General features: G+C 45.7%; 1 protein-coding gene across 1 annotated transcript; it reads left to right on the top strand.

Annotated features, from left to right (window-relative positions):
• Positions 1–42,346: 42,346 nt before the first annotated feature.
• Positions 42,347–57,701, top strand: LOC138520296 (olfactory receptor 10A4-like). The gene is made up of 3 exons (XM_069632738.1): positions 42,347–43,026; positions 45,803–45,857; positions 56,727–57,701. The coding sequence occupies exons 1-3, from the start codon at positions 42,347–42,349 to the stop codon at positions 57,699–57,701; spliced, it is 1,710 nt and encodes a 569-aa protein (XP_069488839.1).
• The last annotated feature ends 14,388 nt before the right edge of the window (positions 57,702–72,089 follow it).

Here is a 72,089-nt window from a genome sequence, read left to right as displayed (position 1 = left end):
AAAAAAAATGAAAATGCACACCTTCATACATGTTTTATGCTACGCCTGTATTGTATGAAATGCATTTGAAATGCATGGTAAGCTACACTGAGATCTACGTTTCCCGCCTCGCCTCTCCACCATAGACTCGTGACCAATCCTTGTATTCTTCTGCCTCGCACCCAAGCCCACAAGCCCATAGGCGACACACCTACCTCCCCCTGATCATACCCCACCTCGCAGCACTATAGGCCTTAATACATAAATGCTGCATAGATGACTCCACACAGTCTTTACTATTGTGGTTTTGAGTGACTATAATACCTTTTTTGCTGAATCTAGGCGCCCATTGCTGTACTATGCACTTTTTGATTTGAGTATGTGTAGTGCCTCTCTGCAAACGCTGAATCTAGGCGCCCATTGCTGGACCATGCATTTTCTGATTTAAGTGTGTGTAGTGCCTCTCTGCAAACGCTGAATCTAGGCGCCACTTGCTGTAGCATGCATTTTTCCTTTTGAGTTTTTGTACATTGTATCTTTGCAAATTCTGAATCTAGATGCTCACACTTGTACTCTGCCAAGCCAAGGACCTCACTTGCACTCTGCCAGGCCAGTCGGGTGCGCAAACAGCGCTTCAAGGATAAACTGGTACTAGGAGCCCTAACATGGATGCAGCCACTTTGGCCTGCAAGTGTACTCTGCTACTTAGCATATCTCTACCCTAATGTCCTTTACATGCACATAACCATCTCCCCCATGCGTATTGGAACCTACTGCTACCACTCTCACCCCACTTGCTCAACCATACATGGATGTAAGTGAACCCAGCGGTCTCATTCCAATCCAGGCATCATTACCATTATAGGCACTACCTCCTTACTACGCCTCTGCTGTGACCTCTACCAGCATACCAAGTCGTCCCTGTTGAACCTGCCTCTGCCAGGCCACCATTGCCTCTTGTTGGCTGCCACCATGATCCACCTGACACCAATAACTAGCACAGACCCTACGGGACTAATATCGATTCACAATGCCTAGCTCTACTCTTGTCCGGCCTTGCCAAGCAATTGATGCCCAGGCGCTGGCAAACCACCTGATCAAGTACCTGTCTCATACTACCACCAAACATATACGCTCACTCTCCCTAAAAATGTCTTCTGCACTACCAACTCACAAGACATCCCACCATCACCCTTCTTGCCTTAGGCATGGCCACTCTACACCAGCTCAAACCGGCAGACAACCGCAAACAAGATGGCCCTGAGCGTAAAGAAACCATGCTCCTTCATTAACAGGAACAAGCGACTAGCGTCTCGCCTAGCCACTTCCCAGCAGCACCTATATACAATCATCCCGCCTGTCATACGGAGAAATGCTCATCTCAAATCTAGAACTAAGACCTGTACCACAACATCCCAAAATCATCTCCTCCCTACCCTATTGGACAAACACATCTTGACTACATCAGGCCCACTCTCCAGGCCAGACGTTCATACAGAACCCTTTTGCTTAATAAGGAGCAGCCTTACAAATAAGCAGCCCTCCACTGTCGATGCCTTAAGTATATTTGAGTCCAATAGTATCAACTGGAACTCTACCATACACTCTGCAGAGCCCAACGTTCCTAATGTTGATGCCCCAGTGTAGAAGAGCAGCCGAATGCTTCTGCAGGAAGTCCCGCCCCCCTACTACCTGTATGTTGGAAGCCTGAAATTGTGCCATGCTTGACACCAGGGGTTGTCACAATTCCGCGGAGAATCTTTGAGAAAAGGTATCCGTTGAGAAAACCATATCTGATGCATCCACGAAGAGATGACAGTCTGTTGGAAGAGATCCCCGAAGGAATATGAGAATGAGAGAAAGTCGAAGCTGGTGATGTCACAAGAGACGAGCGTGACCCACTGGGAAGATTGGCAGAAGAACAAGAAGATCTATGGACCTTGTAGAAACTGATGACAAAATAAGGAATCAAGTAAACTTTTCTATGCAAAAAGAGAATTGTACATGTGAAGAGCACTGCTGAAAATGCAAGACATTCGATAACTACAGATGCAGAAACGCAAGTAGTTTAAGTGATCTTAGAAGCTGGCTACATGTAGTAAATAGACTGCAGGTGGAGCTGCCACGGCATAGAAGCTGGACATCGGTGTCACAAACTTAAGTAAAGTCAGACCCACAGAGAAAGAAGGATAGAGAGCTGTGTGTCGGAGCAAAAAATTAGCTGAAGATCGTGGACTCGAATGATGAAGCTGTTTGACTTGGTATCAAAGTTGGAGCAAGCCAAGGCTGGTTGTCTATTCTCAAAGGCAGCAAAGGTGAGAAGCTGAAGCGCTCCTTGTCAAGGTGCAAAGGAAGAACACCATACATGGCAAGTTTTATTCATTTAAATGTTGAAAAATGGTCTGAATTGCGGTCTCCTGTCACGTGAGCCGATGATGAAAATAGAGTTGGGCATGCAGTTCCAGAACCATGATAAGTGCATGCTTACACTCCCTTATATTCCCAGAGATAAGAGTAAACTACAAGGCCAAGTTCAACGACAATCTTCATGGCAGAAGGCATGGGCGATAACAGATGTTGGGCTAATTGTTGGGGAGGTAGAGTCAAGTCCACCTCCTGGCACCTGGGGTATGAGTTTACATGCGGCTAGTGAGCCGAATGTTCTAGACATGGCACCAGCGTGCCACCCAATTGTAGAGGGCCATATAATGAAGGGTCTTATAGTTTGAGAGCCAATAATGTGCTGTGTATCTAATAATTGATGAAGATGTCTTGCTCTAGGGGTCGTGTGAGTTGTCCACCTGATCATCGATACCCAATCACAACCCAACCCCTTATGGAAAGTATACTTAGACGTTCCCCTTGAGCCAACCACAACTCTGCGTAGGTTTCTTTTGCTTGCCACGTAGCATAACATCACGTATGACGAGTTGTTGCTAAAAAAAGTATGCTTTTTTATGAAATGCTTTGGGAGAAATTGCGGTGCGACCTCCGTTGTAACTCCCTGTTTTAGACAATTGATAATACAACAGTATATTGGACTTTGCCATTGTAGAGAAGGAGCCAAGTACCCCCACCTCACCCACCTTGCCCATATTGCCTATATGTTGGGAACCAGAGTGTGAGACACGTGCAGTGTCAGTGAAAATACTGATACCAAGAATCCTGGAATCAAGGTTCCCATTGAGAAAACCATACCTGCATACGAGACAGTATGATGGCCATTTGAATGAAATCCCAGAAGAAACAGGACAGCTGAATGGAAGAGAAGAATGGTGATGTCACATGAAGCAAGACTGACGTACATAGAAGAGATGCAGAAGACAAGTGAATGAAGATATTCTATAAGGCACCAAGAAAGTATCAAAGATAAGTGACATCTTGGGATCAAGATGAAGAAACATATGCTACAGAACTGATGAAGATATCAAGTAATTTTACATGTGTACATATGCAAAAAAACGCAAGCAGACAAAGTGTTCTTGAGGCTAGCTTTATAGTGAATAGATTGCGGCATGCGCCAATGTATATATATGTATAGGAGTGAGTAAAGAATGGATGTTTACACTACATATTACAGCAGACCTGGACTTAAAAAGGAAGGCCTCTTTTCCAGTGTGTCGCAGTTAAAAACAATTGTATTAACAGAAGTGAAACTCAGAAAAGGCAAGGCTGAATGAGTCTAAGAAGCCAAAGCTGTATCAGGCTCGGAGGAGCAGACATTGGATACAAATTGTGTGAAAGAACGAAACTCCTGTTCAGAAGACATGGACAAAAACAAGGAACACGTCAGGGGTCTATTACAAAAAAGTATTTTAAATGCACTAGAGCTCGATTTTGTGGTCTTCAGTCACGTGGAAGGATGAAGTTGGACGGACATGACGACCACACCTGCGCATGAAGGCAGAGCATGCCTTCACTCCCCTGAATTCTCCAGAGCAAAGAACACTCCCAAGCACAAGTTTGAAGTCCTAATTGACAGCAGACCACTGAGGTGATGATAGATGATATGCTAATTGGTGGGAAGCTATGGTTACATACTACTTGCACAATGGGGTCTTGAAATATCAACTTGTAAGTGCTCTGCGCCCTCCTAAGATGTGTGTTGCATAACCGTGAGAGTACGGAGAAATACCCCTGCTTCGCGGTGTTCAAAAGTATCTGTGAAGAACTCTCACAAGTGGGCTGCGCCACTTAAGCAAAATACTTTCAGCCTCAAATAGTTATAGTTATTCTGGTTTAATAAATAATAAAGGCCCTTTCATTAAGACACGTGGCACGTACTGTGCCTTTTTCAATCAGGGCAGTAGAAGTTCTCTTAATCTTTTGAATATCCAAAGGTTGTCCTGGGTTAAATCCCTTATTCTAAAAAGATACGATTTGGTCTCCACACAGTGGAGCCGACGCGCGAAGACCGATTCGTAACCTGAAGCGCTCTTTGTAAAGAGCCTCCTTATCCGAGAGGGACATAAGAATGTCATCTGTGTACATACTAATTTTATGCATCTGCTGCCCCACTGCGATTCCCTCAATCCCATTATCCTGCCTTATCTTCTCCCCTAGGGGCTCCATCGCCAGGGCAAACAATAGGGGTGAGAGGGGACAGCCCTGCCTGGTGCCTATCATCAGGTGGATCTCGCGCAATGTGACCCCATTAACCATTACCCTGGCTCTCAGATCCATGTGAACCGCCCTAATTGCTCTGCACATCCTCTCTCCTACCCCTATTTTCTGCAGCACCCCGAAGAGAAAGGCCCACTCCACCCTATCAAACACCTTCTCGGCGTCTAAGCTGAGAAGTGCATGTTCCCTTGGGTGTTCCCCAACATGTTCTATTAGATCAATAGTCTTCCTGATTGCATCCAGCCCCTGCCTTCCCGCTATGAACCCCAAATCTCGTCACCAAAATGCGGGTGAAAATCTTTTCGTCCACATTTCAGAGGGAGATTGGGCGGTATGAGGCGCTGAGGGATGGGTCTCGGCCTTCCGTGGGGATAACGGAAATCAGGGCCTTATTAAACGATGCTGGGGCCTTCCCTTTCTCCAGGATGTGATTATATAATTTGACCAGGAGTTTTGTTTGTAGAACCCTATGGTATACCCATCCTCTCCCAGGGATTTCCCACTAGGAAGTCGGGGTATTGCATTCAGAACCTCCTCCTCCATAATCGGACTATCCAAGTGTTCCATCTCTAGGGGTGCAAGTCTATTCATATGCACATCGCTCAGGTACTTCCCAATTTCATCCTCCCCTTCTCCGGCCTCGGTAGCATATAGCGTTTCATGGTACCGAGCAAATCCTTCCCCTATAGCACTCGGTGTATGCCTGTCTCCCTCCTCCACTACAGAACCCTCCAGTTTTGTGACACACCTCTCTCCTCTCTGGGCTCGAAGTCTAGCCGCCAGGAGCGCGTCCACCTTATCTCCTTTTTCATAGTATTTTTGTTTCAAATATCTCAGCTTCCATCTCAGCTTCCATAACGTTGCGCCCACATCCAAAGCCCTCAACTCAGCCCTGTTTGTCATTAACTTCTCACTAAGTCCCTCTGTGTCACCTTTCCCGGCATGCATCTCCTCCTCCCCTTCTGCTATCTCCTTACAAAGCTGCTCTTCTACCAGGCCCCTCTCCCTTGTCTTCCTTGCCCCCTCTCTGATTATTATACACCTCCAGGTGGCCCTCCCTTCCCCCCCATACCGTTTCCAGACTCACTTCCCATGTGTCATTTACTTCAAAGTATTACACTTTTCCCTTGGCCAGGCAGTCAGAAAAAAGGGGGTAATTCCAAAGCAAATCGTTACAATGCCACATGCCCCTTGCTCTATATAACCCTGAGATTTCAACGGTGCACATCACCATGTCATGGTCTGACCAGCCCATAGGTCTTATAGTATTTTCCGCCAGTCTCGAGCCCTGCTCCCTGTTGAGAAGGATATAATCAATTCTCGTATAAGTTTTGTGTGGGGGAGAGTAGAACGTGTATCCTTCTTCCCTCGGGTGTTTCTGCCGCCACACATCTACCAGCACATACCATTCCATTGCCCGTCCCAGATGACCCCATCTGTCCTCTCCCTTAGCCACACATCCCTCCCTAGGCTTTCTGTCTCATGTTTTATTCCCCCTGGCGTTGAAGATATACAGGTCAGCTTCCCGCTCATGTTTTTTGTCTAGAGCGTCCCTTACAAACCGCTCCTGTCCCTGATTAGGGGCATATATTGCAGCCAATAGCACTCTTGCACCGTCCAATGTTCCCTCTACTATTAGCAGTCTGCCCTCCAGCAGATTAGTGGTTCCACACTCTTGAATCTGACAATGTTTGTGGAGGAGTCTTCCCACCCCTCTCATTTTCATGGGCCCAGAAGCCCAGTACGCCTTACTCACTTCTCCTCTCAGCTCCCGCTCCTCCCCCTGCACAAGTCTGGTATCTGTCAGGAATAGGATGTCCAGGGATGCCTTCTGAAACTCTCTGACTACTAACAACCGTTTGAAGTTTAACCCTTTTACATTTAGGGTGCCCACCCTAAGGCCCTTCTTAACCACTTTGTCCCCCATAGCTAAAATCTGCACTTTTGGTGCTGGTTGTTCCCTTAAACTTGCTATTGAACCATATAACTTCCCCAAAAATGAATCCCACCAACATGGAGGTGCAAACAATGAAGTTTAAGATGCCCTCTCTCTCACTGGGGGCCACTTTGGAGAGGTTAGAACAGCCTCCCTCCAGCATTTATTCCATGTTTACCTGTGCGTCCATCCGGGCTTCATTACTTATTGCGTTGCTGCTCGCATACGCTCTGCTTCCATCTCAGTCTCCTTTCTTCTCTCGAGGCGCTGGTTCTTTTCCCAGCGAAAAGGACATTGAGCCTCATGAATTTCCAACCCGTCTGGGCTCTCCTCCTTCTCTGTGGTCCCGGTGCCGGTCGAGTACGTGTTTCCCCTGAGGCTGGGTCCTTTAGGCCTTGCGGCCCCCTCACTTGATGTTCTGTGTCTGACGTAAGGTGTTTCAACGCTTGGTTTGCCTCCTCGATCGATGTCAACCTGTATTCAACTCCTTCGGCCTCAAACTCCAGTGAGAATGGGTAACCCCATCTATAGCGGATCTCCCTCTCGCATAGCCAGGTCGTAAGTGGCCTGCAGCCTATTCTCCTTACAAGTGTAAAATTGGAGAGGTCCTGGTACACAGAAACTTTAGAGCCTTCAAATTCAATTTCCTGTTGTTGCTTAGCTCTGTTTAAGACCTCTTGTTAGTCTTTATAACTTAGGAACTTGACCACAATGGAGCTGGGGCAGTTCCCCTAGGAGTGTAGACTCAAGTGTGTCAACTCTAAGTCGTTGCGCAGCCCCAATGTCAATAAGCGGAAAACAATTGCACTATGTATATAACAGAAAATCAGATACAGTATGACAGGGTGTGCAATCTAATACATTTGTCAGCCAAAATACTTTTAGAGCAAATTTTATAGTTTGTTTTGAAAAAACAGAACTGCCGACACGTGTTTTGACCCTAAAAGACATGTCCTTTTCAAGGCAAAACTGTTGGATTCGAAACCAAAAGGTAGAAGGTCGAACAAACAATAAATCAACATATGGAAGGGATGGGGACCAAAACCCATCAGAGGAAAGCAAAACGGTAAACCAATCCAAAACCATTGAGTCATGTCAGAAAACAGAAAGAAAACCCATAACAAATAATAATATAATCCAAATAACATTGCCGCACAATATAACAAATAGATGTGTGTTACCATATGTTATGGAGCATTCGTTGGCCAGAGTCCCAAGTTGATATGTCCAAATGTTTGTGGTCACAAATGGGAAAAAAATTGTGAAAATACATGATAAGCTGAACTTCTTAGGATCACACATATGTAACTATTTACACATTGTGTGCCAAAGGTTCCTGTTTTCCACCACTGTGGGCCCTTTCCAACTGCGCCAACCTGCCCCCTTCTGCTGCGAAGAGCTGATGAATCAGCACCTGTACCTTTTCTTCGACTTGTCTTGGCGTCTCTCTGTCCGACTCCTTCAGGCCAAGTATTCTAACATTGTTTCTTCTCTCCCTATTTTCGAGGTCATCAATTTTTAGCCTCATTTCTTCTTCCCGAAGTTCCAGCTCTGTCATTCTTGCATTTAGACGCATCTCTACCATATCGACATTGAGTTGGTTATGTTCCAATGCTTCAACCTTGCCTTCAACTGCGGATACTCTGCCCGTCAAGTCCGCTAGCAATGCCTGGATATCCCCTCTCAGGGCTTTAATCTCTGTCAGGATGTGTCCTATAACCTCTTAGGTCGAGAATTGGGAGAGGTCAACTCCTGTAGCCATTGTGATCTGCATCCCTGTTTGCTTGTCTTGTTGCTTTGGGTTTCCGACTTTGGTGCACCCCCATCTCCTTCCCACTCAGTGTGTCCTCTTGTCCTTGCTTCTCTCTTTCTTCTGTGGTTGTACTGTGACCTCTTCGGTTTGTACGCCGTCCTGGGTTATTTTGCATGTGCGCCCTATTCTTTTACCCCGTCTTCAGTGGCCCCTGAGTGATTGTTCTTAGTTACCTCTCACTGGCACAGAACTTCGGGCAGTGTAGCTTCACAGGGGCTATGGACCTTCACCGGGCAGTAATGTGGAGGTTGGCGATTAACAGCAGACTGTTTTGCCCCGCTTGGCGTTGTATGTAATTGGGCACGGGAATGGAGGACAGAGAGTGACTGCTGGCCACTTCATCGCTTCGCAGTGGCTTGAGTTCTATTTGCTTCTTCGATGTCTGGGCCCTAGATTCATGCACCGCTCTCGCTCCACTCAGCCCCTTTCAGCGCCTTGCTTCAGTGTCTTTGGGATTCCCGGTTCCCCCCGACCCGTTTGCGTGAGGAGGACTGGGGTGTAATCACGTACCTTCTTGTCTGCGTCGGTATTAGCCTTTTTATGTTGCCATTCTTCTTCTAACTCGGATTCACCCATTTACAGAAACTTCACCCACCCTGTTGCCTGGTTGTTTCCCTGCACACTCCTGCCAGTGGGAGGGGAGGCTTCCCCATTGCAGCTAGATGAGGCCTCACTCGCTGCTCCAATTTCTCAGGGAATTATGCGCCATTTCCCATGTAAACAACCTACAATTTTGCACATTTTTTGGGGTCGGGCAGACCTATGGGGGTGTCTCCTCTTCTTACTCCTATCCGACTCTTCCAATCTTCTCCCTACCTCCGACAGTGTCCTCACTGCTGCAGGCTTCCCTCACACTGCGCTGCCTGGGTGATGAGCGGCACGTCACGGAACGCAGCAGCCACAGCTCCTTCGGGCACTCCACCTTTGCTGTGTGGCTTGCGTGGCCTCACTCCTACGGGCTCCTCCACAGGCGTGCTATCTGCTCAGTTGTAGCACTGCTGCGCAGCCCCGGGGTTGCCGGTCTCCAGGGTGCGGAACCCCGCATGGGGCTCCCACGCCATCTTTCTCCCGGTTGGGTATGTGTGGGGGTGTCCCAGCTTACCCTCTCCTTCATGCCTCTGCACCTGACTCTCACCTCCTAGCCGCTGGATCACTCAGCGCCGCGTAATCTGGGCGCAGGAGGGTGCCTCTCCATTCGGCCGCCACGAGGGAATCTCCAGGCATTCCTCCTCCACCTCGCAACATAGGGCGCATCCCGGAGCAGTACTGGTGGTCAGATGTACTCTTGCTGGGCACTTCAATGCGTCTCTCCGCAGATGGACACCACGCGGGAAGCTTTGCAGGTTCGCCAGGGTTTCTCAGCGAGAACTCACCGTATGCAGGCGACTCGGGCGGGGAAGCCGCCCCCGTCACCCAGTGTCCGCCGCCACAGGAAGCTTCGCTTCACCTCGGTTCGCCTCGGCTTGAGGCGGTCGAGTTGCTCCAGACCTTCTGCACAGCCAAGTGCAGGCCTGGCTTTGCCATCACCCCTGGGGGAGGCCCCCTCTGCGTTAGTGCTTCGAGCGGTTGTCTCTGCTCACAGATCATGCGGGTATGGATGCTCGATCTCCTCTCAAAAGTGCTGGAGGGAGCGAGAGCTGTGTATTCAGGCATCCATCTTGTCCCGCGCCCCCCAGTGGTCTGCACTCCCTGTTTTAGATGATTGATATTAAAAAAGTTATCCTTTTTGCCAACTACCTCAGTGTCATGATGCCTACCCCCGGGGAACCAGACCAGGTCCAGCAGCCCCGGGAGCAGGCATCACGTTCCCGGGGAGAGGCCCAGCGACCCCTGTTAGGGGTCATCTGGACACAGTCCTGGCGCCTTTGGCGCCAGGCTCATATGGGACTTCAGTCCTGGCGCCATAGGCGCCAGGCTCATAAGGGAAAACTTACCTGAACTTACCTGATGCAGACGATGCTGCAAGGGATCCAAGCCCTCAAGAGGCCTAGAAGGGACCACTTTACCTAGGGACTCTTTTGCCACTCGGGTGTGGAGGTGGAGGAATACTTACCTGGAACTACTTCGGTGGCTATTTAAACCACGCCCGAAGAGCAGCACACGCTTCGCATTATTCTGCATTCAGCAGCGTAACGCTCACCGTGCCTGCAGCAGCATCCAGACTTCAGCCACGCCCGCCTCGAACCCAGAGCACCTAGAAACAAAGGAAAGAAGGAGAAAGGTTAGAACTATAACATTTACCAGCTTTTTACCTGATTCCAGAGTCATCGCATCGTTGAACCAAAGGAAAGACTTTACTTTTAAACGCGTCGCATCGCCAGCAGCAGCCCCGCGCTGCACTCACCGTTCCTCGCAGCATCTTCACGTTGCACCGCAGCCTCCTGCATGTTCCCGCCGCACTCCGGCACCTGGGGGAAGATAAATACAATAAGGTGAGCCAAGGGAACTAATAGAGGACTACTGGTTACCACCCTAAGACTTACCTGATTTACCACCGGGGGAACCATTCCTCACCTCGGGTCGGCACAGCTCCCACTGTACCATCGCCGTACCCCAGCCCCTAAGGGGAAAACAAAAGCACAACAGGGTGAATCAAAAGGAAAATCAAGGGGAGCCACCTCCCGCCATAGACTTACCTGATTTTACCGCTGGAGGTATAACTCCTCGACTCTGGTTTTCTCTCAACACCTGAATAAAGGAAAAGACCACAGATTATGGGATTAGAAAGGAGTGATGTCAGGCGTTTGAACTCTTATGAACTGCATACTTATGGCGTCTTGCCGGGAGAGTCAATATAGCCCTGGAAGTCACCAATTCCTCGACCAGTGGAGCAACTGGTCCATCACGCGCCCCTGCGCTCGAAGCAGGATGGAGAGCTCACCCTTTCGAACCATAAGGTGAGACTTTAGAGGGAACATCGGAGGTGGTCAGTGGGGAGTACAACGGGGTGGGGGGAAATTACGCTCAACTCCACGGGTGGTTAATTCCCCTTTCTCCATTCACAGAAGAGTACCCCTACCGGCCAGACAAACACCACACCAGAGCCCTACGCATTACGCTGGAGGAGGCCGCCGCAGCCCAGATCAGACCGGCGCCTCTGTGGGAGTCAGGTGAGCGTAACAGAACGTGAAGCCTACCTACAATTTCCCACCCGGGCGTCATGGAGACCTCAGAAACTGACCAACTGGCCCAATTACTAGGGGAACTGAGGGCTGAAGTGCATTCCACTCGTCAGGAGACCAATGCTCTTAGGAGAGACCTGATCCTGTCAAAGGAGCGAACTGATGACCTTGCTAGGCAACTATTGCAAAGTCAGGCTGGACAAGCACCCCTACCAGGTTCCGGGGGAAATCCAGCTCCTGTGGTATCAAGTAACCCTGTGCAAATAAAACTACCTGGAAATATGCCGTTGGCTCCACCCGAACGCTTTGCCGGAGATCCCAAAAGGTTCGCCGTATTTATGAACCAATGCCGCCTGCACTTTTTATGCAGACCTCGGGCCTTCCGAAACGATCAAGCCAAGGTAGCCTTTGTATTGTCATACCTCAGCGGCAGTGCAGCCGATTGGTCAATCCCACTGGTTACTCAGGATGACCCAATTCTCTGGGATTTTCAGGGCTTTCAAACAAGCATGGAAAGACTATTTGCCCGGCACTCCCAAGGATAGGCCCTGGATAATGAACTTCTGTCCCTACGACAAGGCAACCAGGATCTCCTATCCTACATCGCGACCTTTAATAGGTTGATCGTGGAAACTGGGTGGCCTGAGGAAAAACGAATCACGTTATTTCATCGAGGACTTCGAGGAGAACTCAAGGATGTCCTGGTGCAAGTCGTGAATCCACCGCAAGACTGCACTGAATATATAGACTTAGTGGTCCAGTTAGATCACAGACTCCAGAACAGAAAAGCCGATCGAGCCAAGTTTGAGAATCGGGTGTTGGTCAAAACCCACACTAACCCCAAAGGAGTCGATGCTTCAAAACCCATGCAAATCGGAGGAGTTAAAGGACCCTTAACCCAGAAGGAAAGAGAAAGGAGACGACAAATGCAATTGTGTCTTTATTGCGGGAGCTCCGGGCATTTTCTACGAGATTGCCCTGTAAAACCGCCCAAGAAGGCGGTAGGAGCTGCTGATAAAAGTCATATGGAGTCAGACTCGAGAAACGGCCACACCCGACAAGCGTAGAGGTCCGCTTGCCGAGCTCGAAGAAGGACATTCAGACCTCGCATTTCATCATGCCAATGGTCCTCGTAGATCCAGAGCAGCCGTCACATATGCATGCAGTAAGAGCATACATAGATAGTGGGGCCATAGGAAACTATGTGGACTTCGAATTGGCTTCCAGGATGAATCTGCCTCTCTGCCGTAAAACCACCTCGGATGTCATCACCACAGTCGATGGAACCGAAATTGCCTCTGGGCCAGTAACTCATTCCACCACAGAGATGACACTAGTGGGTCAGGATGGGCATCGAGAGACTATTGTGTTTGATGTAATCAAAGCCCCACAGTTCCAGATAATACTAGGGATACCTTGGTTGGAAACACATAATCCTAGTATTGATTGGCGAGAAAAGAGAATAACCTTCCCGGGTTTGCACAAACCTGTTATCCAAAGAAAAATCTGAACGCAGGCCTGGCTACAGTAACCACAGCAGTCATGCAACTACCTCCAAAATACCAAGAATTCCAGGACGTCTTCCAAAAGGAACAGGCTAACACCTTACCTCCTCACAGATCGTACGATTGTCAAATCAACCTCATACCCGGTGCACAACCCCCTTGTAGCAGAATCTATGCCCTTACGGAACCTGAGAACCTCCACCTACGACAATATTTAGACCAGTACCTTGCCAATGGTTTTATTCGCCCATCCAAGTCCCCCGCATCTTCATCTTTGTTCTTCGTGCCCAAAAGAGAAGGTGACCTTAGAACGTGCATAGACTACCGCGCATTGAACCAGATAACGGTAAAAAGACGATACCCATTGCCTCTGATCCTTGAACTACTAGACCAGGTGAAGGACGCTTGCATATATACCAAACTGGATCTCCGGGGGGCATACCATCTGGTACGAGTAAAAGAAGGCGACGAATGGAAGACTGCCTTCCGCACCAAATATGGACTATTCGAATACCAGGTGATGCCTTTCGGGCTGTGCAACGCACCAGCAGCCTTCCAATACTTCATGAACGATGTCTTTCGTGAACTCATTGACGTTTGTGTTGTCGTATATATCGATGACATTCTGGTATACTCCTCTTCGGAATCTGATCATGTGAGACACGTCCGAGCAGTCCTTGAGAAATTGCGTCAGCACAAAATATATGCTAAACTAGAAAAATGCATTTTCCATGCCACAGAAGTCGAATTCCTTGGGTTTATCCTAACACCGAAGGGAGTCGGAATGGTCTCACGAAAAGTAGACGCAATCCTTAAGTGGCCATCACCAAGTTCAGTAAAAGGAGTTCAAAGCATGCTCGGCTTTGCCAATTTCTACCGCAGATTCATCCCAGATTTTTCACATGTGGTACATCCCATTACAGCACTCTTGCGGAAAAATAAACGCTTTATGTGGACTGAAGAAGCCGAAAAGGCCTTCCAAGAACTGAAAGCGAAATTCACGTCTGCACCTGTATTAAAGCATCCGCGCCCTGAACTCCCATACATAGTGGAAACTGATGCATCCAGTCTAGCCATAGGAGCTGTCCTGTCTCAAAGGGACCCTGAAACTGGCCAGCTTCACCCAGTAGCGTTTTGGTCCAGAAAATTCTCGGCACCTGAGTTAAATTATGCAGTTACCGACAAGGAGCTATTAGCCATTAAGTCCGCCGTCAAGTCTTGGCGGCACTATCTTCTCGGTGCCAGGCATACCATCACTGTGATCACCGATCACCAGAACTTACAATATTTAAAAACAGCCAAGGCTCAATCATCACGTCAACTCCGATGGGCATTGTTCTTGCCGAGTTTGATTTCGTAATCACCTACCGCCCAGGTTGTAAGAACGGTAAAGCTGACGCTCTATCCCAAATAGGGATGGGAGAGACTGAAGTGAACTCAGAACCAGTACCTATAATTTCCGAACAAAGGATTCTTGGCATGACCACTCTACAAACCCTAGAGGACATTCAGAGTAAAATCCAGCAACGCTTCGATCCTACAGCCTTGCAGGACTGGGTAAAGAGAGGCCCAAACTTTTCAGTCAGCAATGACCTACCTTATTACGAAGGGTGCCTGTTTCTGCCACACAAGGAACTACAAGAGCTAGCCATTTTCCGTTATCATGATACCCTGACGGAGGGGCACCCAGGTATCGCAAAAACCGAAGCAACAATCAAAAGCCAATTCTGGTGGCCCACCTGGCAAAAGGACATTAAGTCATTTGTGATGTCTTGCGGTGTTTGCGCCCAAAACAAAAGTCAGAAGAAAAGGCGAGCTGGACTCTTACAACCATTAGACATTCCGCCTGCACCATGGCATACCTTATCATTGGACTTTATTACTGACCTACCTCCTTGCAATGGGTTTAACACCATTCTTGTTATTGTGGATCTTTTTTCCAACATGGCCCACTTTATTCCTTTAAAGGGGCTACCTTCGGCTTCAATCCTAGCCAAGGAATTTCTTGAAAACATTGTTCGTATACATGGATTTCCATCCGTACTGGTCTCTGACCGGGGCAGTCAATTCATTTCTCATTTTTGGAGAAAATGTTGTCAACTGGCGCAAATCGGCGTGAGGTTGTCAACCAGTCACCATCCCCAGACCGATGGTCAAATGGAAAGGACTAACCAGACTCTTGAGCAATACCTGCGTTGCATGTTGCATCAGACTGAGAGTAATTGGAAGGATATTCTTCGGATTGCTGAATATGCATACAATAATTCAGTTAATTCTGGAACTGGGCAAAGCCCTTTTTACACCCTATACGGGCACCACCCTCGAACCTCAGACCTTGACTCACCCCAACACCTAGAAATGCCTGCAGTGGACCATTTACACTCCACGATTACACAAGCCTTTAAGGAAGCAACAGCACATTTGAAGCAAGCAAAGGAGAAATACATGAAGGATGCGGATCGGCATAGAAGTGATGCTCCACAATACCAGATAGGAGACTAATATGGTTGGCCACAAAACACATACCGCTCAAGAGAACACGGACCTTTAACCTGAGATATTTGGGACCTTACTCTATTAAGGCCATAATCAACCCGGTGGTCGTCAAGTTGGACTTACCGGCGAATATGCGGATTCACCCCGTCTTTCATGTGTCACTTTTGAAGCCAGTGCAACTAGGGACAAGACTAACCAAGCCACCGGACCCCATCCTTATAGACGGGGAACCCGAATTTGAGATTAAAAACATCCTGGACTCCAAGATGGTGAAATCAAAACTTTTTTATTTGATTGACTGGAAAGGTTATGGACCACAGGAAAGGTCTTGGGAACCTAGTGACCACGTACATGCACCTCGGTTGGTGAAAAGATTCCACCAAAATTTCCCGGACAAACCTAAACCACCGGGAAGAACGACTTTAGGAGGGGCCTTGGGGGGGAGTGCTGTCATGATGCCTACCCCCGGGGAACCAGACCAGCAGCCCCAGGAGCAGGCATCATGTTCCCGGGGAGAGGCCCAGCGACCCCTGTTAGGGGCCATCTGGACACAGTCCTGGCGCCTTTGGCACAAGGCGCCTTCAGTCCTGGCGCCATAGGCACCAGGCTCATAAGGGAAAACTTACCTGAACTTACCTGATGCAGACCATGCTGCAAGGGATCCAAGCCCTCAAGAGGCCTAGAAGGGACTACTTTACCTAGGGACTCTTTTGCCACTCGGGTGTGGAGGTGGAGGAATACTTACCTGGAACTACTTCGGTGGCTATTTAAACCACGCCCGAAGAGCAGCACACGCTTCGCGTTATTCTGCATTCAGCAGCGTAATGCTCACCGTGCCTGCAGCAGCATCCAGACTTCAGCCACGCCCGCCTCGACCCGGAGCACCTAGAAACAAAGGAAAGAAGGAGAAAGGTTAGAACTAGAACATTTACCAGCTTCTTACCTGATTCCAGAGCCATCGCATCGTCGAACCAAAGGAAAGACTTTACTTTTAAACGCGTCTCATCGCCAGCAGCAGCCCCGCGCTGCACTCACCGTTCCTCGCAGCATCTTCACGTTGCACCGCAGCCTCCTGCATGTTCCCGCCACATTCCAGCACCTGGGGGAAGATAAAGACAATAAGGTGAGCCAAGGGAACTAATAGAGGAATACTGGTTACCACCCTAGGATTTACCTGATTTACCACCGTGGGGAACCATTCCTCACCTTGGGTCGGCGCAGCTCCCACTGTACCATCGCCGTGCCCCAGCCCCTAAGGGGAAAACAAAAGCACAACAGGGTGAATCAAAAGGACAATCAAGGGGAGCCACCTCCTGCCATAGACTTACCTGATTTTACCGCCAGAAGTATAACTCCTCGACTCTGGTTTTCTCTCAACACCTGAATAAAGGAAAAGACCACAGATTACGGGATTGGATAGGAGTGATGTCAGGCGTTTGAACTCTTATGAACTGCATACTTACGGCGTCTTGCCGGGAGAGTCAATATAGCCCTGGAACTCACCAATTCCTCGACCAGTGGAGCAACTGGTCCATCACGCGCCCCTGCACTCGAAGCAGGATGGAGAGCTCACCCTTTCGAACCATAAGGTGAGACTTTAGAGGGAACATCGGAGGTGGTCAGTGGGGAGAACAACGGGGTGGGGGGAATTTACGTTCAACTCCACGGGGGGTTAATTCCACTTTCTCCATTCACAGAAGAGTACCCCTACTGGCCAGACAAATGACACACCACGGCCCTATGCATTATGCTGGAGGAGGCCGCAGCAGCCCAGATCAGACCGGCGCCTCTGTGGGAGTCAGGTGAGCGTAACACTCAGTTGTTTCGATTATTGATGTTTGAGTAACTGTTTCTGCATCCCCATTCATCTGAAGGGTATTGCTATCTTGTCTTAAAGGGCTGGAGTATTCCAGTTCACGTGGTAGCAGAGATGATGGTTAAAAATCTGTCAAGATAGTAGGCTTTGGGGTCCCAGAAATATCGCACAACCTCTTCCATTCGACTGAAGGACGTGAAGCTCCCTGTAGATAGCAGAACCATTTTTAATTGTTAGGCTTGCAAGCACTTTGTGAGACAGGTCCCTTGGTTTTAGACAGAATCCCCTCCCGGCGTCTACAGGAAGCGGAACGAACGAAAAGTTGAAGCGGCTGATAAAGAGGTGGACGATCCGAGAGTCTGAAGTCAAAAAAGCGAATGATGAGTAAAACTGAGTGAGGTTGGGGTAAAGCAATTTTTTAACGATGAGCATTGAATATTAGGTAATTGACTTGAGAAGTGGCCAAGCAATTAAGATAAATTGTGAGGAAAGAAGCCACGATAAAGAGTACGCCCAGTGTCCTGTGACATAAAGACGTAACAGAAGGAACCGTTTCTAGAGCCCTATTTAAGGGTGACGTAGGCTACGAACTTGTTTAAAGACAAGTTTAAAGAGAATGGTTCATATCCCAATCGGGGTATTTTTAGGGGTAGGATAAGTCTTGAGGAGAAGACTGAGATATATGTGGCCGGTCGAGTATGTCCGTTTCTCTTGTTCATTTTATGTGACTGTATAGGGGGAAAAACAATAGAGGAATTGATAGAAGTGAAAAGGAAAACACGAGATTCAAGAATTCATTGTTTATTTATTAGAATTGAATTGATGGTATTGACGTATTTTTTAAATTTGCAAAGAGTAAAGGTGAGTATTGACAGTCAAATGTGACTAGTCAAAATGGAGGATATTACTCGACTTACACATCTCTGCAAACAGTTGCCGAAACATGCACCCAAACTTAAGCAGTACAGTGCAGAATGAGTTAAGGGCATGGCAGATAAAATGTTCATGCCATGGCAAAAAGGGGGATCACTATCAAAGGCAGTTTTGCAGCATATAACGACATATTTGCATGCAACATTTATAGGAAAAATGTTACATAAACAATTAGTGAGCTTAGGGTTCTGGAAAATGTACCAGGAGGAAAGAGAGGAGACACCTCATGAAGACTGGATATTGAATATATGCAAAGAGGGGGGTGAGGAGCCTTCTTCTCCCACCGCCACGCCTGAAGCAGACAGTGATAGTAAGAGAGATGACGGGTTGTACCCATTAAGGGAGCTTAAGGCTACGACACGGTAGAGCAATCCGGCATATGAGTCGCCTGCGCAAAGCAGCAACATGGGCCCAGAGAAAATTTCTGAGAGAGATGTAATCTCTAAGGTCCCGAGGGACAAGGAGAGACGCGATAAGGAGAGAAGTGATCGACCAAGTACATCCTTAGATATAGGACGGGAAATAAAGAGATGGAAAGGAGAGAGAGATAAGACTGATGAGTTAGCACTTATTCAGAACAAATGGATGGGTTGTCAGATTTTGCTCAAACTCAATGGTAATAACATCGAGGACGCAAGTCAAAGGGAAGATCGAGAAGAACTGGACAAAAAAAATAGAGAGAGAGAGAGAGGAATGATTGAAAGAAGATGGGGCGAAAAGGAAGGATAGACAAAGACGGGAACAGATGTATCAAGATGAGCAACTGAGAAAGCAGGAAAGAGCAGAGGAGCAAAGAAAATACGACAGCAGGCAGAGGGCAATCAAAGAGCAAGAAAGACTAGAAAGGAAAAGAATGGAGGAAGAGGAACAGAAATTAAGGGATAAAAGAATGCAAAGATGAAGAGATGAAGAGATACAAAGGGCAAATGAGAGAAGAGATATGAAAAGAAAAGAGGAAGAAAGAGTAAGAGAGGAATCAAGGAAGCAAAGAGAATTTGATAATGAAATGGAACAAAAGAGAAGGCAGAGAGCACGCGATATTGATCATATGGAAAAGGAAGTAATGCATCCTGGTCCAGTAGTGGCATTGGAAGACATAGGAGAGTTCCTCCCAGCACATGAGCCAGTACCAGGTCTGTCTAGAGCAAATCTAGAGGATGAGTTTGACTCTAGCAGCATTGGGGACGCAATCGATAAAGTCTATCATGGGATGAGGACTAAGAAAGAATTGAAAGGGAAGGGTAAAAACGATCGACTCGAGACTACGCAGTTGTACGATAAAGAGGGAGCCTCATGTCATTTTGAGCCCAAAGAGTTGTCTCTAAATAGGCTAACTCTGAATAGGGATGAAGAAGAGAGAAGTTACATTAGTTGGGGACAGGATGATATGTCAGACGAGGACAGAGAAACCTTCCGTGGGGAGGAGGGAGGTGACGCATGTGGCACTGAAGGGTGTTTTTCAATGGATAAGGAAGTAAGATGGTCGGATCTAGATCTACACAAATTGTGGGCGCCAGAATCATTGGCATGGTGAGATCCACCTAGAGGGCGATCCCATGGTGAGAGGGTGGACTCGCCACCTTATGTGCGCAGGTTAAGGTCGCTGCCAGGAAGAGGGTGGTGCAGAACCATTGTCCCAGCTATGGAAAGACAAACAATGGGGGATTAATGTGAGTTTGGGATCTCGCAGTTTCCCTTGTTAGAGAAAGGAGGAGCCAGACCACAGTATATACTTTGGCCACACATGGATAAGTACAATTTAAGGTGTAAACTCCTGAGTTTAACTTCCGGTGATGGGAAATGACAGGACTCCAATCGCTATCCTTGGGGAAAGGGCTGATGATGTTTGGTCAAGAGCAGGGTATTCTAGTGTTACTATGGTAAACACTGGCCATGATGGAGAACCGTTCAATAACTGTAGGGCGGCAGTCTGGAAAGCGCTTAGAGTACTGTATCTGGACACATCTGACATGGGAGCTATAATGCTATAATGGCAAAAAAAAATGCAGGAAGGGGATGATCCTCTTGTTTACTTTCAGAATTTCCAAGAGCAGTGGGCTTTGGAGACACACGAGGCTTGGGGGAAATCAATACCTGTATTTGATCATATATTGTAGCAAGGGCTGCCAGAGTCAGTGCATAAGCAGCTCAAGAAATTAGTGGGCATGGAAGCAAAGCCATGGTCAGAAATACAGCTGACCATCACGCATTATTGTAGAAATTTGCAAGAGAAGAATCGAAAGAAAGGTGATGTTAGACAAGGTGAAGAGGCAAAGTTAGCGCAGCAAAAATACACCATTGAAGGAGCAATGTTGACTAGTGGAGATGGATCGGGTTCACAGCAAGCAGCAAGCATGCACTCACAACGATGAGTTCTCCACAAGCCGACGCAGAGCGACAAAGACAGGCATTTATGAAGGGATTTATCCATCTAGATGAAGACATAGTTTGAACCGACCATGTATGTTATCACCTAGAGGAACTAATTATCCCTGATTTGAAAATGACACATGCTGTGTCGAAACACGTGTCTCACATAGGGCAAAGAGAGATAATTCTCAGCTAATAAATGAAACTCTCATTCAAACTTAAAAAAAAAATAATTAATAAATGAAACCCTCATTCAAACTACACTTGTGTGGCGCAGAAATCTTTGTTTAACGACAACTCTTTGTTCAATGTTTAGAGACCATCCGTCAGATGACAAAGTAGTATTCGAGATGAGAATTACTTAATTAGGTGAGAGCAATTAAATGTGAGGTTCCTCAGAAAATGATGTTAGCTCAGAAGCGCCTCGAGTAGTTCGATGATGACATGGCAAAAGTGCCAGTTTCATTATGGACAACAGCCACCTATGACATAGGCTTATTGAAGGGGGTTGGAGAAGTAAAAAATAAATTGAAACCAGGAGCAATTTTACCTCAAGCACGACAGTATCCCAGTCCTCAAGAGGCAGATGAAGGTATTTTTAAGATGATATCCGCCATAATGGAACAGGGTATCCTAGTGACGTCAGAGTCACAGTGTAATACTGCGAATTATCCTGTGAAAAAAAGGAAAGGGTGTTGTGGCGTTAAATTCAAGATTTACGTCCAATTAAGCAAATTGTAGAGGCTGATTTACCTCTAATTCCTAATCCTGCAACAATCTTATGAAATATCCCCGTTGAAGCACGATATTTCACTGTGATTGACTTGAAAAATGTGTTTTTCTCAATCCCGTTGCATAAAGACTCACAGGATCTGATGTCATTTATGTTCAGACAAACTTGTCTGAAAAATACTCCCCTGCCCCAGGGGTACTGTGAGTCTCCATCGATTTTCAATAGAGTTCTACAGATGAGTTTAAGCAATATTCTTTTGAAAAGTGTTGTGTTGCAGTACATGGATGACATATTGGCCTGTAGCACCTCAGAGGAAGAGTGCAGACGTGATTCAATTCAGCTATGATTATGCTTGCAGACAAAGGATATAAAGTAGACAAAGACAAATTGTAGTATTGCCAAAAGGAAGTGTTGTACATAGGCCAGTTATTTTAGTATGAAGGAAAGAAAGTTACTCCTGAGAGGGCTGAGGCTATTTTGAAAACAGTAAAGCCTCACACAATAAAGCATATGCATAGATTGTTGGGACTGTGTAACTATGTAAGAGCATGGGTCTTTGATTACAGTTCATACCTAAGGCCCTTGGTGCAAGATCTGAAGAAAGCACAGGCAAATCAGGAACAAATTGTTTGGACTGAAGAAATGGAAGAAGGGTTTGATGAGTTGAAAAAGGCAATTTGCACAGCTCCAGTTTTAGGGATTCCCAATTATGCTGAGGAATTATTTTTGTTTTTGCACACGAATGGCACTGTTATGACAGCTGTATTCACTCAGAGAACCACGTTGGGGTACAAGCCCCTTGCATATTACAGTGGGATTCTAGACCCAGTAATGAGGAGTCTTTTTCCTTGCAAACAATCTTTGGCAACCGCCACGTTCACCATTGAGAAGGCTGCCAGCATAGTAATGGGATGTCCCATGACATTATTTGTTGAACATGCTTTGTTTGCCATTTTGGAAAACCTAAAGGCACGTTGACATCTCAAAAGCTTCTGCCTTTGAGGTGGTCATACCGAATCCAGCAATTAAAATAGTTTGATGCAGAATAGTGAAATTCTATGATGAACTCCTGAGGGGGAAGGAAAATGTGTTGGCAGCTGGGGAGATTCTCTTTATTGACGGTTCTTCTAGAATCAATCAAATTGATGGCAAATATATACAGGTGCGGCTGTGGTGAAGCACATGGCCAATGGAGAGTTTGAAGTACTGATAAGTGCATGACTACCATTTCTCACTTTTCCGCACAGGCTTCAGAATTAGTGGTGCTGATTGTCAGGCTCGAGAGATACACAGACAAGGAAGTAACCATGTACAGTGACTCCGACTATGTGACGTCGACAGTGCATGCAGGGCTAGCACGTTGGAAAAGAAGGGGCTACCTCCGATTGGACGGGAAGTATAGTTTTTTAGTAAAATATGTATTTGTTATGATTTAGCAGGAGGTTACACTAGCGCTCTAACATATTAATAAAATTGACATGTGCTTTTGTATAAAACACCATTTGTGATCCATTGCTATCTCCTTATATTTGTTTGAAGGTAGATAACAGGAGTCCTTAGGTTTTAGTAGGGGAACATATGTTTGTTAAAAGTTGATTGAGACCTTGTTTTGGTTTGATTTTGCATATTATATTCCCATTTAGTAGGAAGGTCTTACACCATATAGTGGGTTACCCATGTAAGATTAGTGACTTAAATGAATATTTGACACGTATGACATCTAGCATCTCTCTCATTTCAGATCAACTCAAGCGGCAGGGGGGTCGGTATAAGAACACAGATGAAGACCATTCAGCAACTGGATCAAATAAATTATTATCGAGACCTAAACTGTTTATTCGTGACAAACCGTTTTGATCAAGAATTTTACCTGAAAGTGGTACGAGCCACGATTCCATGGCACCTTTATCGTCAAAATTATACCCCCCTCAGCAGTAAAAGTCCAAGGTAGGCAAGCTTGGCTTCATTTGAGTGACACAAAACCATACAAAGGATGAGACCGTACCTCCCACCGTTGCCGATCCAGAAGCAAGACAAGAAGAAGATTTTCAGCATGTGCAGACTCAATCGATGACATGGAAAAAGTACGATAAAGCAACCAGCTGATTAATTAAGTTTTTGCATTTGAACCAAGGTTCAATTGCACACTCCTTATAGATAATATAGCAGGAGTGCAAACCCTTGCTGCGAGCCTTAGGAATATTTTGGAAAATGAAATTTAGAATTATATTGACAAATCAAATGTATGCCTAAATGTCAGGTTCTAATTCACAACTGGAAACGTGCACAGTATCCAGACTCATTTACTGGTGCATATCTGTTATAAACTGTAATCCCATGGTGTTGACCGATAGCAATGTGCATCAGCTTGTACTTGCTGTTTTTGTGTTTATCCATCAAGCTTATCCTGCTCTTGTCAGAAGAGGCGTTAATGTTCACACTTTTTTACAGGATCCTAAAGATGGCCCAGTAATCAGAAGGCTTTGTATTGCTATCATCGAAGAGATACTGAAATTACAGGGGTAAAATAATGTTCTTATGATTGTATTAAAAATGAGAAATGGGGAAGCTAACACAGTTCTAGAGAATGAACAAATGCCACAAGTACCAGGATGGCGAAAAAGATGGATGCCAATGTTTTGGTGCTTGTTATATGCCTGCACGATTATACTCTTTATCTTTCTGTTCCTCACTTTTCATAGTCTCGATCACAGTAGTACTTCCACTGAGGCAGAGGCCATTATAATTCCATCCACTTCAGGAACTGCTGTTGATCTGCCCATTACCGATGAGACAAAACCCTTTGTGCTATCTCCCCGTAGTAGAGCTGCTTTAGAATTGTTTCCTTATGCTGCAACCATTCTGTTAGGGAGACACAAGAGAAATGCAGAGGGACATAATGACGGGATACACACATACCTAGACCATGCAGTACACCTGAGTAATAACATGTGATACCAGCACATAAGAAAGGTGAGACAAAGAGCGTCTAAGGCGAGTTGTTACATGTGTTCCCTGATACCTTATGCTTTGGGAACCTCGAAAATGTTCATTGTCACAGAACTATCAGTGAAAAAAGCACATTGCCCGACACACCTCACACTTTGCCTGACAAGAGGACAGTTCCAGGGCAGAACAGCATCCATAGTGTGGATGAATAAAGTGACATCTCATAGATAAGACAGTTATGTGCAAGACTTACTCAAGAGAGAAGCCAGAAACAAAGCATCAAATAATAAGATATGAAACCCTAGAATAAATGGAGCAGGAATCAAGATTGAAGAAAGCAAGATTCTGTAATGCAAAAATAAGAATGGGAAGGGAATACGAGAATGCTGGGAAAGAGGTGAACTAAAAATTAAAGGAACAGTGCTCACTTACAGAGGATTGGCTGAAGGGCTGATTGTGTGCAAAGCAGCATTAACAGGACAGTGGGAAGAAGTTGTGGCGAATGTAGAAAAAGAATGCAAAGATCAATGGCCAAAGATTGCAAGATTGTTGACGTGGGTCGACGACAAGGGAGGACCATTGCAGATACTACCCCTCAAGGATGCGTCTTTATGTTTCAAATATAATGGTACGAGGGAAGTTGGAGACAAACTCCAGCATGGCCGAATTTTTGAAGTACCCAGCATGAAAGAAGGGACAGCACTCCTAATGGATCAGTATTGGGCTTGTGGGTCCAGAGCCTACATGAAGCTGCCCAAGGACTGGGGAGGGACGTATTCCATGGTACTTATCAATATTCCAGCATCAGTGATTCCTCAATGGGACCTGGACATTGGAGAATTTCGGAAAGCAGATGCCCATTTGAGAAGGAGAAGATCGCTTGAGTTTTCTCAATCGAACCAAGAGAGAAAACAACTTCTCATCTAAATCAATAGATGCATATGAGGCCACCCCACCTTCTTTCTCGTCCTTTCCTCTTTTCTCCCCTGACAAGGTCTCTAGACAAGTCTGATATATGAAATTCTCATCAAAACAGGTTCCTCCCTGTTCTTCCAAAACCATCAAGGACCACATTGACACCCTTGCTCCTGCCCTGGCAGATTTCTGCAACTTCTCCTTCGCCTCAAGAACCTTCCCCTCCTCTCTGAAACACTCTCTTGTGCACCCTCATCACAATAAACCCACAGCCGACCCTTCTTGCCCGGCTAACTATCGCCCAATCTCCATCACTCCCTTTCTGGGCAAACTCCTGGAAAAGCTGGCCATCTCGCAGCTTAACCTTCAATCTGATTCTGTTGATTGTCTCCATGACCATCAATGTAGCTTTAGAGCTGCCAGAAGCACATAAAATGCTCTCCTGAACATCTGTGAAGATCTGCTCTCCAACCTTGACTCTAACATCCCCTCTGTCCTCATACTACTTGATCTCTCATCTGCCTTTGATACGGTCAACCATACCATCCTGCTCAACCATCTCAGTGACAGCCTGCGTATCACCGATCAGGCTGACCTCTTTCCTCTCTGATCGACCCTCCCAGGTCCCACCTGGGTCCTTCCTTTCATCTATCTCCATTTCTAGCTGCAGTGCTCCCCAAGGGTCTAACCTCTCACCCTGGCTCTTCAACCAATACCTGGCAACTCTCGCCCACCACTTTGCCATTTTCTGCTCCAATTTTCAGTGCTATGCTGATGACACTCAACTGAATTTCAGGGTTCCCTCAGCCACATTCTATCCTTCTCTCATCTCTGATTGCCTATCTGCCATTCAGGATTGGTGTGCCACCAACAATCTCTGCCTGAATGCCAGCAAGATGGAGATCCTCCTCATTGGCACACCTTGACCCTCCATTCCCCTCATTCTCTGGCTGGCTTCCCTTGACCCTCCTCCTACCGGTATTACCCGAATTGTTTGTTTACAATTGTTCGAATAACACAATTGTTCGAATAATAGGGGTTCGAATTGACCTTCTGCACAATTGACCGTATGGTCATTTCTATACATATTATGGGTTGGGTTGGTGTAATAATAATATAAGGGGATTGGGTAGGGGTTGGGGTGGGGGTTGGATTGGGTGGGGGGCTGCGGGTGGTTTTCCCCTGCATATATTTCCTAATTGACCGTTTAAATTCGGTCAATTGTGCAGAAGGTCAATTGTTATTCGAAGAATTGTCATTCGTACAATTCGTATACAACCCTCCTACCTCCACCTGCGAGGCTAAGAACCTCGGGGTCATCTTTGATTCCATACTTTCCTTCTCTGCCCACATCTCTGATGTCTCTAAAAAGTAAAACCTCCTACTGCACTTCCTCAGAGGTACTCTGCCTTTCCTCTCCTTCCCTCAGAAGCTCACTGTCTCCCGAGCCCTGGTTCTCTCTAGGTTGGACTAGTGTAATAGCCTCTTTATAAATCTACCTGCCTCTACTCTCCGCCCTTTGCAACTTATCCAGAACAGGACTGCGAGACTAGTCCTTGGCCTCAAGCCCTGGTATCATATCTCTCCAGCCCTGAAATTTTTCCACTGGCTCCCAGAGGATCCAAGGATTAAATTCAAAACCCTTTGCATTGTACACAAGGCTTTCTGGGGCCTGGGTCCAAAATACCTTCAGCTGTCCCTCGGTAAATACCTCCCCTCTCAAGCTCTTCACTCCTCTAACTCTAACTCCCTCAGGGTCAGTCGTTTTTTGAAGAAACAAGCTGGGGGTAGAGCTCTGTCTTCGGCTGGGGCCTCCCTCTGGAACATCCTACCTGCCACTCTGAAACTTGAGGAGAACCATCTCTGATTCTGGAATCACCTCAAGACCTTCCTCTTTGCTTCTGCCTTCACCCCTCCTCTCCCCTGCTGATCTGCTCTCTCTCGGCACTTTGCACCTGTCCTACCCTCTGACTTCTGGGCCCAGGTACCTGCTCACCCCGCCATCCACCCGCACTGCCTACTGGCAATCCCTTACACTGGGGTCTGTATCTGTAACCATACAGCCCCCCACCCGTTTTCCTGCACTTACCAGACACACCCTGTCTGTTGCCTTAAAACCAGCACTTGCTGGCTGCACTACCATTGTTTGTTGCTTTTTATTATTTATTTATTTATTATTTATCTGTTTTTCTTTCGCTCAACACTTTCCATTTCGCCCCCTTCCATGCACTTTTCCCCTTTCCCCTTTCCCTCTCCCATGCACTTGCACGTTCTCAATTGATTGGCCTAGTAAAATTCTTGTTTTTGTTCTACCTTGTTCCCCTCCCTTGCATTTTCGTGCTCTGAAACACTTGTGTACGAGCGCGATACAAATAAAATATGAATATCAATATCAAAATGAGCATAGGCTGTTCAGCATGACTGCTTCAATCTTCACGACTATCGTTATGCCTGGGATCCAGACGATGGCCAATGCTAAATGGTTGCAGATTACCAGATGGGAGCTTCGGCAGACAATCAACACTGCCATAAAAGGATTCAATGCTATCAAGGAAGAATTGAGAGCCATAAGACTGATGACCCTCCAGAAAAGATATCTTCTCATGGGTTCCACAGTGGATGGCGAACATCTTCAAGTTTCTTGAAGCAGTACTAGTGATGGTGATGTTTGGATTCTGTGTGATAAGGATAATAATTACAGAGTGAAAGAAGACAGCAAAGAAGGCAGTAGGAATGAAGATCATGATCGATGTCGAATAAGGGTTGAGACCCAAGGAATTGGCAGATGAAGAGATCAGAAAATACATAAAAGCCAGCATCGTAGCATCTGAGGGAACGAAATTCCTGTATCCAAAGCATCACAAGAAGTATGAAGGATGATGGGTCTATTGCAATCTGAATGGACAGTGCAGATACATGACCTGGAGTGTGGATGAACATATCAAACTTGCCGGTTCATTAAAGGGAGTGATGAAGATCTGGACTCCGAAGAAGCCCTTCTTCAAAAGAAGGTACCGAGGTGTGGAGGCCGGTGAAGGTGTGGTCGATGACTGGACCAGAGGGGGGAGTGTAGAGGAGCAGCCAAATGCCTCTACAGGAAGTCCCCCCCTACTACCTCTATGCTGGAAGTCTGAAATTGTGCCATGCTTGACACCAGCGGTTGTGACTATTCCGCAGAGAATCTTCGACAAAAGGTATCCATTGAGAAAACCGCATCTGATGCATCCTCGAAGGGATGACAATCTCTTGGAAGAGATCCCTGAAGGAATATGAGAATGAGAGAAAGGGAAGCTGGTGACATCACACGAGACAAGCATGATGCACTGATAAGATTGGCGGATGTATAGAGCTTATAGAAACTGATGATGAAATAAGGAATCAAATAAACGTTCCTATGCGAAAAGAAGATTGCACGTGTGAAGAGCACTGCAGAAAATGTAAGACATTCAACAAGTGTACAGATGCAGAAACGCAAGTAGATTAAGTGATCTTAGAAGCTGGCTACACGTATTAAATAGACTGCAGGCGGAACCGCCATTGTATAGAAGCTGTACAACGGTGTCACAAACTTTAGTAAACTCAGACCCATGGAGAAAGAAGGATCGAGAGCTCTGTGTCGCAGCAAAGAATTAGCTGAAGATCGTGGACTCGAATGATGAAGCTGTTAGGCTTGGTATAAAAGTTGGAGCAAGCCAAGGCCGGTTATCTATTCTCAAAGGCAGCAAACGTGAGAAGCTGAAACGTTCCTTGTCAAAGTGCAAAGTAAGAACACCATACATGCCTAGTCTTATTAATTTAAGACAATTAAATGCTGAAAAATGGGCCGAATTGCGGTCTCCTGTCACGTGAGCTGAGGATGAAAATAGAGTTGGGCATGCAGTTCCAGAACCATGATAAACACGTGCTCACACTCCCTTATATTCCCAGAGACAGGAGTATACTGCAAGGCCAAGTTCAAAGACAATCTTCATGGCAGAAGGCATGGACGATGAGAGATATTGGGCTAATTGGGTAGGAAAGTCGAGTGAAGTCCACCTCCTGGCACCCGGGGTAAGAGCTTACGTGCTGCTAGTAAGCCAAATGTTCCATACATGGCACCAGCATGTCAACCTATTGTAGAAGGCCATATAACAAAGGGCCGTATAGTTTGAGAGCCAACAATGTGCCCTGTATCTAATAATTGATAAAGATGACTTGCACTAGGGGTGGGCATGAGTTGTCCACCTGATCATAGATACCCAATCACAACACCTTATGAAAAGTATACTTAGACATTCCCCTTGAGCCAACCACAACTCCCCATAGGTTTCTTTTGCTTGCCACGTAGTATGACATCATGTATGATGAATTTTTGCTATACAAGTTTGCTTTTTTATGAAATGCTTTGAGAGAAATTGCTGTGTGATGTCCGTTGATGTCTGTTGTAACTCCCTATTGTAGACAATTGATAATAAAACATTAAATTGGACTTTGCCATCTTCCTGAGTTGGTTTGATTATTTGGTGTAAGAGTTACTCTGCATCCCATCCACTGCATGACACAGTACTCGCCAGGACCATAAGTTCAACTTTATGCATATCGCTCACCAATGCTCTTACATGCAAAAATTCCACAGTACCAGTAACATCCTACACTACCACTGAAGTAGCCAGGCAAGCAACATCCATAAATCTTGCCAAAGACCCGCCCTTACTCAAACTCCTGATCACTACTACCTCAGAGCATACTCCTAAAAAAGTGTGTTGCTCTGAGGACACTAAAGTGGACCCCATAACCCACCTTGAAAGACTTGTGTATAGGCACGTTATGAATGCCATATCATATCTTAATGGAGTCCCTATTATTGCTAGGTCCCTCCTGACCCATGCCCTCAACATATCCAACCTCATCACTTCCAATAACGCAGACCTCCTAGCGATCACTGAAACATCGTTGCACCCAGTCGCTGGACCAGCCCTCTCCTTGGCCATCCCCGATGGATATACCATCCTCAATAAAGACAGACTGGTGTCCAAAGGAGGTAGAGTAGCTATCATTGCCAAAAACCACCTACCTATCAGAGAAGTTCCCAACTAAACTATGCCATCTGGTGAATTGCTTTCAACCAAAATCTCTTTATCAGCTACAGCCACCCTCACCATCCACTTAATTTACAGACGTCTAGGCCCCTTATTCTCCTTTGAGGAAGACATTGCGAATCTCCTTTCAACCAACACCAAGCCCTCTTCCAAAATCATCCTTCTGGCAGACATCAACCTAGGTTTCAACGACCCATCGAATCCTCTTGCACAAACTCTCGCCAAAACTATCAAAGCCCAAGTCTTCTCCCACTGACTGTCTAGCCCTTCTCATAACAAAGGCCGAACACTAGATTGGCTAGCAGACTTCAACTTCAACACCAATATACTAGCTAACAACCCATATCCATGGTCAGACCATAATGTCATATCATTCACCATTAACCCCACGTTAGCCAGGAGGCTGGCGCTCCTTGTTGCAGATGCTTGCTGCAGATCACCCCTATTGAGCATGCGGCTCGGGGCACAGCTGCTCTGTGGTCCTCGCACATGCACTACCAAAGGTAAGCCTTTGTTGAGCAGAATGCGGTCTGAATGTAAGTCACACCCAAATGCAGGATGGAACTATTGCACAGATTCTGTTGATAAATGCTCTTCATTTGGAGCATTATCGTTGGTTTTTGCCACTCTGGAAATATTCACACTTGGGGAGAAATACCTTCTCCAAAATGGCTGCATCGATTACAAGCACCAGAGGGCCTTGCAAGCTCAGCCTGCTGCGGGCGTGATTGGTTGCCCGAGCATTTATTCTGGCCTATCAGGGAGCTGGCAGGCGAATGCCGGTCCCCTCCAAAGGCCCATGCTCTGGCGCTGGATCCTCTGATTGCCACTCTCACCCGCATGGCAGCCAGGAGGCTGGTGCTCCTTGCCGCAGATGCTTGCTGCAGATCACCCCTATTGAGCATGCAGCTCAGGGCACAGCTGCTCTGTGGTCCTCGCACATGCACTACCAAAGGTAAGCCCTGGCTGGGCGGAATGCGGTCTGAATGGAAGTCACATCCAAATGCAGGATGGAACAATTGCACAGATTCTGTTCATAAATGCTCTTCATTTGGAGCAGTATCGTTGGTTTTTGCCACGTTGAAACCATTCACACATAGGGAGAAATACCTTCTCAAAAATGGCTGCATCGCTTACAAGCACCGGAGTGCCTTGCAAGCATACCCTGCTGCGGGCGTGATTTGTTGCCCGACCTTTTATCCTGGCCTATCAGGGAGCCCCCCTACACCCAGGCTCAAGGCCCCTGTCTGTCCCTGTCTGTGCCGGTATGTGCCTGGGCCCTACTTACTGGACTGTCAATCCACGAGTTCACCTTCCCTTTCATTAAGTTAACCTGCACGCCATACCATCAACTGACATTATTGGCCTCCCTGGCCCTAGGCCTCTTCCCTGAGATTTTCTATTCTCTTCGGCAAATTGACAACAATGGAACGGCGCTAAAATGTCTTTACTTTGCCAACACCCACTACGACCTTCGCTTTCTCCACTGAACTGCCTCGTTATAACCCTGCTTTTCTATTTAGCTGCATCCCGCTGATTTTTTCTGCTTTACCTATCCACTACCTTGATAATCACTACTTCATATAAATCACCTGACTATGCTCCCTCTCTACCTCGCCCATGATGCGACAAGGCTGGTCCGCCACAACCACGGCCCCCTCCCCCATGCTTTTCTAAGTACGTTGTGCCTCCTACCTTCCACACAGCTACATCTGGTCCAACTAAAGAAACTGCCCGGCATCAGATCCTCCATCAGCTATTCAGTGGAACCTGTCCTTCTCAACCATTATTCGTCACCATCTCAACACGCCATCGCCTGACTTAGCTGGTTGGTCCAATATTGCACTCCCCTCACTAGCTTGCCCTTAGCATATGCCCACCCACTTGCAACTGTATGCTTTGATGTAGCTCCCTGTACCATGAGATGAGGTTTTCCAATTTATGCACCCAAACCTATGTCGATTGTTACCTACTTGCAACTGTATGCTTTGATGTAGCTCCCTGTATCAAGAGGTGAGGATCTCCAATTTGTGCACCCAAATTTATGTCAATTGTTACCTACTTGCAACTGTATGCTTTGGTGTAGCTGCCTGTACCAAGAGGTGAGGCTCTCCAATTTATGCACCCAAACTTATGTTGATTGTTTCCTACTTGCCACTGTATGCTTTGATGCAGCTCTCCATACCATGAGGTGAGGCTTTTCAATGTATGCACCCAAACCTATGTCGATTGTTACCTACTTGCGACTGTATGCTTTGATGTAGCTCCCCGTACATGAGGAGAGGCTTTCTAATGTATGCACCCAAACTTATGTCGTTTTTACCTACTTGCAACTGTATGCTTTGATGTAGCTCCTTGTACCAAGAGGCGAGGCTCTCAGATTTATGCACCCAAACTTATGTTGATTGTTACCTACCTGTAACTGAATACCTTGATGCAAGACTCATACTACCTGGTGAAGTTCTTCTGTTTAGATCTCCTGCCACTAATATGAGCCACCTCTGTAAGCTATTACCCTTGAGTAACAATCATGCAATGACTGTAACTTGTCACCGCTGTAAGTAACCTATGTAACCAACCTTCTTAAGCCAAAGCGCCTAGATGCATATGAGATTAGTGCGCTACATAAATGACAAAATAAAATAAATACATAAATAAATAAATTAACGACACAGCACAATCAGATGTCCTGACACTACCAGTTTCTGCCTCCTTCTCAATAAACTCACACAACATCACTCCAGACAACCTACTCCACCTGCTACAATCTCCAACAGCCTACGCACTACCAAAAATTACCCTACAACTAGGGTCACGCTATACAATCCAACTCTCCTACAAGCCATTAACAAAGTAGCACCTATAGGCAGCCGCAAACCCAAACCAACAGCCCACCTAAACGTTTGGTACACCCCTAGTCTCAAAGCCCTATGCTCCTTAAAAAGAATGGCTGAGAATGCATGGAAAAATACCTTCAGACGAGAACTAACAGCACTTTGCTGCTCTATCCAAAAAATACAAACAAGCCATTCTACAATCTAAAGTTCACACATACAATGAGAGAAGCAAACTGAGGCATGTGAGAGCTCTTTGCAATACTACGCAAACTCAAAACGCCAGCTCCTTCCCCAGATTACTGCATTAATGACCTTCCCTGGTGCAGGAATATCCAAAATGCCCTCCTCTGCAAAATCTCCCTACTCCAAACGAAAATTGCTGCAAAGAGAACCAAACACCCGTCAAAATACCAGCCACTAGACCAGCGGCCTGAACCCTCCAAAACCACTGCCAGGCTTGAATTCACACCAGTCACGACCATTGAAACCACCCAAAACATCAAAGGCTTGAAATCTGCCAGATGTGCAGGAGACATATGCCCAGCCTCTGTCATAAAAGACTGCACAGATGAGCTTGCCCCGTTCATCACAGCATTCATTAATGACTCTTTCTCATTGTGCAATGTATCAGAGAACCTAAAAGAAGCATGGGCACTGCCACTCCTGAAAAAGCCCACCATAGATGCCAATGTTCCCACCAACTAACGCCCTATCACAACTGTACAATTCCTCCATAAAATACTCGATATTGTGGCCTATCTGCATGGTAAATCACAAAATACTCTGCCAACACCTTGCCTTAGCTGCCAACTTTTAGACCAAAGCCATAACTTGGATAGAGTCCTTCTTGTCCAACCACACAATGAGAGTGTTCCCCACCACTGTGACAGCCCCCAGGCCCCATTCATCTGTGGAGTGCCCCAAGGCTCATGTGTCTCATTGACGCTATACAATATCTTCACCAAGCCATTCTTTGACCTCCGAAGCAAACTGGGTGTCACCTACACTAACTATGCGGATGACACCCAAATACTCCTACCCATCACCGGCAACTACAACATGGATTCCATGGCATTGAGCTAAATATACCAAACAATCCAGGCCTGGATGGCACAACATGAGCTCTGCCTAAATGTTGAGAAAACGGAACTGCTCCTTATTGGCGCACAATCTCGTCTAAACAAACTCCTACTATACTTTACTATCGACAGAAATATCATCACGGTAGCCAAAAAGGTAAAAACCCTAGGAGTTTATCTCGATTCCACATTATCCTTAACAAGACAGGTAAATGCAATTGCTTCGGCTGCAGCATACATCGCTAAACTAATCAATGCTTGCAGGCCCTTCTTGACCACTGACAACTGCATTACACTTGCTAGAGTCCTCATACTCGCGAGGATTGACTATTGTAACTTCCTCTTTGCAGTTTCCAACTCTGGGAATATAAACAAACTACAAATCTTCCAGAATAATGCAGTAAGAGCAGCACTCAACATCCATAAAAAAGAACACATTTCCTAAGCTAGACAAAATATCCACTGGCTCCCGGTCCGAGAACGTATCACATGCAAAACACTTTCCCTAACATACATATGATTTTCAGACAGAGCCCCAACCTATCTATCCAGACAAAGAACTAAAACCCAATATAAAAGACCTACCCAGTCTGCCTACTCGCACCTTCTTGCCATCCCCATATACCGATGTCAGAAAGCTGGAGGCAGCAGTTTCCCTGTGATTGCGGCCAAACAATGGAACGCCCTGCCCCTAGCGCTAAGATCAGATCCATCCTTCTGGTCATTCGGCAAAGGCCTCAAAACCTGACTCTTCTCTAAAGAAATCCAAAGGAATTGAATTTGCCCAACTTGCTCTGCATCTGGCACTCTGTCTCAGCTTAACTCCTGTAAGCAACAACTTATGCTATAATTAACTGCATTGTTATGCTCAAGTACACTGCTTACTCTATTACCAAGTATGTTATGTAAACTACCTTTGTATGTAACCATGTTACCACCAATCTTATGTAGTTATAAACATATGTGCAAAGCTCAATGCGCTCGTCCCAATTCTTTAATCAACAAAGTACTTGGGTTTAGTAAAGATAGCTTGCTTAACTTGGACAACAAAAGGTAGTATTCAGGAAGATATTATCTCCAAAATTTAGAGGACTATAGGTCTTGTCAATAGAGAGAGGACTATCAACAATTGATAGCCCTCTACAAATGTCTATTTACAACAAAAAAGATGAATCCTTAACAATTGCCGCCAACATGTGTTTCGATCTGGTGTTTTTCAAGGCAAAACTTAAAGATTGTTCAAATTGCTCATAGTTGATCTATAAACAACAAAAATCTTTTTCCAATCATTACTGGTCAAACGAAATCTTTACATATGATGAAAATAATTCATATCCATTGTATTAGACACAGAGAGAAGGGGTTACAGAAAGCAAAAAATAGATTCTGTCATATCAGACAATGGTTATAACAAGAAAAGGGAATACAAAGAGAAAAACGAGAAACAAAAACAAGAAAAACAGCAATTAAAAATATAGCACTGATCTCAAGTCCATGAATGCATCCTAGCATTAGTCCACCTAATAATGCAAATTGATAATTGGTTGTCAAATCAGAATTCCTCTCTCCAATAGCATAACACAAATGCATGGGACAAATTGTGACAATCTATGTAATAGCTAAGTGCTTTACAAATTGCAACGAATCTCCATACCCCACATGTAAAATCACATTTATTGCTTTTTGTCTATGATAGGCTTACATAATCTAAACAGCTTAATACATCTTAAACCTGTAGCGCTCTTGTACCCTAATTTAGCCAATGTGACCGAAAGTCGAATATCCTCTAAGCATCTCAGAGATACTATTTATGTTATAAAAATCCCAAACCAATCTCATCATCTGCTCCACGATTCGATCATGTTTCATATACTTTGAATAAACGCTAATTGAATTTGCCAAAGTTTCAGCAAACTTTGTAATGTAATCTTACAGCACACCCATTATAAATAAAAAACAAACCTAATAATTTGCCTACTAATAAATCATTCTGGCATGCATTTGATCCTCATTGTTACACACCCATAGGTGCATGCAGTAACTAACCTGTATGGTAGAACATAATGGAATCTTCATTAAGACTTATGTATTTCAAATGTGAAACAATTGTTTCCACATTATTAAATGTTCACCTATAATAGTTAGAATGGCATTAGGGTAATCTCATGTCTTGCATATTGTCAATGTCAGTTAATCACTAGGCTCCCAGCCCACATCTGATAAGTGTTGTCCTATAACACCATTAGAGATTAGAGTGGTCACTAATCTATCATAATGTACTTGTCTGTAACACATTGACTAGTTCTTAGTTTATTAATACTCTTACCTTACTCCACAATTCTGAATAGAACTATCAAGGGACATTTCTCATCCCAAGGTCCCTGCCCTCATCTAGCATCCGCAAGCACATTTTAGCATACCTTTAAATAGAAAGTCAAACGTCACGTGGATCTTCACCTGTGTGTGACGCTACCAGTGACGGCCCCATCTCGATCACCTGATTGCTCTGTTGTTTAAGGAAACAGCGCACCATTACCAACACACACTTGCACATACGTTGCTTCAAAAATGTAGCCAATATATATAAACTATTGTCAATTCACGATACTAATTGTGTCGGTTAATTGTGTTGCCGTGTTATAAGGAATAACAAATCACCTCCATTCATGTTTTTATACATCAACTTGGTCTATATTTATGGTCTCTTACCTCTTTATGGTGCATCCTTCATGCAGTGCAGATTTGTCCAAAAACAATACCATAAGAAAGTAATTGGATATAATGCTGTTTGTAGAACTAATTCGTCAATCAATGTATGACTAAGTCATTTACTTGGCTACGTTAAGCCTAATAAAAGCTGATCTTACTCCCAGGTTTTAGGCTAATTTCACAAAAATAGTAGTAAATAGTGTAAGACACTGACCTTATGCAAGACAAGAGGATAGACCCATGCATCCATAGCATGCCTTATGTAAATATTATGCTGCAATAAAATTCCTTCATTTTATCTACAGGAATTTAAAATTGTAGCAATGTTAATAGTAGTCCAAACTACTACATTAAATATGATTCTGCTCTCTGGCACAAAGGTTAATGCATTCTAATGAAAGTTGTTATAGACAATACATGATATTGCTCATACATGCGAATAGAGGGTAGCCCAATTAAACATAATAGACTTAGCATGTAATTGTTTCAATTCTAGACTGTATAGGTGGTCTCTATTTTAAACCATTTGCATTGGTTGATTTAATGATATTATTAATGGTATACATATTGTTCCAACATGATTGATAAGAGTTCCCAAATACATCTCTAACTTCTCTTAGATATTATCATATCACCTCAATGTATGTCCTATGTTCCTATTCCACGGATAAGTGGCACTGATGGGCTGATAACATATTGATAACCGGTAGAAAGTTCCAAACCCTACAACAAACAACAATGCAGTAATGCATTAAGACTACCAGTCATACATCTACAAAAGAAAAGAAAATCACATTAATGCAGTCAAAAACTGAAAAAACAGAATTATAAATACACATTAATTTCATGATCCTTGTTAAGGTCCAGCGTTGGACAAAGTAATCTGCATATTGTCTTGAATTCCGACTGTCTTAGACGCTGCTCCATATCCCCACCTCTTTTACCAGATGAGACTTTCTGTATCCCAACAAACTTGCTATCCAACATATTATCCATCTGATGTTGTCGCTGAAAATGATCTGCTAACAGCAGTTTCGGATCTTGACTTCCCAGACTGGACAAGTTCTCTCTAATTTGTATGCACAGTTCGCGGATAGTGCTGCCGATGTATACCTTATTACAGATATAAAGAATCGCATACACTATGTACTTGGATCTGCTATTGATAAAGTCTTGTATCTCTGTTTTGATGCCTCTGTGACATATACAAGTTGTGATGTTGCATAATGCATACCTACATACGCTGCACATTCCACATTTACGAAAACCACTCGGCATGGATCTCAACCAATCATTGCCGCTCTCCATTTCTATGATTGGTTTCAAGAAAGATGGACATCTTTAAAAAAAAGTAAAAGTATAGCCTCTCAAGAGGCTATACTTTTACTTTTTGGCTTAATCATATCCTCCCTCAGTACACACTGAGCCTTCTCCCGGGCTTGACACACACATCCTTTAGAGTACCCCCTAGCTTCAAATCTTCTAGTTTGCAGATCACAGTCTTGTTCATAGGTCTCTGCCCTGCTACAATTCCTTTTTGCTCTATAGAATTCTCCTATGGGAATATTAGCAATAGTTGATCTTTTATGGCAACTACTGGCGAATAGTGTAGAATTCGCTTCAGTTGGTTTCCTGATAGTTTTAGTTTCCAAATTTCCTGCTGACACATATATCTTAAGGTCAAGAAAGTCTATGGAGGTCCTATCAACGTTTCCTGTGAATTGGATACCAAAAGTATTTTTATTTTTTTTATTTATAGTGTAATTTGGTTAATGAAAACCTTAAACACTTTAAGAAAAAACATATACATAATACAAAATAGTCCATCATACATATAATTCTAAAGTAAAATACAGCCTTTCTAGTACAGAATAATATCTTATAATTCATTATATTTCACTTATCAGGTAAATTATTCATCTATAAGAAAGAAGAACGATTAATTAATTCCTCGTCAGTTTAATCCCTGTTTACCCCACTCTATTAAAATTCTCTTCCATAAGTAAAAAGCAGAACCTATATATACCAATGGATCTGCCATATATATACAGGACCAGAACTGATCAGATTCTATCATTCTATTATCCCATACTAAGTCTTTATACCCCACTTAATACCAACTGCTCAATTCTTTGCGCACCATCAGCAGGTGCCTTATGGTTTCCACCTCCATTTTACATAATCTACAGAGTCTATTTTCTCTGGGTATTCTTTTCCAAGAGCATATATACTCTAGACAAGGTAGCATGTTAAACCTTAGTAACATAATAAATCTGCTAAACATGGATAAATTTACCAAGGTGATGCCTAGACCTGAGCCAGGGCACTCATCATCCAGCCAGGAAGAGCCTGACCCATCCTCTAATGCCTCGGCACTCGACCTGGCAGCAATGATGGCATCTATGACCAAGAACTTCGGTTCTTTTCATGAAAATTAGACAACATAAATGCCAATGTCGCATCGCTCAAATCCCAAATAGACCATGCTGGCACCAGAATTACTGAAGCCGAAACAAGAATTAGCACCAACGAAGATAGCATACTCACCCTTCAGGAGACGGTTGGCTCCCTTACCCGCGATATGAAACTTGTCAAGGCCAAATACGATGACCTCGAATCCAGATCGCGCAGGGACAACATACGCATAATCGGTGTTCCAGAAAATGCTGTGAAGGGTCGTATGGAACTGGCGGTGGAAGAGCTGCTAAAAGAGCTGCTTGACAATCCCAATCTGTCCCCCTTTTTCACCATTGAGCGTGCTCACCGAGCCCTATCACCACGCCCCAAACCTGGAGACTTTCCCAGGCCTGTCATCGTAAAAATACTCAACTATAGAGACAGAGACCTTATCCTCCGCCTATCATGGGAGAAGGGAGAACTACAACTTGGTTCCCAAACAATCAGTATCTTCCCACTCGGGTGGAGTACAACCGGAAAGGCGCCAGTTTCCTGGGGTAAAGAAGTTGTTGCAAGAACGCAACATCCAATACGCAATACTGTTCCCGGCACGACTGAAGTTCACCTTTAAAGGGAAACTCTACTTCTTCAGGCGGTGAAGTTTATAGAAGCACAGATTCCACTCAACGATCCTCCTATAGACCACATGGACGACGACAGAGCCACACTATAGCTGCTCCAGATCTCTGCAATATTCTGGCAATTCGAATTCTTCAGCCCTTGAGAAGACGGCAATATCCGATATGTCTAAACTCTCCTGTGTGCGCATGGGGCACTCCAAGACCAGGCTCACCACGGTGCTCGGGTCAATGTGAATGTCCCCCGTTGACTGCCATATCGACTCAGAGGGAATGCCGACGTCCACTCCCACACACTGGTGCAGGCAGGATTTCCTGAGCGAATCCGAACTGTTGACCCGGGATGACAGCTACATTAATCCTCTTTATCGCCTTGCCTGCACCTGTGCGGGGAAACTATCATATTTGCCCCTGCATCCGAATGTATGCACCGTCCGATACCTCATAACTTCCTCTATGCGCCTGGTTGGCAACACAGCAACAGCGCACCCCACTGCAGTTGCAATGACAATGTTGAAGAACTGGTTTGGTGTGAGCCCCCGTTGGGCTATAAGTGCGGCTGGTCCACTTTGGGATTGGTCCACTAACACCTGTGTTTCAGGGTCCACCAGTGAGTCAGGGAGGGGGAGGAGGGGAGGGATTGGATGCCGTCAGCTGGGATAGCACGGCAAGGGAGGGGGGAGGTACTGTTTCAGGGAACTATGTTGGAAATGGCAGTGGTAGACCAGCACTTCACGTTATGTCAGGGCATCACAATGGTAACGACCCAAAGGACAGAAACATGCTGAGACGGCTGTACTGGGAAGTACCCTAGAACACTGAAATGCCTACTACTATAATGTCCTGGAATGTCCGGGGATTGAGCAAACACACTAAGGCCCACAAGATCTTGGCCTATGCCCATAGACATAGTAGTAAAATACTCATGCTACAAGAAACTCACTCTCTGGGTCACCTAGCAGCGAGCATTGCACCATCATGGGTACCTAATAGATACTACACATCTTACTCAACACAAGCCAGAGGCATGCTGACCCTGATTCACAAATCTGTTCAATTCATACTCCACAAGAGTTATACATTCTGATGGTAGGTATGTGGTATTACACTGTATGCTGGTAGACAGGGAATACCTCTTTGTAAACACATATGGACACAATATAGACACCCCGGAGTTTGTAGACACCATCGCTTCTATACTTTTGGGCTATGTGGGAACACAGATCATCTGGGGAGGTGATATGAACTTTATATTGGACACCAACTTGGATAGGACCGGTACTGCGCCCAGATCTCTGTCACGCACAGCATGCAGATTGCATGCTCATAGCGCCACTCTTGGCATCCGAGACGCCTGGAGGGTCCTCCATCCTCAATCACATGAATATACTTACTACTCCTCTGTTCACGATAGCTCCTCCAGAATTGATCTATTCTTGGTATCCAGTGACATGATGGGCAGGATTTATGCAGCACAGATACTCACCCGCACGCTCTCTGACCATGCCCCAATTACCTTGTCAGTGGAACTGGGAATGCCTGTGCCAACTTTTAGCACATGGCGCTTCAAATCCGCAGCCCTCTCGGACATTGCATTCAAAGCCGACATACTAGTGGATATCGAGACCTTTTTTGAATACAACAATCTCCAGGCCACCACTCAAGTGTCTGGTGGGACCCGTTCAAAGCATACATTAGAGGGATGTCCATATCAAAGGAAGCAGGGGTACTAAAAACGATACGGAAGGATCTCAGTTGTCCTGAATCCAAGCTGCGAGAACTGGAGAAAGACTGCTTGACAGCAGCCGACCCTGCCAAACTCGCACTGATCAGCGAGATACTCAAGACATTTAACACACACGCCACGAGAGAAGTTCAGTATTTCAACCGCCCGCTGGCTGCGCAGACATATGGGGAGGGCGAAAGACCAGGGAAGACACTAGCTAACATATCAAGAAGCGAATGGGGCCAAGCTCAGATTACTTCAGTCAAGAACGGTGAGGGCGTTCCACAATGGTCAGACCAGCAAATATTAGACACTTTCACTGAATTCTACATGAACCTATATAGCTTACCCGCGGTACACAGTGAACAACATATGAGAGACCTCCTCATTCAGATCCCCACGACGTGTATTTCCTCCTCGACCAGGGACCAACTAGACTCCCCGATCCTCCTGGACGAGATAGTCAGAGCCATCTCAGACCTCCCTAAGGGTAAAGCGCTGGGGCCTGACGGACTCAAACCTGAATTCTATCAAGAACACATTGCCATTCTTGCCCCCAAACTATTGGAGGTCTGGAATGAGTCACTCCGGTTGTCTATCCTCCCTCCCTCCTTACGCAAAGCTGTCATAGCGGTGCTGCTTAAGCCCGACAAACCAAGCGATGAATGCGCCCGTACAGGCCTTTATCCCTAATGAACATAGACACCAAAATCTTCGCTAAGGTGATAGCGAATCGCTTCTTCCCAATTCTGACCTACCTGGTACATGAAGATCAAGGGGGCTTTGTTCCGGGGGGATCCACTTCTCACAACATCCCGCGGCTCTTCAACTTGATGGCCAGAATTGACCGGGACTCCAACGCCATTGCGTTCACACTCAATGCCCAAAAAGCATTCGATATGGTCTGGTGGAAATACATGTGGCTGGTATTAGAAACAATGGGCATAGGTCCAAACATGATTGGATACATTAAATTACTATACACAGCCCCGGTGGCGAGGGTCCGGGTCAATTCACTAACATCTACGCTGTTTACACTCTTCAGAGGCACCCGACAAGGCTGCCCCTTCTCCCCGATCCTCTTCGCATTGGTGATAGAACCAATGGCAGACTACATCAGAGCGCGCCATTCCCATAGAGGAATACGACTGAAGGACACCACCGAGGTGATATCCTTATACGCAGATGATGTATTATTGTACATCAGGGATCCCAGCACCCATCTTGATCCGATATTGCGCGACATTACACGTGTAAATACCTACTCGGGATTCACAATCAACTACTCCAAGTCTGAGGTCCTTCCTCTCACCAAAACCACCGAACAACCTGTCACTGAATACCCACTGCGCTGGTCCCCTGACGGAATCAGGTATTTGGGAGTTTGGATGTCGCTATCCAAGACTGCTCTGCTGACAGATAACTACATAGCCGCAGCACGGCTAGCTGAATCGAAAATGGAACGATGGCGCTCTCTCCCATTGTCACTTGCTGGAAAGCTTTCCCTTGTCAAGATGGTGTTGCTCCCTAAGTTGCTATGCATGTTTAGCAACATAACCATTTGGCCTGGGGGGAAATACTTCACAAGACTACACAAATCATGTGCACAGTTCCTATGGCACTCGGGTGCGGTGCGTAAGAAATGGTCAGATATGGCACTCCCGTATGAAAGGGGGGATTCACAGCACCTGACCTAATACTGTAGTGGGTAGCTGCACAGGCCCAATACGCCACTTACTGGTACCCTAGCTCGCTAACCCGCCCGCATGTCAAGCCTGAAACCCTTGCTGCAGATGGAATTAACATGATGACCCTCATATTGCATCAGCACTATGTTCTTGATTTCCCCCTAGCCCATGTCGGAACTACCTTACGTGCCTGGGGCCGACTATTAAATGCGACCCCCGAATACCAACCCTACTATAAATGGCTACCCGTGTGGGGGTTCCCCGGGCGGGAGCCCACACATGACACAACCCTGGCCCAACATCGGGGGACACTAGGCTATCAAGCACTAACTGATTTCTATCCAGATGGTAGGTTCATTGACCCACAGACATGGAAACCAGGACACTCTGGGTCCGCACTAGAAATGTTGGAGTACTACAGGCTTCGCGCTGCATTCCGCACCAGATGGCCCATCTTTCCTGACGAGCCCGCTGACACCCCAGAGATTGCATACATTGCCAACTAGAGCGGTGCCCGTGGCGTTGTCTCCTCCCTATATAAAATGTTACTGGCGGACAACCCAACCCAGCCTTCCAAAGCACGCACTGAATGGGTGAACGAACTAGACGTTGAGATCACTGACCAACTATGGAGGAAAATGTGCTTACATACTAAGAGAGTTTCCCTCAATTTCCGCTACCGTGATATCCAGTATAAAATACTGAATAGGCTATATTACACCCCTCTCAAGATCTCTAAATTTGCCCATACCACCACACATTTCTGCACCCGCTGCAGCGCAGAGAGTGCAGACCATTTACACATGTTCTGGTCCTGTCAGAAGCTGGGAGATTTCTGGGATGCGATCCTGAGGACACTTGCTGCTATCACTGACTCTGAGATCGATCCTTATCCTCTGGGGGTATTGTTCAGGGTGTGGAATACTGATGACGCTAGACGCATGGCTAAATTCCTAAATATAAGCTGCATGATAGCTAAGAAATGTATATTGCAAAACTGGAAGAACCCCTCCCCCTCGACTTCTCAGAAGTGGCTCAACGCACTTACGTGGTCTCGGAACTGCAAAGAAGAATACCTCACTATGCTCCCCCCAAAATCTCGCCCCAAGAACATATGGACTGCTTTCAACAGCTACCTCAATAATCAGGAGGAGTGCACATCTGAGGATGACTCGGCCTCGACTCCTCAGTGAGGTCTCTAGATGTGGTAATATCTCATGACCAACTAGCATTCCAGCTGCTGATGTAGCATGCCCGCTGTCATTATAATATGTCCTTGTGTATATGAATGTTATTGGTCACTCTGGCATATGTGTTTGTTGTAAACCACTGGCAATAAATAAATTCAAGTTTAAAAAAAAATCTTTTAAAACATCATCTTCTGGCCCCCCTTTATCATTTCCTTCCCCAAATTGTTCAATAAGCTATCGGGGTAATTAGTATCTAATGTCATTTTTACATGCAATTTACAACACCTTTTTTTCCAGAGATTACACCATGATGTCAATCCCAATTCTCGCTTTATGGCTTCAATTGGTGTAGAATTTGTCAATCGCAATGCTGGTCTCCAGAGTGTAGCCTCTACTTTATCTATATTCCTCATGAATTTGGCTCCCACAGTCTCTAGAGCATACATGGCACTAGGTATAATACATAATGTATATATTTCTAATAACCCTTCTATGGAATATCCCCCTTTCTCAGAGATAAAAGCTCTCATGATATTCAATTTTTTTGTTATCTTTTTTCGTCTCACTGTCTATATACCAAAAGTGTTCTCGTTCAAATACTCAATGAATCTGTTAAATCTCTCCAAAGTTCCATTCCACACAAGCAGTGTCATTTTTACATGCAATTTACAACACCTTATCTTCCAGAGATTACACCATGATGTCAATCTCAATTCTGGCTTTATGGCTTCAATTGGTGTAGAATTTGTCAATCCCAATGCTGGTCTCCATAGTTTAGCCTCTACTTTATCTATATTCCTCATGAATTTGGCTCCCACAGTCTCTAGAGCATACATGGCACTAGGTATAATACATAATGTATATATTTCTAATAACCCTTCTATGGAATATCCCCCTTTCACAGAGATAAAAGCTCTCATGATATTCCATTTTTTTTGTTATCTTTTTTCCTACAATGTCTATATACCAAAAGTGTTCTCGTTCAAATACTCAACGAATCTGTTAAATCTCTCCAAAGTTCCATTCCACACAAGCAGTACATAGTCAATGTACCTTTCCAGAGCTGAATTTCACTATGAAATGCATTGTCGTTAAATATACAGTTTTGCTCAAAATAGCCCATGAATAGATTGGCTAATGCGGGGAAAACTTAGCGCCCATGGCTACACCCTTGTTTTGTGCATAATAGCTTCATTGAACAAAAAATAATTATGTATCAATATAAAGTGAAGAAATGATTTGAGCATATTTACATTCTCACTATTTGAAGCCGAAATATTCCCATAAGTGAAGTCTACAGATTGAATAGCAAGGCTATGCTCAATGTAAGTGTAAAGGGATTTAACATCCAGTGATGCTAGTAAAAACCTCAAATCCCATTTGAACTCATGCACTATTTGTAAAACCTGGGTTGAATCCCTCAAGTATGAAGTCAATAGTGGATCTCTCTGCTTAATGGCTGTGTCAATATATTCCGAAAGCCCTTCAGTGGCCCAACCTATGCCAATCATGATAGGGCGTACCTCAGGTAATAGTTCAACACTTTTATGAATGTTGGGTAAGAATACATAGTTGGAGTAATACGATGTTTCTTAATTAGGAATTGTCTTTCTTCGTCCGTTAGTAAATCTTTTGTAAACGAGCAAAAGACCAGTTTGGTGCGCTCTATAAATATCAAAATAAATAAATAATAAGAACAGTGGTTTTAAATATAATCTGGCAGACAATGGATTCATGAGGGAAAAATATTAACAACAAAAAACAGTAATTAGGCACATTATCAATAAATACTTTGAAATTGCCATGCTGTATTGGTCCCTGGGATTACTTCAACCATTTTTATTTTCAATACAGCCAATAGCAACATAATACAACAACAATCAACCATATATACAGCAATAGAATAAAACCTAAGTATACCAAGCAACTGGTTGGTAACAACAATGGATTATCCAACCACATTTAATTAATGAAACTAAAGAAAAGAATAGAAGTATAGAAGGAAGAAAGAAAAAGAAAAGGAAGTCAGTTTAGGAACAAAGAACCAAAAAACAACATTTTTTACACTCATTTGTAGCAATTATGGGAGTATCACACAACTCTGTAGAAGTACACGTAAACATTTAACAATAGAAGCGACCATTCCCAGAGCCATTACTGCCCAAAAGAAATTCCGGCATCATCTGTAGACCTCAAGGAAACTTCTCCATATGTCCCAGATCTTACCAATTTCTCCTCCATTTTTGTAGATGGCTTTCTCATAGGTTGAAATAGTGAGAAGCTCTTCCACCGAGTCATCGATATTGAAGGAGCTGCTTGACTTCCAAGATCTCAATATCATCCTCTTAGCGACCATGCAAGCACGGAGCAACCAAGTTTTCCTGCCAATGGTGATTTCATGCAACAGAGATACATCACCCAGAATCAACAAAGAGGCAGTCAAGGGGACTGTACAGCTCAAAACCAAACCTAATCTCTCACATATACTTTCCCAGAACTTCATTGTCTTTTGACAAAACCAAATTAAGTGACTGAGGGAACCTCTTACACTTTTGCATTTCCAGCAAAGCTCACTCTCCAAAAGTTGCCTCCTGAATAACTTTACTGGTGTCCAGTAAGCTCTAAAGAGCAGCTTTGTCTGAGATGCTCTAAGGCCCCAGTCCAGACTCATCAGACGAGTATTTTCACAGCATCGTTGCCAGCATTTCAGATCGACATCTTCTCCCATCTCTTCTGCCCATATGGCTGGCAGCCTCGGATCTCCCTTGTGGCACGCTTTTAGGACTTCGTACATTGAAGCGGCAGGGTGGAATGCACTTGAACATGTCTGTAGAGCTGACCAGGCGGCATTCTGAGTGGACAGTCGAGGCACATCTAGACAGGCAGTAACAATGGTCTTTAATCTCCTGTACTCAGCAAATGTCCAATCTGCCATGTCATATGTCAGGCTTAGTTGTGTGTATGAGATCCAATTGCCCCCCTCAATTAGATCTTCCAGGTATTTTATGCCTGTCAAAACCATTCTGCCAAAAGAGGACTTTACCTTGATACTTCAGAGCCGGAATAAGCCAGGTGGAGGCGTCCGGATGTAATAGGTTTCTGCACTCATACGTTTAGAAATTTCATACCAACAGTCCTGCAAAAATCCAGTTAATGGATTCGTCTCTTTTGATTTATTTTTCTTAATTGTCAGCAAAGCTTTGGGATCCAGCTGGGATATTGCACCACACTCCCAAGCCAAATAATGAGGTCGCTCATTGTCAGTGTCAATGATCTTGCATAGATGGTGAGTGGAGAATAACAAATGGTAGTCAATAAAGTTTGGAAAGTTCATTCCTCTCTGCTTCAATGGGAGTTGCAGTTTCCACATTTCAAGCCTAGGTGGTTTTCCATCCCAAATGAACTTTTGCATGATTCTGTCAATTTCTTTAAAAAGATGTCCTGGTATCTTGATTGGAAGCATTGACAAAATATAATTTACCTGTGGTGCCAAATTCATCCTTATACAGTTAACTTTCCCCCATGTGGACAGTTTCAAAAGTCCCCATCTCTCCAGGTCAGATTTGAGTTTCGGGAGGATTTTTGCATAATGTATTGTTGGTAACTAGGCCACCTCTACACCGATCCAGATACTTCATCTTTACCAAACACTGTCTGAACTGGAATTGAGCACATGTGTGTCGCTGACATAGATTATTGATTGGGGGAATTTCGGATTTACTCCAAATGTGTGACTAAAGTACTCCTAACTGTACAACGACCACTGCTAAACAAAGAACAGCAACCTGCACTGTGACCTGGGCATGCTAAATGTGGCATTACTTAGATTTATCTGCTGCTTCCCTTTCCATGACCTGTGAAACTGATACATTGTGTGTGCACTGAGCAGTGAGACGGAAAGAACGAACAGGTCACCTGCCGGTTAGACAGTTGAAGAAAAGATGTAACTGCAAGTGGGGCAGTTTGTAATAAGGCTGCAAAATTGCAAAGCTATTGCACCTTCCGCACGCACACACTAGTGCATGTAAAGGCAAGTAAGGAAACAGCAAAATCTGCAGAACTCATACAACCTTACTGGTGGTTGGAAAAGCGCTGTATGTGCATGGGTTGCACAGAATAAATGGATTTGTGGCATAGGTAAAGAAGCTGTGGTTGGCATTGTTATAAACATTCTTGTATTCCACAATGTATGTATAACAGCGAATGGTACCGCTAACAGTAATGGCGTAGAATAAAGTGTTTGCACTGCATGTGACGAAAACTCAAATTGAAGGACAAAGAAGCAATGGGCCGGCTACCGCCTTTCAAAGAATGACGTTGGATACTTTCATGTGCAGCATTTGCCACATATGCTGCGGGCAACAAGAGGCGCACTCCTGTGCAGCAGCAGAGCTGTAAAACAACCTTTGCAAAACATATGCCGTGCTACAGACCCTTACCAGGCAAAGGGCATAGAATTGTGCATGTACTGCAACGCGCTACTGTACAGAGGGAAGGTACTTGGAAGTGTGTGTGAACGGTCCTTACGGGAGCATTACAATGACTGTCGCCTATGTAGGTGAGGGCCACCCAATAATTCCGTCTCCCAGCACGTCCCCTATAGTATCCAGGCAGGTGCTGCCCCTTCTGTACCAGACCTTTGCTGCCGTTCCATCTGTGGCGTGTGTGAGAACATCATAATAAATGAAAATGAACTGGGAAAGGAAAAAAGGTAAATAAAGAAAGCACCTTACACAGATCAACAACGGAATTGCCAATGCACGCATGCAAGGCGGGAGGCGTGGCAGTGTGGTAAACACTGTAGTTCAATCGGTTAGAAAGGGGTCGCTGTACAAAGAGGTTTTTTTACATGTTGCAGACCGTTTTCAAGAGAGTCACAGCGCAATACTAACTCCAAAAAAATATCACCACTTTCAACAAGGGTACCAAGCCAATTTGGATGGGGTGTGCAAAAATCGAGATGGCTGGCATATTGAGAATAACGTTATAGCTGGGGAAAAGGATTCGTTCTGTGAAACGTCATATTCCCATGGGCAAAGTATGCCAATGGCACATGTCGAACAAAGGCAGAAATACACTTCTTTGCAATGTACCACACTGTCTGTATTCACGGACCAAATAGAAAATGACACTCCGACACGAGTGGCTGCATAATGCGATAAAAACGTATGCAAGAGATCGGATTGCAAAATGAGTAGCCACTGCACAGTGTTTTCCATTCACTTTCAGTCAATGTATGTTGGAATCCCCTAAAACATGCACGCTGTGCCTCATGAAACACACAGCCATAACCGCCCCCTCTGCATTTCTGTTGACAAGCACAGTCTGTCTGTACACACCACACCCACAAACTTTATTGCCCAATCCCGTAGACTCTGCAAGCACATTTCTATGGCCGTCATCTGCAAAAGGGGCGCATGTAACACGTTCCACCCTGCAACTATCGTGATATTTGCTGACTTTTCGTGCTGGGCGCGCACAGGAGTGGGGGAATAACTTTAAACCGGGGGAGCAGACGTCGTTAGTTGTGGTGGCTCTTAAAAGAACCTTTGGGGGGTTTTTTGTTTTTTTTAAAGGTGCTTCCCTAGAAACTCTTTTTTTGTGGTTTTCATATGTAAATGTGTGTTTTCAACATCAGCTCACATTCTTACAATAGGGTCTTCAGTGCAGTGTGTAGATTGTGAAACAACATTTCATTGCCACTGTGTGACAAAGATATGCCATTTGCCTTGAAAGGTGTATGTATCGCGAACCAATGTTCTCATTCTCACAGGAGAACATCCCAGCAGCACTCAAGAAGTCACACATTCTTCTGTTGATGAGACCCCTTCCGACCTCTGGCTGGCGACAGGAATCATTGGAATACTTCACACTATTCTCGGGGGTATACATGAGAAAAGCACCTTGGCAGTAGGAAAAATGTGCTGCACTGCTTGCATCATAATCTTCAGTTGACGGAACACACAGGAACAAGGCATGTACCCCATAAAGAGGGCTCCAAAGTGCACGATCACAACATGTACAGTGGCTGAAGAGGCCAGGCATCGACATTCTACAAGCAGTCTGCTGGAACAGCACGCTTTGACACTACACCACAAAGCGTCGACTCCCTCCAAACTGAAATTGCGAGACAAGTCTTCTTGGAGGGCGCACAAGCATAGATCTTCCACAAAGCGATCACCCACGACGGAAACTGTGCGTCTTGCCATGTTTGCCAGCTGCAGTACACAAAGTAATGGAAAAAAGTGATAGCCGCCCTTTCCTGTGACGTACACCCTGAGCACCTGATTGGCCAAAGGCCATAGTCCCATTTCCATTGGCCAGCATGCTGAGAAGAGCAGAATGTGGCACGTGCCTTTCTCCAAGTACCACGAGGGCCGCTCCCCAGTAAAGCAGGAGCAGTCCTTCTTCCTATTTGCATGCTTTCCTGTGATGCACACTCTGAGTACCACCTGTTGGACAATCGCTACAGTCCCATTTCCATAGTCCAACATGGTGGGAAGTGGTGAATATGGCACTTGCGGGTCCCCAAGTACGTTGAGGGCCGGGCCCGAATGAAGCAGGAGTCCCTCTTCCTATTGCTGCACACCCTAATCATCTGATTGGACAATCCCGACAGTTCAATTTTCGTGGCCACCACCCGCGAAATACCCGGATGTAACTTTCGTGCTGCGTGCGGGTGTGGCATAATAACCTGCAACCAGGGCATGGGGAGTTTGTGGTAAGGGGCAACTCTTAAAAGAGCCTGTTGGTTTTTTTTTTGTTTAAATACTTCTACAGCAACACCTTTTTTTCGGTTTTTATTAGCTTTTGTGTTTTCCTGTGCTCACACAAGTACAGTAAACTCTTCACTGCATCCTGTAGATGAGCAAACAAAACTGCATTGCCAATGGGTGACAACAAAATGCCATTTTCTTGGAAAAACTCTGCTTTTGATGTCATTGTTGCAGAAGAACATTCCACGAGCGGACAAAAAAGTATACATGCTTCTGTTAATGAGACACCTTCCTGCGTCTGGCTTGGAACAACATCCATGAGCAGGGGGACATACTCTTTGTGGTATTATGGATGAGAAAAGCACCTTGGCGGTTTGAAAAAGCATCCTCACGACATCCAGCAATCTCCTCAGTCTACGGAACAAATCTAAGCAAGGCAGGTAACCCATATGCATGCCGCCATAATGGATGACGATAATATCTACTACTGGAAAAGTGGGGAGGTCTTTGCAAAGTGCATGCATATTGGCGAAATTGCACTCACACACAGCGTTCCACAATGCGCCCACTCCTTCCAAGCCAAAATTGCCATCAAGTGTCTTTCCAGGGCATAGTTGTGCAGATTTATGACAAAGGAATCACCTACAGTCAACAAAATGCATTTCCCCATGTCAGCCACCCTCAGTACGCAGAGTATAATGTACAACAGTTTCACCTCCCCTTCCTGTTAACCACACCCACACTACCTGATTGGCTAATCCCCACACTGCCATGGAAATAGGGCACGCAAATATGCACAAACGCATCCACCAATCACATTGAAGCCTCCATCATCCAAAACTGTCACTCTTGTACCACACTTGAAATGTACCATTACATTTACAGTACAAATGTTGTGCCATTCCAAAGCACGTCCACCACAAAGTTCAATGAAAGTATGCACAATTTCTCCATCCGCACACATCCACATAGCCACCCAAGATGAGGCACGCGCAATCCTGAAAGTACTGCGTAATCCATTACCTTTTCATGATAGTGAGGAGGGGTGGGGGTAAACAATATCAAACTGGGTAGGGGATTCAGTCTTCCATCGTAGATGTATAAAGTTTTTTTTGTGACGCGCGTGCAAGCAACTTTTTTGTATTTTCTCTTTATATGCGTTTCTGTTTGCCTCTCCTCACATTTTTACCACATTCTGGTCAACGCTTCTTGCACAGTGTAAAAGAAAATGGCATTGCCAATGGCTTTCAAATAAATGCCCTTTCTATGGAACCACTGCATATTTTGCGACCTCATGCTCTCATAGTGGGTGGAGAACATGCCAGCAGTTTGCATAAACTCACACATAATTCTGTTTATAGCACACCTTCTGACCTCTGGCTGGGGACAAATTACACCGTCATGGACCCATAATCATCTTGGTGTTATGCATGAGAATATGACCTTGGCAGTAGGAAAAATACACGTCACTGCGGTCAGCCACCTCTTCAGGTGACATTATTAATCGTCCACATCAGTTGTAACCCAAATGTTGACTTCCATAGTGCACCACGACAAAGTCCACGTTTGTGATGGACGCCATATATCTGCAAATGCGAACCATCCCGCCGAAACTGCAGTCCCCCTGACAGTCCCAGAAAGCGTTGAATCCTTCCAACTCAAAATTACCAGCAACGCCTCTATGCACACAACACCTGTGCAGATTGTGCACCAAGGTGTCACTGACGATAAGCACTGTGCATTGTCTCCATCTCGACCACACTCACAACACAGTATTGGGACGAAATGGTACTGCCCCTTCCGGTGAACCATGCCCTAAACTCCTAATTGCCTATTTCCCACAATCCCATTTCCCTTTCCTCCCTGCTCATAATGGCAGGATGTGCACGTGCGCTTTTCCATCCACAGTAAGGGCCACGGGCCAATAAAGCTCAGACAATACTTCTTCCCTTTGCACGGTCACTTTTTGCAGCACTCCCCCACTGCGTGCTGTCAAATTTTCAAACACGCATGCACCAATCACTTACAAAACCTCTGCATTGCACACTGTAATTTCTATACACCACTCCATATTTACTGTTAAACACTCTCAGTACACGTTCCGTTTGATTGCAAAGCCCCTCCACCAGAAACCTCTGCTAAAGAATGCACGATTGCAGCATCCACAAACATCCTAAGACGCACCCAGCACACCTTTGGCCATGCACACAACATTGCAGCCCTTTCCACACCCACCACAACACTATACATCCAAGCAAGTGACCATGTGGGCACCTAACATTATGCACAAACGTAACATACGTAGCAGCACTTCTACCCAACTCCCCCACACCATAAAAAACCCATTCATGAAAACATGTCACACTTAGCAGAATCCACAAACATACCACAGCCTGCACCACCCCTACACACTGCCATTCACAAACTATTGTGTCACTGGCAACCTATGCACAACAGCTTCACAACATTGGGCCTACTTCAATAAATCGGCACACAGCACAGTAATCAACAACATATAAGCTGCACTTCAACAATACCCACTTCCATACTCACATTATGTACACACTGCACCCTGTGGCCACACTACACAACTTCTCACTGCACCATCTCATGCCGCACACAACCATGGAATGCACAATGTACACTTTGCAACTCACTTGTGGTGCTGTAGCACGTCAACAATGTGCTCCACATCCATTCTACAAAGATCACCACACTGTGCCTGATGCACTGTCAAACCTGCATTGCTGCAGTGGGTGTGCTCATTGCACACATTCCCCCCACCATAATGCAACCATGCATGTCAGCATGTCACCAACTACCACTATGCACATACGCACCACTGACACCAGCACTCCTAACCAACCTCCACACTGCAATAGACATGCACAGTGTTACATGCAACAGTTACCATATGTATAAACATTACACTGTCTCCGGCACCCCTATGCCCTTTCATTCACATACTATTGTCTTACCCACTCCACTGAGAAAGTATTGTGTCACTGCCAACTTAACCACAAAATGTTTACAACATTGCCCATACTGCAAGCATTGTGCACACAGCACACTATCCAAGCAAATATAAGCTGCCTTTCAACCATACCCTCTAACATACTGACAGTATGCAAACACTGCACCCAGTGCCCACACTGTGTGTCTTTTCACTGCAGCATTTCCAACCACAGCGCACCGCCATGGAGCTATGCAGCAACAAATTGCAACAGTTACCATAATTTACAAACAAAACACTCTCTTCTGCATCCCTGTGCACTTTCATTCACATACTATGGGCCTACCCACTTCCATTCACAAAGTACTGTGTCACTGCTAACCTACCCACATTCTGTTCGCAACACTGGCTCTACTGCAACCAATCTGCACACACCACACTATGCAAGCACCACCCTCTACCGAATGCAAAGTCAAACATGCGTTCCTGCGGTGGGTATGTTGCAGCCCTATGCTCTTGAGTGCATGCCCTACACCCTACGGCCTTCGGCCATGCACCCAATAGTCTAATCCTTCCACAGACCCACCGCACCTTTATTCACCCATGCATGCCACCATGTGCCTAACTACCTCATTCCATTCACAGCGCACAGCCACCCGTCCTCCCACCCAACCTATATCATGGGCAATTCACTCCCCTTCTGCAATTGACCTGCTACCACTCACCATGAAAAGAAGTCGCCCCAAACAGGTTGCGGCAGAAGCTATGGGGCTGTTACGACAGCTGCCTCCAATCACCACACAAAGTTCTTTGCAACAAAAGTACTGGTCGAATTTCCACCAAACACGCAAAAGCATGCTTTCTGTCCCTTTCTGACCCAAGCCCCCGCTCATGCCGCAAATTTGGTGAAAATCCATACAGACGTTCGGCCTGTAGCCGTGCGCAAAGCTTTTCCCCATTCAGTCTATGGGAAAGAAAATGTGGGAACCCCCACACGAAACCTCGCCCAACTTGGCGAAAAAATTCAGAGCCAACCATAAACTTTTTTTGCAAAGTTTGGTGAGGATTCGTTCAGGGGGAGAAAAGTTATAAGCCGCCGAAAAAGGGCTCTTCCTATGAGTTTAGCAACTTAACCATAACTACACAGCCACTACCTCAGTCCATGTAATATATATATATATATATATATATATACACACACACATATGGTCTATACAGATCACAAGAGGTGCATAAATGTTTATGCCATTGGTGTTGGGAAAAGCGCAGAGAAAAGGTTTGAGAGTTTATGTAAGTAAGGGAATGTCAAAGTATTCTGAACTCATTTAGGTATAAGAGAGAAAAAGAAACAGTGATAGTTTGAAGATAAATTGGAATAAGTGCAGGGAGTCGCTGCAGGTACTGCGACAGAGCTGAGAGGTAGATTTGTGTGTTTTGGCAGCAATGCTAACTAAAGAGAATCGACAGCAGGGGTCTGCAACCTTTGCCCCCACCACCCGAGAAGTTTTGGACTGCAACCCCCACTTCCCTGGCCAGCATAGTTAATAGTAAGTTATCATGGGAACTGTAATCCAATACATCTGGAGAGCGAAAGGGTGCAGACCCCTTGTGTACGAGCGCGGTAGAAATAAAATATCAATCAATATCTACAGGGAAGGTCTAATTGATATGAACCACAAAAGCAACTGGTCCTGTGAGAGAGCATGTTCTTTTAGAGATGTGCAGTTGTTCAGCTTTGAAATGTTGAAATGTCTAGATAGGAGCTCGGCTTCCAGGTGTATCAGAATAGAAATGGTCTTAATTACCAAGGGGTACATATGTGGTGGTTTGAATGCATTTAGTTAATTTTCATGGGTGCTGCATCTGGTTTCAGAATGGTGACTGAGTGATCATCTGAATGCGATGAGAGCTGTGATGTAAAAGGTCAGTGTTGTGAAGCTCTTGGGATGGTTCTAACAAAAGCTGCTGCCAAGTCCCTTTACTAAATCATGCTTGCTCATTCGGCTTTTACAAGCAATCAGTGAGAACTGCATGGAGGTTAGGATGCAGCTCGGAGGTGCTCAGCAGATAATATAGGTCCTCTTTGAACTATAGCCCCCCAGCTTTATATGTTACACCCTACCTACCAGACAAGAGTGCATCCAGGCAGATGTCTGGCCAGCAATTCATTTCTGGTCCTGGTGCTTCTTCGCCACTGCTCTCTGCCCTGCTGTGGTCCTTTCGTCCTTTCGCTCGCAAACCCATACACCCAGCCTCCAACATAAAGACAAAATTACAACAAATTGATGAAAATATAAATTGCTGATGAATAACTATTGTTTTTAATATTTGCAAAGAGCAAACAATGACTCTCCACAGTAGCTTACAGACCCGTCTCATCTACTCATCCATGAATATGTTTCTCTGCCTTTGCAGACTGTACCTGTACACTGTGTCAAATGCTTTGTGGATTTTCTTGCTCTGGAGTACTGTTGGCATGATGTACCTGTGACTTTGTGACTTATATGCTCTCTTTCCCCTCTCAGATGAGCTTCAGCAACATCGCACCCACGAGCAATCAGACCTCAGTGATGACGTTCACCTTGGTGGGATTCTCAGACCTATCACCACCACTCCAGGGGCTCCTCTTCCTGCTCTTCACAATGGCCTATCTGTGCACCCTTGCAGGGAATGCCCTAATCATCAGTATCACAATGTCAGATCTCCGCCTGAACACGCCAATGTACTTCCTTATCAGGAACTTGTCATTCCTCGAATGCATCTTCACCACAGTGACTGTCCCAAAACTGCTTACCACTTTCACGCCACAGGGCCAGAGAATCTCTCTCATTGCTTGTGCAGCACAGATGTTCTTCTTCTCCTCACTTGGGGTAACGGAGTGCTTCCTCCTTGGGGTAATGGCCTGTGATCGATACGTTGCTATCTGTAACCCGCTGCGCTATGCATCCATCATGACCCAGCGGACCTGCGTGGTGATGGTGACATGCACATGGTCAAGCGGTGTTGTCCTGGCTTTGGAGCAGGTTCTGCTAACATTTAGTGTGACCTATTGTGCCAATGACACAATTAACCATTTCTTTTGTGACTTTACACCTGTGCTGCAGTTGGCCTGCGGGGACACGCATGTTAATGAGATCTCACTTTTCGTCATCAGCGTCTTTGTAGTCCTGCTCCCGTTCTTGTTGATCCTTTTCTCATATGTAAAAATACTCTCCATCATCCTAAGGATGAAGTCTTCGGTGGGGCGGCACAAGGTCTTCTCCACCTGTGGCTCCCACCTGGCCTCGGTGGTCCTATTCTACGGCTCCTGCATGGTGGTGTATTTGGGGACCCTGGGGGGAGGAGCAGGATCCAGCGGGAAGCTTCTCTCACTCCTTTACTGTGTTGGAACCCCACTGCTCAACCCCCTAATCTACAGCCTGAGAAACCAAGAAGTGAAGAGGGGCCTCAGGACACTGATCACAAGAAAGCAGATTGATCTGCGAATAGACAAGCATTAAGTATTCTTTCGTTCTTGGGGTTTAGGTGGCTCTAGTTTTTAAGTGGGTATTTGGGGTTCTGAACCATTGACATCTCTCATTTATTAAAATAAAATATTCATGAGTATTCCTGGTGAGATTAATAAAAAGTGGGAACTGCGGGGGTGAGTGAGGTCAAATAACAGTTCGTCAAGATTAACTTCTGGGCTCCATTTTCATAGTACGAGTATTAGTTAATAGTTAAAAATGTAATTTAATCCCCGAGAAAAACACCTGAGGAATCGACCTCCCCCCGCCGGTGGAGACGCAGACACGGGAGAAGGCCGCGGCTCGCGGCGCTGGTCTCCGCCCCCGGCCCTCATCGAAGAACAGCAGCGCGGAACCTGGGCTCCGGCGGGAGAGGCAGCGGACCGCCGCCCGCTCCGGAGCGCGTGGAGGGTCGCCCCCCCCCGCGCTTCCGAAGAGCGGACTCCTCGAGCAGCTGGTCCCACGCCATAAGGGATCGGCCCCGCGGAGGTAAGTGCCCGCCCGCGCGTGGGGGCTTTGGACTGCGCCACCCCGGTGAGGGCCCGCACCGCCCCCCGGACTAAAATAACCGCGCTACCAGGGCCCCCCCCGCACCGGCAGGAGACCCGACCCTCCCGCAACCAAGGGGGACCTGCCACGAGCCTGCCTCCCGCGGCGCCCCCCTCTGATTGGAGCACGCAAATCAACCGGAGGAGGCCCTGGGTTGGTGCGGGTCCCGAGGCCCCAGCATCGCTCCCATCGGCCGCAACGCGGGTTCCCACGAGACCGCGCTCTCTACCTGGCCGCAGAGGACCCACACGCCAGCAGGCGAGAAAGAAAACATCCTCTTGGTGAACCATAACTACGGAGGACCCCCTTGCTGGGGGTCTCCCCCCATGCAGCGAATTTACCAGCACACGAAAGGGGGGGAGGAAGGTTGGGCCCCCACTCCTGGGGCGTGTGCCCTCTTCTAAAAAGGCCCCAAGTTATAAGCAGAACGGAAGAAGGACAAAAGGCCCTACAATTGGAGGACAGTGCAATACACAGTGGCGCGCGGCCCCCCTTCAAACATCTGCACCTTAAATCCTCGCCCTGAGACCTGGGCCCACACACCTCCACCAGGGCCCGACTGCAGGACGATATCGACACCTAACACCCCCCCGAAAAGACGTTGAATCCGACGAAGGACATAAACCAGTGCGGAGGGTAGAGCCCCTGGAGACAGGGCGTGTGCCTCCTCCCACTCCCGCCAAAGGAACCCCCGCCACGAGGACAACCACCTGGGTACTCCCCGATACCCCCCATGTGCCCTTCAACACACCGGTTCCGAGGGTAAGGCCCCCGACCCAGGGGCGTGTGCCTCCTCGTTGGACACCCCTCCATGAACATACCAAACAAGCTTGCCAAGTACGCCTACAGGCCAGCAGCTCAGGCTCCTGGCCCAACAATGTCGGTAGAAGCCATCGAAACGGGTGCAACTGCCACCAAGGGAGACATCGCCGCCCTTTTAGCCGAAATCCGAAACATGGGCGCCAATCTCGGCGGCAAAATGGATAAGATGACCCAAAGGATAGACAACATCGAGGAGAGACTGGAAGGGGTCGAGAATAACCAAGCCTCTATTAACACTCTAGAAACCCAAATGGAGCTCAGAATACGAAACATAGAAAAGAAGGAGGATGAGATTCGCCTGAAGATAGATGATTTGGAAAATAGAGAGAGAAGAAATAACCTACGGTTTTTTGGAATCCCAGAGAGAGAAGGGGAGACAGAGGAAGACCTCAAGCAGACTATACACGACATCATCAAAATCCTGACTGCGGATGAGGACATTGATGAACTCAAGACCGAGAGAATTCACAGAGCCGGCGGCCCCCCAGGAGGCCCGAGATCAGTCCTTGCCAGATTCCATAGATATCAGGACAGAACGAAGATACTCACCAAGGCCAGGTCTGGAGGTACTCTTACCCTCGGGGGAGCCCAGATTACTATTTTCCAGGACCTTTCATCACTGACACTGGCATTGCGTCGCTTATGCGGTCCCCTCACGAGATGGCTAAAAGAGCAGGGCACGAGATACAGGTGGGGATACCCCTTCTCCCTCGTGTTTGAACATGGGACCAGAAAGTTCCTACTACGCTCTGAAGAAGAAATTAGAGAATGCATTGCCGACCTCCTCGGACAGACCCCGGAGGAGGGCACTCAGGGATCACTATCGCAGGGCAGATCACGCTGGGAACTTCAGGGCCCGAGAAGGAAACGAGTGAAAGGCTCCAGAAAGTACAGGCGGCCCAACGACACACCTGAACACAACCGATGACATAGTCGCTTCAAGCTCTAAATCCTGGCGACTCAGGACTTCATGATCCTGGCAGGAAACCCACTTACATAACGGATCGTGGCGCCCCTTGGTCCGCGGTTCCACCACACGAGGAGTGAACTGCCAGTCCAGCACAGAGGAGATACCGAGGAAGGATGTCTCCCGAAACTGCATGTATCATAGAATATGTTACTTTGAAGTGGGAATCCTTGTTGTTTGACACACTGTTGTTTGATACGTGTTTTCATGAGAAGGGGGGTGGGGGCTCAAAATGTTACCTTGATACTATTAGTTTACGGGGTCGTACGGTTACGACCCTCACTGGTGGTCCGACAGAAGACCGGTTGTTCGCATCCAGTCCAACTCGGGCGCCACCACGGACAGTCACAAACCCTCATTGTAGATTTAAAGATAGACGCGATAGTCCAGAGGGTGATGGGTATGCAGTCCAATACCCTACAGGGACGGGAGGGGGGAGGGAAACGGGGAATGACACAGCCTCAGCCTCTGTTAGATAGAGGCACACACAAAGCTACTTCCAATAGGGCAATCTCGCACAATGGGCTCCACGACGATGCGAAGAAACTCCACGGACGCACTGATGTCACACAGACATGATAAACCAAATGACACGCAGGGTAAGCTTAAAATCGGCACGCTCAACGTTAAGGGCCTCAATTCCCCCACCAAAAGGTCACTGGTGATGAGAGAATTCAAGAGGGCTGAACTAGACATTCTTTTCTTACAAGAAACTCGATATAGCAGAGGGGAGGAGAGGAAGATTCTTTATGCCAAGCTGGGATCGGAATACTGGGGCTCTGGCCCGCTGAAGAAGGCAGGAGTCGGCGTATTAATCAACAGAAAGATCCAATTTGAACTCTTAAAGTCATGGATGGACGTCAGTGGTAGAGCACTAGCCCTGGTGGGCAGCATACAGGGCACGGTTGTTACCCTTGTGACAATATACGCCCCCAACACAGGCCAAGACAGATTACTCCAGAGGATAATACCTAAAATCATGTGCGAAGCAGAAGGCGAAGTAATTATCGGAGGTGATCTGAACATGTGGATGGACCCGGAACAGGATAGACAATCAGGCCGCCTCTCTACAACCCCACTCGTTGGTGCCAGACGCCCACTAGCCGCAGACATGATGACCGCCTACAACCTCACCGATGCATGGAGACACGCCAACCCCAACCGTACTGGCTTTACCTTTTTCTCGGCACCACATGCAACCTTCTCCAGAATAGACTATGTATACCTAACCGCAGACCTCATCACGGCGATGACTGAAGCCGCCATAAACCCTGTCTCCTGGTCGGACCACGATATGGTCACGGTCACCCTCGACCAAATGGCCCTGCCCCGAAGATGCTCCAAATGGCGCTGTAATGAAACCCTCTTTAAGGATCCCACCTTTCGAGAGGAGCTAGAACAGGACATTACCCGATACTTTGAGATCAACAACACAGGGGAAACCTCTATGAACACAGTCTGGGAGGCAGGCAAGGCGACCTGGAGAGGCCTACTTATCCGAGAAGGAGCAGCCAAAAAAAGAGAAAGACAACTAATTGAGAACAGGATCCGGAACGAAATCACGCAACTGGACCACATGGCACAAACGGCTGATCAGGATAGACCACGAAAGATTAAAGAGGCCAACGATCAGAGAGAGGAATTAAGACAACTAGAGGCGGGAAGCGTAGCGCGTAAGCTACAGCATCTGAAGCAGAAGCACTATGAACATGGGGACAAAGCGGGCGCCCTGCTTGCCGCAAGACTACGAGGCCAACGCCAAGAGAGGTGGGTCCCCACGATTCAAACAGAAGAGAACCCTGACGAACCGACTCCTCTCAGTGTCCCTGAAGCTTTTGCCGACTTTTACGAAAAATTATACTCAGCACGCCCCCCCTCGCACACGGAGGCCATAAATGAATACCTAGAGCGAGCACCCTTGCCCACCCTCCCAACGGATATTGCACTCACATTGGAAGCCCCCATAACAGGAGAGGAAATCGAAGAAGCTATCAAAAGACTCCCAACAGGGAAAGCCCCCGGAAACGATGGATACACGGCAGGGTTCTATAAAACTTTTAAAGACGCCCTTCTCCCATTTCTGGTTCCCTTATTCAACAACATCCTAGACTCCGGCGTGGCACCCGACTCCTTCTCCGAGGCACTGATAACAGTCATCCCCAAGGAGGGTAGGGACCCAAAGTTGTGCACCTCCTACCGCCCAATATCTCTATTAAACATTGACGCCAAAATCTATACGAGAATCCTGGCTGCAAGACTGGAGTCACATATGCCGGCAATAATCCACAATGACCAAGTAGGCTTCATTCTGGGCAGACAAGGAGCAGACTCCACCCGGAAAACTCTACACTTAATCCATGAGGCCCAAACTTCACAGAACAATCCAACGCTACTCTCAATTGATGCAGAGAAGGCATTCGATAGAGTCGACTGGCACTTCCTCGAGGCCACATTGCAAAAGATAGGCCTAGGCCCCACACTCCGACGAGGAATCAAAGCAATCTATAAGTCTCCAAGAGCATCGGTCTCGGTGAACGCTCAATTCTCCCGGTGGTTCCCCCTCAACAGGGGTACAAGACAAGGTTGCCCCCTATCGGCGATACTGTTCGCACTGTCCTTAGAACCTCTCGCCGTGATGCTACGAGCTGATCCTGCAGTGGAGGGAATCCAAGTGAGTGGTAAAGAATATAAACTAGCCTTGTATGCGGACGACATTCTGCTCCACCTGTCAAACCCAACGTCTTCCGTTCCGAGAGCGATCCAGCTAATAGAGGAGTACGGTGCACTCTCGGGATTTAAAATCAACAAATCCAAATCTACTCTTTTTCCACTTCATGAACCATCGTCGGAACACCAGAGCGCCCTTGCGCAACTCGGGCTGATCGTCGGAGGCCCGACATTGAAATATTTGGGAATCAACTTAACGCGACACCTCGACGGCCTCTACGAAGCCAACTTTCCCCACCTCCTCGAGGCTCTCAAGGCTGATCTCAAGAAATGGAAACCGCTTACGATATCCTGGATGGGACGCCTGAATGCGATCAAAATGGTGTCCCTCCCACGGTTTCTCTATCCCTTTCAGGTCCTGCCGATCACAATTCCGGATCACTTCTTCAAGCAAGTCAGAAAAGCCATCCTACATTTTTTGTGGAACGGAAAGAAACCCAGAATCCCCTACGAAGTCTTAATACTACCAAAAGAGTTAGGGGGGGTTGGCCTACCGGACATAGAACGCTACTATCAGGCCACACAGCTCAGGATCTTAATCCCACATCTCCGAGAAAGGAAAGACCTCCAATGGGTCCACCTAGACAACAACGTTCTATACAACGTGACTCTGGCAGAGTGGTTATGGGTCCCCAGATCGAAGCTATCGAGGAAGCTGCGCAACCACCCGATACTAAGCACGTTGTGGAACATATGGAGGAAGGGAAGAGCAATGTCAGGAGTCACCACATGGCCCTCGCCACTGAGCCATCTTTGGTCCCCTGGAATCAGAGAGGAAATCCCGGAACATGCCAGATACCAATCTTGGTTTGATGCCGGCCTTGAGAGGGTCGGCCAGCTATGGAGAAAAGGGAAATTCATTTCGATAACGGAACTCGAGGAGGCCCTCCAAATCCGCCCGATACCAGTTTTCCTGTACCTACGTCTGAAAGGCGTCATATCTAGGAAGGAATGGAAGGATACCACACAGAGAGAACTAACGCCCTTCGAGACAATCCTAGACACAACTACCACCTCCAAATGCCTCATAGCGAGAATGTACAAAGCCCTAATCACCAAAGACAACGCACCTAATCATCGTCTAAAAGCAAGATGGGAACGAGACTTTGCCAGAGAGTTCGACCAGCAAGCCTGGAATAAAATATGTGAAACACCATCCAAAATATCAATCGCGGCCCAATATAAATTGCACGCAATAAAATTACTACATAGATGGCAATACGACCCACAAAGACTGTCCAAAATGTTCCAGACCTCCAGCCCGAGATGCTGGCGACATTGTGGAATGAACGCCGATTACTGGCACATGTGGTGGGCTTGCCCCAAAGTCCGCATCTACTGGCAGGAGGTCCTGGGATGGATCAAACAGCTGGAAGGCATAAATAGAGAACTGTCACCCCTCCTGATCCTGTTTGGCCTCGAAGAAGAAGACGACGAAATGACAAGAGTGAAAGGTCTGGTATCCCCCCTCTTACTTGCGGCGAGAGCTGCCCTCGTGATAAAATGGAAAGCTCCTCGCCTACCGAATAAGAGGGACTGGATACGGATCGCTACAAATATTTACACTATGGAGAAAGTAACAGCAATATTACATGACAGAGCTGCGCGACAGGAGGAAGTCTGGTTCGATTTCACAACAAAATACATCTCGCGCTCGACCATGGAAGACTCGACTCAGCAAGGAAACTGCTCCTGATCCACGCCACCAATCACTGAAAACTGAAAGACCCCTTGCTGACAACCCTTGCGTGTCACAGACTATACAGGAGAACAATGATCATCAGATGTTCCAAGATGCACGTCACGTAGCTCACTACGACTCAGAAAGCCAATGCCCTGAAGGAAGCGGACATGAGAAATGGGGGTAGGGAGGGGGGTGGGAAGGGGGGAGGGGAGGGGGGGTTTTCTTTTCTCTTCTTTATTCTCTTTTTCTTTCTTCTTTCTGCTTTCTCCTGGAATGCGAAGCGTTAATGTTGATAACTGTTGTTAAGGTGGACTTGGAGTTTCTAATGAAGTAGCTCGCTATGTACAATGTATACCCACCTGTATGTTCACATCCCTTGTTAAAAACAATAAAAGTCAAATTTAAAAAAAAAAAAATTTAATTTAAATATAAAGGAACATTTTGTTTTCTAACTACTTTTAGTGGAAGTAATATGCACACCGAAACTGCAGCTTTCCAAAGTTGCTCACAGATTCACAACCAAGTTTACTATTTGTTGATATGTGAAAGCGAACTTGTATGCCAAACACAGAACTTTATTTTAAAAGTAGCCGTAGCCGATAACATTATAAATGTGAAGTTTCAATAGAAAAGATGGAAGTAATCCAAAATCTCAGCACAAACATTATTTTAAAAGTCTTTCCCAACTAATTATGGAAGGATGCCAAATGATATAGAAAACCCAACATGCCTATCAGATGGCAACTGCCTACTTGTGATATGAAATGATAACACATGCTAATATCTACACTTTAATGTCTGGAAAGCATGTACATGCTAAGGGATAAGCATGAAAGTGAAAGAGCAACTTGGAGAAACTGAATGTCAATGAGTGCCCCCCTTATCCAAATGTGATGTACCTTTTCCTTAAAGGGAGAACAGACACAAGCCTAAACATTCTATGCTGTTCTCTTTTCAGTCATCTTAAATATATGCATGCATGTAAGTAGCTCATCAAAACCTATGACATGTAAGATAGCAAATATAGTTTAATGTCCCACCCATTGCGTCTGGAATCCTTTTGGAAAACCTGTAGCAAAACTCTCACTGTGGTGTGGATTGCGTCGGACCTGGAAATGCTGTCACTTTGTTCTGCCACAAGTGGAAGTGGGCATGCAGAGGAATTGATCTTCTCCACCTTGTAACATTCATATCAGATAAGTGTGAGTATGGGTGCATACAGAGAAGTAAAGTTGCATGGGCACACCCAGGGTGCCACAGCACATCAACTTGGAGTGAGGGGTGCACATGTATGTTAGATATATGCATGCCTGTAAATAGCTTGTAACAGCTTACAACAATATGGCTAAAACCTGTATAGACGAGGCAGACAACTCTATTAAAAAACTCTTCACTTTCTCTCTGGAATTGACAGCCCGTCAACTAAAATAACCACCACCTGTGACTCCCAATGGTTACGAGACAACCTCATATCCTTTGGTGATAAAATCGAATTAATAGCTTCAGGTTTATCAGTGCTGTGGCTTCTGCAATGTAGAGTCTACTAGGCCCTCTTCCTCCTACAAGCTGGCATCAGTCTGCAAAAAGGTTGTCACAAAATCATTAATAAAATGAAGCCCTTGTCCCCTAATGAGTTTGACAACCTTTCTATCCAATGCAAAGATCTTCAAACTCTGCCAGTCATCACTCTGCTCATTGAAAAACTGATTTAAGCCTCACTAAGAAACAAAAAACGTCCCTCAACTGAGTTCCTTCCATCATAAAGTGAATTTAGAAGTTGTCAATTCTTGGATGACAATGAGCGTCATAGGCCGAAATGTAGACTCCACTAAGAATTATGTAATTATGTAAGAATCAGGCCCTTTCATTGACCTGGTATCAGATGGTCATTTCATGATAGTCCATGTCCATTTCCAGCACCATTTCCAGCACCAGATCTGATGAAAGCTTGTAGACTAATCCAAACAACAGCAAAGCACATGAAGAATAGACTGTGCTAGATTTGACTATTAGTCATACTACAACAATTGAAACCACATGGAGAATCGAACTTATGGTCTAGCTGCAAGACCAAAGAAGGAAAGATGATATGTTCTCTGTGTCCTAGCCTTAAAATGATATCCAAGCTCACTTTCTAAAGATCTTGTTTTCATACCCACAAATAAACTACTTAAACTACTTAAACCACTGGTGTGTATTAATTTACTTTCTATAAAGTATACTTCTCTCATCTTCTTTCCAGCCCAGAGACATCCACACAAACCCCTGTCTTTTTAAATCATCATGAACCCTTGGCTCCTCTAAGCAGCCAAACAAGTGCACCACTTGAGTTAGCCTTCTCCTGAACACCCATCTAGACTTTTTAAACAGGCCTCCTTACCTCTTCATTTGTTCACACCGGGGCCTTGGGGAAGAAGCGGCTGCACGTTTCTAGGTGCTCCTGTGTTGCATGATAGGTCTGTGTCACGGCACTATACTGTTGAAGAAACCAGGGACACACATCCATTTTGAGTGATGACAAACAGAGGCAGCTTTACATGTTGTCTTGGAAGCCAAGGACAACAGCATCCTATGTTGCCGCTCTCTGCCGCAACTTCCAGTGCTATGCGGATGGCACTCAGCTCATTTTCAGGCTACCTTCAGCCACCTCTTCTCCCTCTCTCATCTCTGACTGTCTATCCACCATCCAGGAGTGGTGTGCTGCCAATGATCTCTACCTTAATGCCAGTAAGACTAAGATCCTCCTCATCGGCACACCCACTCCTCCTTTCCTGTTACTCTCTGGCCGGCCTCTCTTGGGCCTCTTCCTGCTCCCACCTGTGAGGCAAAAAACCTTCCTCCTGCCAATATGATTATCTCTTTTTTTTAATCCTTAGTCCTTCAACAGTGTCCACTTCTGGCTGCCATGTCAGATGATGACTTCCTGGCCGGCTATTCTCGCCAAGCAGCATAGGCACCACTCCCACCATGATGACTTTTGCTTGTTTATGAGCAAGCCATTGTCCTCACCAGGTCTGACTCGTTCAGGTGCTCACAATGGTGCAAAATGGCTTTGGCACGAGTTCTTGTTGAACACTTTTTAGTCTACTTTAGCCCACATACTCAGAAAGGTCAGTGGAAAGAACTAACAGGGCAAAGGCAAGATAATCAGAGAATACTACAGAGCCCGCTAAAATGGAACACTTCAGGGGTCCAGGGACATGGCATACGAGGGGGTGTGGCACTTTTATTTTTATCCTGGTAATAGTCAATTAACCTAATTTATTGGAGATATGGGTTCAAAATGAATGCATGCCTATCTGAAATTGTTCCAATTTATACTTTCAAGGATTTGGTTAGGGTTTTTTAAGATCCTACAGCTCACCATGTGTCTGCAGACAAGCAAACATTCCTAAGCTCCTACTCCCTTGCATCTTTCATATTTAGTTAGCTTGCTCCTTGGACATCCAAGGACACCACTCATATAATGAACTCCCCCTTTTCGCCAATGTAACATATTTCGTGGAACCATGAATGTCAACATCTGCTATTGACGAGCAAGAGATTTAAAGAGTACTTTTTATGTTTCATTTATTATTATTTGTATCCTGTTAAAAAGGTAAACTAATAGCGTTTAATTAAAATTAATTGATCCTTCAAGAACAGGTGTCAGTCGAATTAATTTGAAGGAGCACTATTGATGAACTATCTATTGTGCAAATCTTAGTCTTGTAGTTGACACGTCTAAAACAGTAACAATGAAACCAAAAAAGTGATGGGCGGAAGGTTTTGAATTAATCTCAACCGCTGGCATTACGCTGGGCAACCTTCCACACCACTGTTTTTTAGGCCGTCTGCGCCATTGCAAAAGGGGTCCAGCCATTTACAAATCAGTCAGGTACTGCCACCAATGGGAGCAGCCCTGCCCGAACTGCTAGGCCAGGTCTCCTCTGCACGGAATTCAGCCTTGTTGGGCATCCTCAGTGAGGTGCAGCTTAGTTCCCTATGGTGCAGGAGAGCAAGGGACCCACGTATGGGCATACCCTCTCTCGCATACGGAGAAAAACTGAAACCAAAAAAGTGATGGGTGAGGCTTTTGAATTAACCAGAACCACTTGCATTGCTCTGAGCAACCTTCCACACCACCGTTTTTTAGCCTGTCTACGCCATTGCAAAAGGGGTCCAGCCATATGTAAATCAGTCAGGTACTGCCACCAATGGGAGCAGCCTTGCCCGAACTGCTAGGCCAGAACCCCTCTGCACGGAAACACAAGCAACCACAGACATGTGTCAGCCTTGTTGGGCCTCCTCAGTGAGGTGCAGCTTGGTTCCCTATGGGGCAGCGAGCAAGGGACACCAACAGTGGCCTGCCATCCAAGCAAGCAAGCCAAGGTTTCTTTCCAACTTCATTGTGATTCTATTAGACAAGTTACCATTTTGAGTATCATGGCCTAACGCTGATGGCTAACGGCTCATGGGTAGACTTAGTGGCTCATAGTGAATGTACCCCTCCCCAGCGTACTGTAATATATAATAAGTGGATGCAACACGAAAGGTATACTGAAACACAGGGCTTTATTGTTTCAACTTATATTAATAAGTATAAAGGGATATATCAAGTTCATGCGTTGAGCCCCACTGGAAACGGCCGCTCTCCCTCGCTTGTCCGCCAACCGTCTTTCTCCCATCATTGCATTCCGGGCACAGGCTCGTCACAGTGCTCCTGCGTTGCACGCGGCCTAGTAAGACCAATGCTACACATCCTCCCTTCTTCGCGAACAGTAGAAAGCTCTAGAACTGTTTTCTTTACTCCCACAAATATTCAACCAATCGTTGAGGTCTACAGTATGTTCTCCCACATCTTGACTGGCGAGGACATTCTGCATTGTTACTAGGCAAGGAAATACCATACTTCTGTTTAATTTCTTCACCAGGTAAAGCTCTCATTCGTCTCCCTTTCTCTTTGATATCAACAACCTGACAACCTGCATCCGGGCCGGCCTTCAGATCTCCATCCACACTTTTCACCACACATACTCTCTCCTTATTCCACACAAGAGCGTCATCCACTCTTACAGCATGCTTGATTACTTCAGACACAACAATGAGCCTGGACCATCTGCATAGTCCATTCCTGAGAGCAGGTGGTAACTTGATACTCACAGTGTCACCTACTGCAGGCATAATGTTCCCAGATCTTATTATACCCGACTTTACATGTGCCACCTTGTTCTTAAACTGGTTAATTGAATGCATTCCACAACACCTTCTAGTTTCTTTCCTATATCGGTATTTCTCCCCAACCAGGATGGTACTCATTTTGTGTTGGTTTTCTGCCCACGGCTGAATTCAAAGGGAGAAATACCCGTTGTGCAGTGTGGGGTAAAACGATGGGCTACAATGACATCTTTCACAGCTTTTTCCCACTCGAAACCATTGGACCACGCCCAACGAATATTGAAACGCTCTACGACACCATTAGTTTGGGGTTGATAATTGCCACTATATTTCTGGTCAATGGAATTTCTTTTGCAGTAATCACTCATCTCTCTTGAGCGAAATTGAGTTCCATTATCTGTAACAATAACTCTAGGAAAACCTTTGCGTTCACTGACTTCATGTAAAAAATCAATGACCGACTTAGCAGTAATACATGGTTTGATTATTACCTCCGCCCACCTGGTCAACAAATCAATCACAACCAAACAAAAAGATTGTTTACAATCACTCCATACTTGGCCAAAAATATCCAAACCCAGTTTGTCCCATGGTTTCTCAGGAACATCTGTCATAACCATAGGATACTTTGAACCAATATATACTTTATCACTATTACAAGAAAGGATACAATCCCAAATCATTCTTTCAATTTGGAGATCGCATCCAGGCCACCAATTGTGACTTCTTATTCTTTGTTTTGTTTTGACAATCCCTTGATGGCCCTCATGACCTAAATCTATAATCCACTGCTGCATATTCAAAGGTGAAATAATCTGGTCTCCACGCATCAACAATTCACCATGGCTGCTCAAATCGTCAACAATGTTCAAATAGGGCAGTAGATCTAATTCTTGAAAGTAACTTTTTTTACAAGACCGTTGTCTTGTAATGCATGACGAAATTTTTTGAGGGAATTGTCTTGTCTCATTGCTTTTTCCCATTCTTCTTGTGGAACAAGTGCAGCATTTATGTTGAAAACTACATCTGCATTGTTTTCCTCTTAATCTGCTTCCGCCAAATTCGTAAGTCTGGATAGACAGTCTGCAGTTACGTTCTTTACACCTGGTACGTACTTAACTACATAGTTGAATTCTTGCAATTGGGTTACCCATATCCTGATGTGAACCGACACCTTGTCCAAGCCCTTGGACATGAATATCTCAACTAAAGGTTTTTGATCAGTTCGGAATTCAAAGTCTGTGCCCCAAATAAAGTTCCTGAATTTGTCAGCCACCCACTTTATGGCCAATGCCTCTTTTTCAAATGTGTCGTATGATTTTTCTGCACTTTTTAACAACCTGGAAGCAAATGCTATAAAAACTTCTTTGCCATTACCCTCCTGTGTGATAACAGCGCCCAAACCCCCGTTGCTGGCGTCTGTGGTAATAATAGTCTTGCAATCACTTCTGAAATTATTTAAAGCCGGAGCCTTTGCCAAGGCTGACTTGATTGATGTAAATTCGTCTTCACACTCTTTGGTCCATTAAAAAGTACTTCTCCCCTTGATCACGCAGGAACACTGTATGTCTGGCAACATTTTGAATACATTTTGAATAATATTGGGCCATGCCTATAAAAGTGCAAACTTCATCTTTGGATATCGGCCTGGGGATCATCTTTATGGCGTCAGCTAATAGATTTCTGGGGCGTATTCCCTCTGTTGAAATAATGCGCCCCAGGTATTTTATTTCCAGCCTGTTGATTTTGCACCTTTCTCTGCTCAAGGTCATCCCTGCTGCATTCAGTTTTCTGAAGACATGTTCTAGCCTTTCATCATGAAGTTTTAAGTTGTCAGCGTATACAAGTATATCATCTTTAAAGCATATGATGCCATCTTCTACATCGAACAGTTTATGCATAATCTTTTGAAAAACGGAAGCCGCAGAAACAAGGCCAAATGGCATCCTCTTGTATTGAAATAACCCCTCAGGGGTAATGTACGCAGGTAGGGCCTTCGATTCCCAATATAATTTGACTTGGTGATAGGCCGAGGTTAGATCTAACGTGAAAAAGAATTTAGCTGGACCAATTGTGGACACGATTTCTTGTATGTTTGGCAATGTGTGCCTTTATGGGATTACACATTGATTGAGCTCTCTCATATCAACACATATCCTATGTTTTTCCCGTCTTCTTTCTTAAAACAACAAGAGGCGACATCCATTCACTTGCATCTACACTTTCTATTATGCCTTGGTCCTCTAATTTCTTCAACTCAATCACCAGTTCTTACCTCATTGATTAGGGAATACTGCATAACTTTTGGACTACTGTTTGATGGTTTTTCTTCATCTGAATTTCATGGACAAACCCACGTAGACACCCTATCTCATTGCGGAAAACTTCTTTTGTCATGACTTGCATGGTACTGCCCTTCGTGCTGTCATTCTCTACAGAAAACACTGAATCTATCACATTAGGGTCTAGTCTCACT

Source organism: Ambystoma mexicanum, chromosome 13, assembly GCF_040938575.1.
Source record: "Ambystoma mexicanum isolate Mex_15411 chromosome 13, UKY_AmexF1_1, whole genome shotgun sequence".
Classification (NCBI taxonomy): domain Eukaryota; kingdom Metazoa; phylum Chordata; class Amphibia; order Caudata; family Ambystomatidae; genus Ambystoma; species Ambystoma mexicanum.
The sequence above is the reverse complement of the archived record's forward strand: the minus strand, read 5'-3'. Positions and strand labels throughout refer to the sequence as shown.

Coding starts and splice junctions, on each gene's coding strand:
- LOC138520296 (XM_069632738.1), top strand. CDS start 42,347: ATGAACATAGACACCAAAATCTTCGCTAAGGTGATAGCGAATCGCTTC. Junction 43,027..45,802: donor TGGTCCCCTGACGGAATCAG/GTATTTGGGAGT, acceptor CACTATTTGAAG/CCGAAATATTCCCATAAGTG. Junction 45,858..56,726: donor ATAGCAAGGCTATGCTCAAT/GTAAGTGTAAAG, acceptor TTCCCCTCTCAG/ATGAGCTTCAGCAACATCGC.